This window comes from Populus trichocarpa, chromosome 13 (assembly GCF_000002775.5).
Source record: "Populus trichocarpa isolate Nisqually-1 chromosome 13, P.trichocarpa_v4.1, whole genome shotgun sequence".
Taxonomy (NCBI): domain Eukaryota; kingdom Viridiplantae; phylum Streptophyta; class Magnoliopsida; order Malpighiales; family Salicaceae; genus Populus; species Populus trichocarpa.
Genome location: NC_037297.2, coordinates 12443993 through 12504940, shown reverse-complemented (window position 1 = coordinate 12504940; position 60948 = coordinate 12443993). Strand labels below are relative to the sequence as shown.

The 60948-nt window shown below is 33.5% G+C and overlaps 8 protein-coding genes across 17 annotated transcripts in view; 5 read left to right on the top strand and 3 right to left on the bottom strand.

Moving 5' to 3' along the window:
• The first annotated feature begins 2279 nt into the window (after positions 1 to 2279).
• On the top strand, positions 2280 to 11447 carry LOC18104493 (putative 1-phosphatidylinositol-3-phosphate 5-kinase FAB1D). Of its 9 annotated transcripts, XM_052446649.1 has the most exons (15): positions 2280 to 2511; positions 3013 to 3094; positions 3129 to 3175; positions 3751 to 3983; positions 4089 to 4122; positions 4210 to 4908; positions 5254 to 5398; positions 5477 to 5818; positions 6191 to 7006; positions 7238 to 7566; positions 7934 to 8057; positions 8208 to 8363; positions 8652 to 10127; positions 10208 to 10474; positions 10822 to 11447. In XM_052446649.1, the coding sequence occupies exons 4-15, from the start codon at positions 3752 to 3754 to the stop codon at positions 11164 to 11166; spliced, it is 4965 nt and encodes a 1654-aa protein (XP_052302609.1). In that variant the 5' UTR covers positions 2280 to 2511; positions 3013 to 3094; positions 3129 to 3175; position 3751; the 3' UTR covers positions 11167 to 11447. The 9 variants fall into 9 exon arrangements, with proteins under 9 accessions (XP_052302609.1, XP_024439284.1, XP_024439283.1 ...); XM_024583516.2 differs by having other exon boundaries at positions 3013 to 3175; positions 3683 to 3983; XM_024583515.2 differs by having other exon boundaries at positions 3007 to 3175; positions 3683 to 3983.
• Positions 11448 to 12335: 888 nt separating this feature from the next.
• LOC18104492 (protein DMP2) lies at positions 12336 to 12974 on the top strand. Its single transcript, XM_006376267.1, has one exon. The coding sequence runs from the start codon at positions 12336 to 12338 to the stop codon at positions 12972 to 12974; it is 639 nt and encodes a 212-aa protein (XP_006376329.1).
• A 77-nt stretch (positions 12975 to 13051) lies between these two features.
• Positions 13052 to 16101, bottom strand: LOC18104491 (probable arabinosyltransferase ARAD1). Its single transcript, XM_006376266.3, has 3 exons — positions 15367 to 16101; positions 14637 to 14890; positions 13052 to 13820 (listed from the first exon to the last, which is right to left on the bottom strand). Exons 1-3 carry the CDS (start codon positions 16004 to 16006, stop codon positions 13269 to 13271), a joined length of 1446 nt encoding a protein of 481 aa, XP_006376328.1. The 5' UTR covers positions 16007 to 16101; the 3' UTR covers positions 13052 to 13268.
• A 7806-nt stretch (positions 16102 to 23907) lies between these two features.
• On the bottom strand, positions 23908 to 27087 carry LOC18104490 (uncharacterized). Of its 2 annotated transcripts, XM_024583326.2 has the most exons (3): positions 26849 to 27087; positions 24606 to 24932; positions 23908 to 24493 (listed from the first exon to the last, which is right to left on the bottom strand). In XM_024583326.2, the coding sequence occupies exon 3, from the start codon at positions 24454 to 24456 to the stop codon at positions 24151 to 24153; it is 306 nt and encodes a 101-aa protein (XP_024439094.1). In that variant the 5' UTR covers positions 24457 to 24493; positions 24606 to 24932; positions 26849 to 27087; the 3' UTR covers positions 23908 to 24150. The 2 variants fall into 2 exon arrangements, with proteins under 2 accessions (XP_024439094.1, XP_024439093.1); XM_024583325.2 differs by lacking the exon at positions 24606 to 24932 and having other exon boundaries at positions 26849 to 27080.
• Positions 27088 to 30897: 3810 nt separating this feature from the next.
• On the top strand, positions 30898 to 31901 carry LOC18104489 (uncharacterized). The gene has a single exon (XM_006376264.2). It carries the CDS (start codon positions 31114 to 31116, stop codon positions 31798 to 31800), a length of 687 nt encoding a protein of 228 aa, XP_006376326.1. The 5' UTR covers positions 30898 to 31113; the 3' UTR covers positions 31801 to 31901.
• Positions 31902 to 40437: 8536 nt separating this feature from the next.
• On the top strand, positions 40438 to 42943 carry LOC18104488 (GDSL esterase/lipase At1g29670). Its single transcript, XM_006376263.3, has 4 exons — positions 40438 to 40877; positions 41019 to 41252; positions 42213 to 42465; positions 42565 to 42943. The coding sequence occupies exons 1-4, from the start codon at positions 40476 to 40478 to the stop codon at positions 42795 to 42797; spliced, it is 1122 nt and encodes a 373-aa protein (XP_006376325.1). The 5' UTR covers positions 40438 to 40475; the 3' UTR covers positions 42798 to 42943.
• Positions 42944 to 48738: 5795 nt separating this feature from the next.
• On the bottom strand, positions 48739 to 51633 carry LOC18104487 (G-type lectin S-receptor-like serine/threonine-protein kinase At1g34300). Its single transcript, XM_006376262.3, has one exon. The coding sequence runs from the start codon at positions 51342 to 51344 to the stop codon at positions 48915 to 48917; it is 2430 nt and encodes an 809-aa protein (XP_006376324.2). The 5' UTR covers positions 51345 to 51633; the 3' UTR covers positions 48739 to 48914.
• A 7645-nt stretch (positions 51634 to 59278) lies between these two features.
• The window catches only part of LOC18104486 (G-type lectin S-receptor-like serine/threonine-protein kinase At1g34300), a 2873-nt gene continuing 1203 nt past the window's right edge, over positions 59279 to 60948 (top strand). Inside the window, exon 1 of the mRNA XM_024583587.2 lies at positions 59279 to 60948. This exon is cut by the window's right edge and continues 1203 nt beyond it. Coding sequence (XP_024439355.2) covers positions 59463 to 60948 — 1486 coding nt within the window. The 5' untranslated portion in view covers positions 59279 to 59462.

Sequence of the window (60948 nt, the reverse complement as noted above, 5' to 3'; positions counted from 1 at the left end):
CTTTTAATTTTATCCCATGTGATTTCTTAATCTAAAAATAATCTATAAAATTATATTTTTTTTCAATTTCACCCCTATGATTTTTTTACTTTTCAAATTTGGTCCTCATTCTTTTAATTGCTATTTATTTTGTTTGGAATCATTTTTAAAATTGTTTTTTTAAAATTTCATAATCATTTTTTTTTCTCTCAAATTTTTTCTTCATTCCTTTTTTGCTATATATATTTTTTATTTTTGCAAGTTTTTTTAGTAATATTTTTCAACGATTTCATTGTTCAAAATTAAATTGATTGAGAGTTAGGTTTATTAATTAAGGGCAGGTCTTGAATTTAACGAGCTGCAAGTTTTAGAGATTAGACCGGATTTAGAAAATTTACTCGAGTTTGCTTTTTTTTTAAAAAAAAATTGATATATATTTTTTTGAGTTTTGCTTTGTTAGTTTTTACAATTTGCCTTCTATTAGGCTAGTATTAAGTTGTTTGATAACCCGAATAAGTTCATGTATAATATTTTGACCTTACTTTTTTTGTTGTTTTTTATCTATTTTTTCTATTATTAATTGAACTAATAACTGAAACTTAAATTTTTTTTTACCCTAATAATTTTTTTATATTGAAAAACAATCTGCAAATTACTGGTATATGCTACTACCATTTTACTGGTCAAAGAGAAAAGATGAGGTACCTATGTGGTTGATAAAGCTTATATACTTTATTATTTTTTTAATTAGATTGAATCCATTACCTCAAGTACTTAACTTTGAAATTATTAGTAAATTATTAGTACTAATAGTTAGCATCCGTCCATTTACTCCACCACTAGTTTTAAATATTTTTATTAAAATATTTACATAAATTTGTAATTTTCCTAGAAGGCCAAAAAGGTTTGTTATATATTTCTTATCCCTTTCATGAAAAAAAAAATAAAAAAATAAGGCCAACAGTTATGATATAGTTATGCCTTTTGGTTATTTGCTAAGAATTATTTTGCATTTCTAATTAATATTTCCTTCCTTATTCTGTAAGATAGTTTATTATAAAAACTTAAAATATAAAATAGAACAGGAAATAAATTGCTTTCATATTTTATAAAAAAAATAAAATTAATTTTAGTTATTAAATTGAATGTCCATAGTTGAGATGGTTGATCTTAATTTTTTTAAAAATCAAAACAATGTTATTTTGAAAATATAATAAATTTTTTGATTAAATTTTAACTGATTTCCCTAGATAAATCTAGACCAATCTAGACCTTATTTAATGCTGATTAAATTTTTCAATTCATTTTTTATTTTAAAAGACCAATCTAGACCTTAGAGCAATTCATTTATTAATTGTAACACCTTATTTAATGCTGATTTTCCTTCGGCAATTTGGATTTGCCCTTATCCCTTGTCCAGTTGCGCTAAAAGAATGTCTCGAAAAGGGAGAAATTGTTTTTGAACTCCTCAACCTATAAGAAAATGACAGGTAGGTATTCCATCTATTTTTTATTATTATTTTGACTAGGTCTTTAATTTATCGATAGATTTTCTCAGGAATATCACCATTAGGTCACCAATCTATTTATTTTATTTTATATTTTGATTAGATTCTCAATATATTAATAGACTCTCAATGATTTATTTACTAAATTTCTTTTAATATGATATATTTGACTGCAAGTTGTCAAGATAAATTACTATGTTTTTGTTGTTGTAGGTTTAGTGTGTATTTAGCAATGCAGTGAAAGATAATTTTACAAAAATATTTTTTAATTAAAAATAATTAAAATAATATTTTTTCAGATTTATTTTTAAATTATTAACATCAACGTATCAAATTAATAAAAAAATATAAAAAATATTAATTTAATATTTTTATAAACAAAAAATAATTTAAAATTTATTTTAATAAACAAATTAAATAATAAAACCAAACATACTCTTAACAAATATACGATAAATATTATTATTCAAACTACATAATTCATAACTATTTTTATAATATTAGTACTTAAATTTTTTTTTTAATTTCTTTATACCAATTCATATTATAACTACACTCATACAAGTTTATATAAAAAATATATATAAATATAAAAAACCGTAGGGTAATAAAAGCAAAATAATATTTAATACCATTAATAATCTATCCTGTTTCCTACAAGATGCGGAATATCTAGTCTAGTCTTAGCCGTAATTTTGCAGACAAAATCTAACTAAAAAAAATGCTGTAATAAAATAAATAAATAAATGACTAAATACAACTCACCACCGAGCGGACCCACACTTAATACCTTTCTTCTATTTTCTTCTCTGCTTCCTCCTTCCTCATTCTTCCCTCTCGTGACCCATTTGTGGACTTCACAAAAATTCTTCCTTTTCTTCTCTACACGGATAAACATACTCCTTTTGCCTTCAAATATTGTGGGAGTTTAGTTTAGTTTATTATTTTGCTTATAAAGAGTAGAACTTGGTGAATTAAACAACAGCAAGAACCATACCATTGTTCCCTTTTGGTTTCTATAACAGTAAGTCATGTTCTTTACTTTCTTTACCTTTTGGTTTCTTCATGTTTCTTTCCTTCTTTTTTGGTTTTGTTTTGACTGGTTCACGAGCTTAAAAAATGGTAACTTGTGTCTGAAATCTTGATTTTTTAATGGAAATTGTCTTTTGAAGATATTATTTAGTTGCCATTTTGGGTTTTGAGTACTGATTTGGAGATTTTATCCGATTTATGGATCAATTTTTGACTTTTTAACTCCTGTGGGGCTTTTTTTGTTTTTTAATATGCCATTCAAACTTGCTGTGTTATCTTTAGACTTTGTTGATCAGTTTTCTTGGTAGTGTTGGCGGATTACAAGATTTCGGGTAATTTCTTCTCTTTCTTTTTGTTTAGTTTTGCCTGGTGGTGATCTTGATTTCTTGAGAGAACTGTGCTTTAGTGTGTGTCTGTATGATGTTTGAATCTTCATCTCCTCATTTCAATTTTGTACTCATTTCTGATTAAGTTTCTGTTTTTGAAGTTACAGTATAATCATCCGTATTTTGTTAACGACGTGCACTTCAGTTTCCGGGGAACTTCATTTGAATCTTGGTCTTATCATATTGTTGGTGCAGAACTTTGGATTAAAAAAAAAAAAATTCGAATGTTTCGTCTACAATCTCTAGCAATTGTAGAGAAAACACCTTGCAGTAAGAACTTGACTTGGGACTGTTTGATTTCAAGTATATTTCTGCCTTTTTTTCGTTTGATATAGAATTTGGGTTCACCCTAAGAATGTGTTTCTTCTTGTTTTCTCTCCCCCCCCCCCCCCTAATTTTCCTCTCTGAGGACCCTGCTGACGACCTCGAGTCTTGACACCCTGTTGTATGAGACCTTTTGGTTCATGTTATATCAGAAGTTTTTCCCACAACTTTGAAATTTGATGAAGTAACTCATTATTTTTGAGGTTTTATGAATCTTTGTATTGTATTTTAGGTGGAAACGATCTAATATTGTTGGTTTTTGGTTAAAGAAGAGGAAACATCGTTTATTTTTTTCTCTGTGTTTTTTTTTTAAAAGAATTTAATTCATGTTTTTGGTTGAACTATTGCTTTAATATACTAAAAGTGTCTCATATAATACCAAAAATGTCTTGTATATCAGGAAATTTGTTACTTATTATGAATGAGTTGATTTTTTTTTATTGAACCAAACAGGTGATCAAGGTTGTACATCATTTCAAAATAGACTAAGCCGCTTTACTGTTTTTGAATTGGATGTGTAGCATGTGTCATTATTGTGGTGCTGATCAGGCAAAGTTGAAGGATGAAAAGCAGAAACTAGAGAATGGAGATTCTTTAAAACTAAATGGTGAAGAGCCCATTTGGTCTTGCCAATTTTGTCAGGAAAAGCAGGAACCGGAATTGATGAACCATGATGGTTTGAGTCATTCTGTGTCACCAATGATCAGTCCATCAACTTCGTTGTCTATCAGTGATAGATCTATCTCAAGCTGCAGTAAATTTCTGCCTCTCCTTGTTACTCATCTTATATATTTATGTGATATACTGACATCTTGTTGTATAATTCTTATGTTTTTTTTTTGGTTATTTGTTTGCTTAGGTGATCTTTCTGTGGATGTAAACTCGCATGACCGGTATGTATCACACCTTTGAAATGTAGTGCAGTTACATATTTTCTTTGATTGTTTATTAACGATGATTTGTCTTCCGGCATTTGTTAGGGCTCATCAAGAGGAAGGAACGGTACACAGTGCCCAAAAGGATCTAGGTTACGGGGTGAATGACCAACAACACAACACAAGATTGGAAGCTCCTGTAAATAGAGTGGATGGATTACATAAAGTGACAGGGAAGGATAGCCATAATGGCAGTGATAGAGACACAGTGAGAGATGTAGAAATTGTGGAACTTGTTAACGATCAAGAATCAGAAGGTAACTCTTCTGCGAACAGTGTTGGATTTTCAAATGAAGGAAATGATATTTCTCAAATCAGTGACGACGAAGTAGATGCACGGGTTTGGGAGCCTCCTGAAGCAGAAGATCCAGAGGATGATTTGGACGGTGGTGTGGCTTTTATTGATGACGATGAGGAGTGTGGCGATGGCACAAAATGGGGTAAACCAAGTTCTTTGAGTTGCTGGAGGGGTGAAGGCAGTCAGAGCTTCAAGTTCAAAGAAGAAAAACAGAAGGCAATGGAAGAAGTGGTTAATGGGAAATTCAAGGCCATCGTGAGTCAACTTCTTAAAACAGCAGGTGTTGCCTGTGTGGTGAGAGATGGTGAAAGTTGGGTGGATATTGTTACATCTTTATCATGGGAAGCTGCTTCATTTTTGAAGCCTGAAGCAGTGGATGGGAAAGCAATGGATCTAGATGGTTATGTGAAAGTAAAATGCATTGCAACTGGTTCTCGTAGTGAAAGGTGATTGCATTATTCTTGTATTTTCAATGCCTCAGCCTTACCCCCCCCCCCCAAAAAAAAAAAAAAAGAAGAAAAGAAAACACAATAATACAAAATAAAAAGAAAAAGAAACATGATTGACCCAGTAAATAAAAATGCTCTATCATGAAAGGATGTGTGGTGTGTTGTATAGCATTTTAGCTTAAGATTATTTTTTTCAAGCTAAAAAAACAAGAGAATTTTGTAACATTCCTTTGAAGAAAAAAAAGGAAAAGAAAAGAATAAAAGACCGATTTTTAAAACAACCCTTAGGTACACCTTCGAATTCTTGATTTTATTTTTATTTTTGGTTGTATTTTCTTGCAGTCAAGTTGTGGAAGGCTTGGTCTTTAAAAAACATGCTGCTCACAAGCACATGCCCACTAAGTACAAGAACCCAAGGTTGTTACTGATCCGAGGTGTGCTTGGTCACTCTTCGAGTGTATTGTCATCATTTAAATCAATGGAGCAGGTATTTGATCCGGATCTCTCAAGTCTTGTTATCGCATATCTATGCTGTTATTTGTTTTGATCATTTTCTCACAAACAGGAAAAGGATAATCTGAAGTCTCTCGTTGAGACCATAGAAATGTGCCATCCAAATGTAGTTTTAGTAGAAAAATCTGTTTCTCGTGATGTCCAAGAGTCCATCCTAGCTAAAGGAATCACATTGATCTACGACGTGAAGCTCCATCGTCTAAAAAGGATCGCACGCTGTACTGGTTCACCGATTTTATCATCTGATGCTTTGATTAGTCAGAAGTTAAAGCATTGTGACTCCTTTCATATCGAGAGATTTGTGGAGGAACATGCAGGGGTAGGCGAAGGAGGAAAGAAGCCAAGTAAGACATTGATGTTCATTGAGGGCTGTCCGACACATTTGGGTTGTACAGTGAGTCTATAAACCCTTGATTCTTTTTTTTCTCTCCTAGTTCTCTGTTGTGGAGTGTGCACTCATCCATCACTTTTTTAGTACCAGAGGTCTATGCACAAATGAACACTTGGTTGCTCTCTTCCCCCCCTCTCTCTCTGACACAAGAGAATGTATGTGCTCTTGTAGCCCAGGCTGGTCAATTGAAATCCTGTACCCGACCTTCCTGACATGGTCATTTAAATATGTCAATGTTGGCTTTGCATTATAAGAGGCTGCTAAAAATTTGATCATACCACTCAGTTTGTCTCTCAATTTCTTATGGGAACATTTGCTGTTCCTTCTTTCAATGTAACGCTCTTCCTTAATTATATGTACAATATGATTGTGCAGATTTTGTTGAAAGGAAGTCACAGTGATGAGTTGAAGAGGGTTAAATATGTGACCCAGTTTGCAGTAGTAATTGCATATCACTTGATTCTGGAGACTTCGTTTCTTGTTGATTGGAAGACAATGTTTTCTTCAGCAGTATTTGCTGGAGTAGCCAGCAACTCATCAAGAGATCTGCAGTCTTCTGTTTTAGGAACTAGTATTCCTAGTATTGAGGAGTCTACAACTGAAACTGGTTCATCTACCATTGATATTCCCATTTGTAATGGATTTCATGAAGAAGGTTTCCACAATATAAATATAGGATTAGAGGGATATAATCCTGCCATTCTTTCTGGATTTTCCTCCCTTTCAGCCTCTCTGAAGAAAGTTGCTGGGGACAGCTTACCTCTTGTCTCCTCTTCTCCTCATCAGTCTTTATCTAATTACGTTGGCTTCAATGGAAAAGAAATTAATGGTCAAATCTCGGAAGAGGTTCCAGTTTTAAAAACTGTGGAAGCTTCTGACCTCTATGATATGGAAGGTAAAAAAGGTTCTGACAAAGAGAAGACAGTTGATGATGGATATCCTCAATCTTTGTCTCCTTGCTCCGAAGCCTCTCTGGACAGAGTAAAAGATGTCAACTATAATGAAGATCAAATCCAAAGTGAGGGTGATGTCAATGCAGTGTTGGATTCTCAGAGTATTTTGGTTTTGATGTCAAGACGGAATGCCTTAAGAGGGACTGTATGTGAGCAAAGCCATTTTTCTCATATAATGTTCTACAAGAATTTTGATGTTCCCCTCGGAAAGTTTCTTCGGGATAATTTACTCAATCAGGTTATTTCAAATCTCATTTGTAAGAATTTTGATGTAGTTCTAGATTGGCCATACCGAATGGGAATTAAATATTTCTTATTAAGGACTTTATAATCTTTTTAGAAATAGGTTTATGCTTTTGCTTCACTAAGTATCCACCATGTCCACAACATGGGAGAACTCCTTAACTGTTTTCTAGATTTAGATTGCAGTGAGTTGGAGTTTGCGCTGATAGAAACTGCTTCATTGCAGAGAAGCCAGTGCAACACTTGCGGTGAATTGCCGGAAGCACACTTTTACTATTATGCTCATCATAATAAGCAGCTTACCATACAAGTTAAAAGGCTTCTGAAGATTTTGCCTGGAGAAGCAGAAGGAAAACTTTGGATGTGGATTCGCTGTGGTAAATGTAAACATGAAAGCAAATTCCCAAAATCTACTAAACGAGTCTTGATTTCAACTGCTGCATGTAGCCTTTCCTTGGGAAAATTCTTGGAGCTGAGCTTTTCCCACCAATTTTCATCTGGAATTTTATTTAGCTGTGGCCATTCACTGGAGAGAGACTTCCTCTACTTCTTTGGGTATGAAATATTAAATCAGGTCCTCTTTATTTTGATGAATTTGTTATATTGAGTAGATTGTGAAAATAATGTCTTTATGCTCATGAACTAGTGATAAAACGTGTCCAAAGAGGAATTCCCTGCCATGGGATGTCATAGGAGCACACATTTTTTACACTAGGTACCAATTTGAATTTTTTTCCCCTGTTAGAGGATGGACGCCCTAGGTTCTTTCTGGAATATTTTGGTCAAAGTTTTGCTGCATGGCGCTATATTTAGGAACTGTGATGTAGATAAGTTAATTAACTGGTGTCTGCACTTTGTGAATCTGAAATTTTGCTCTTTACCTTTTGTGCTTTGTCATTCATGGTATTTATGCATTTTGCAGACTGGGTCCTTTGGCAGCAATGTTTAAATACTCTCCAGTGACAACCTATACTTTGTCTCTCCCACCTCAGAAGCTGGAGTTCCATACAATCAGGCCTGATGGCCCCAAGCAAGAATTTCATGATGTATGTGTCTCTGATCCTAGCTCCTTGATCTTTGATGATGCTTCAGTGTTTCTTTACGAATGTTGGAATAAATGTTTGTTTCTCACACCTTCTTTTATGATATCTTGAATCTCCATGAACTGGAATTGATTTTCCTTTTGTTTTTTCAAGGTTTATGTAAGAGGGATGTTACTCTTCAATGGGGTTGGTGAGACTTTGAAGAATTTAAGATCTCGATTTGCAGGGTCAGTTCTGAATCTTCAAGGTTCATTGAAAGAATTCTCTGATATTGAAGATATGTTGAAGCAGGAGAGTTCTGAGTTCGAGGTTAGTTTCTTATATTTTTTTTGTCATTTACCTAAGTTAGTTTCTTATATTTGTTTTTTGTCATTTAACTCTTTTAGGTTCTTGCATGTGTGACTATATATGAGTCTTTATTGCACTGACTGATAAATGGCATTTTTCACAATTTTAAGTTACACCTACACGTGTATTTCATTTAAGTGTTTTTCCTTTAAACACAAGATCAAAAGTTCTTTGTTTCTGTTCATGGTTGCTAAGTTTTTCCTTTTTTCTTTGGCTGCACTGTTGGAAACAAATCCGTTAAACATTCAGAAAGCTGTTGTTAAAAATAGGGATGAGGCTGTTTATAAGCTTCTTAGCTTGAATCAATTATTGTGGGAGCTTCTTCTTGAATCATGCATCTGGGAAAGACGTCTGCAGTCATTGCTCTCACCTGATCCTTCAGTGCTAGTGACTGGTGCCAGTGAGAAAGAAGTGCAGGACCGGTTTGAGTCACAGATGACTGGCACTGCTGATGGAAGAAACCATGGGAATGATACTAGCAGTGATAAAGTTTATGAAAACAGTGGCAAATTGAGGGATACACTCAGTACAACTGTTAGAGCAAGTGAATTTTCAATAAAAGAAATTCCAGTTGATGGTCACGATCATGAATCTAGGGAACATGATAATCTTTACACCTCACCTACCGTGGCTGAGGATATTGAGAGGTCAAGAGTGAGTAGTCTGAGCCAGAACAGGTTTTTCAACCAAGAACTATTTGTGAAACCTAGTGACTCTGCCCACCAGCATTCTGATGATGGAAATTGCCAAGCAGACTATTTTTCTGATATACAAGTTGAAAGAACCATTCCAATTGTGACTAGTATAGGGATGAGTGATTCTTTTGTTGATTCTGATTCATCTAAAAAGGGTACGTCTGCACGTTCTCTAGCATTCAGCTTAGAGAACTCAAATGGATGGTTCTGGATGCCATTTTCAGAAATCCGACGGATCTACATGAAGGATCTTCAGAGAGGTTTCATGCCAAAATTTCAGCCGATCAGTAGCTATATTCAGGAACACGTATCTGCAGCTTATCAGCTAATCATGGAGGAAGGACAGAGGCTGCACATCCCTGTTGGAACTGATAATTATATGGTGAGAGACTACGATGGTGAACTCTCTAGCATAATTGCTTGTGCACTGGCATTTTTAGAAGATCAACCTGTTTCAACAGAGCTTTACAACGAGGATGGTAGGAAAGAGGGTGGCATGTCTTTTAAATCAACTGATAGTTTAGACATACTGACTCGAATTCCTACAATGATCTCCCCACGTTGGTCTTCTAACGGTTCTGATTCAGATTCTGTTCATTCTAAACTAAATATTTCTTTGGAAGAGTCACACTTGTCCAGCTTTGATGGGTTAAATTTATTGGAAGCTGTGGTTCCTCCAGCAAATCTCAGCCCTGAAGTCTCTCTTGCGGTATCAAAATCATTTGGAAAGGGTAAATACTCTGTAATTTGTCTATACGCTAAGCAGTTCCGTGATCTTCGGAATCGATGTTGTCCATCTGAACTTGATTATATAGCTTCCCTCAGTCGTTGTAAGAAATGGGATGCAAAAGGTGGAAAGAGCAATTCCTTTTTTGCAAAGACACTGGATGACAGATTTATCATAAAGGAAATTAAGAGGACAGAATTTGAGTCATTTGTGAAGTTTGCTCCACATTATTTCAAATACATGAACGAGTCATTTGAGTTAGGAAACCAAACTTGTCTTGCAAAAGTTCTGGGGATTTATCAGGTTCAGTTTCTGGATTTCATTACTTTTATCCGTTTTGTTTTGTTCTTCAAAAACTTAATTGTTTCCATACAATTTTGCAGGTGATCACTAGACAAACCAAAAGTGGGAAAGAGATAAAGCATGATCTGATGGTCATGGAGAATCTTACCTTTGGTCGAAACATCACTCGCCAGTATGATCTTAAGGGAGCTTTACATGCTAGATACAATTCAGCTGCTGATGGTGCAGGAGATGTTCTTTTGGATAAAAACTTTGTTGACGACATGAATTCCTCTCCACTATACGTCAGTAATACATCAAAGTATCTCTTGGAACGTGCTGTTTGGAATGACACCACCTTTCTTAATGTGAGTTTAACATCAATTCTTTCTACTAACTAAGAAGATAGCCATGACCAGATATCTTCAATCTGATATAATTTCTGGATATATTAAATTTGCTAAATAATATAATGTTGATTTACAAGCCAGAAGCAGCAGTGCTGGTCTCTCCTGTCCTCTTTGTTTTGCCCGTCATGCAGTGCACCCTTGCTCTTCCCTATGTTTTTGATCGATAGACTTTTTATTCTTTTTTCCACAATTCATAATTACTACTTGTTCTGATAATTACAATCCTTCACGTTATTTTCAATGCCAATTTTTCAAAATGCTCTACAGGGCATGTTGTCTGACACAGTTCTTGTTTGTCTTTGCAGTCAATTAATGTTATGGATTATTCTTTACTTGTGGGAGTAGACACCCAGCGACGAGAACTTGTGTGTGGGATTATTGATTATCTCAGGCAGTATACCTGGGACAAGCAGCTGGAAACATGGGTGAAGTCTTCCCTTGTTGTTCCTAAAAATGTGTTGCCAACTGTAATATCTCCTATAGAGTACAAGAAGAGGTTCAGAAAGTTCATGACTGTGCACTTCTTGAGTGTTCCCGATAACTGGTGCTCACAGAGTTCCTCTAACCCTTGTGAACTCTGTGGCGCTGGAGAAGATGGTTCATCACAATCCAAGTCCCAAAAACAAGGGCAAAATGGGCATACTCATTAGTTTCATCTTCTGGTTCATGATTCTTTCTCTTTTGTTTAGTGCTGCATTTGTTTTTAAGCCAGTCCATATTACTGTATATAGATAGATGTCACAGCTGTATAGTCAACCCTATGATATTAGCCCTTGTTAGCAAATTTATGGGGATAGTTTTGTTTCTATAGGTCTGCCAATGTTGCGCTATAGTTTTGAACAAAATTGTAGAGAGCCATGAACTGGTTATCTCAAATCAATCAAGAAACGAAAAAAAAAAAAATGGCAACTATTTTAATAGCTTTCTTACATCTGCTGATGTTCATGTCCAGTCCATTTTGATTATGCTAAAAGAACTATGGTTTTTTGAAAGTGAAACACCAGGGGAAAAACCCTAGTTCTTTTAGCATGCATGTTAATGTTAATAGCTTTCTTAAACCCGTAGTTGGTCTGAATGCTAATCTTACTTTGTTCTGGATTGTCTAAACATCACAAAAGAATATGGAGCAGGAACATATCGAAGATGCCATCCTAAGATGAGCAGCAGATCCCTTGAATCACTTTTTTTTTATGCATTTCTGTTTTCGATTAATGTTTTACTGTTGGTGTGTTATTTCTGTTGTTTCCCTCCAAAGAGTAGGATTGAAAACTATTTTGTTTCGAACACATATTGAAGCCATTCAGGAAATAAGCGGTGACACAGAAATCCCTCTAGGACTAGGTAACAGAATTCCTATCAGGTCTGATAGTTATGAACGAATGGAGTATGATTTGTTCACCTTTACCATCTGCTAGCTAAGATTGCTTGGCAAGACAGTCCCCGTAGGGTTTGCTAATGGAGTAACTCCACTGAGAGAGGTTACTAGCTTTTGAATTTGGGAGATTATAAGAGGAGTCTTCCTCTTCAACTCAGCAGCTGACCAGAGCCATTGCTCCTACCTTTGAACCCACTTTTCAAGGATGTCAAGTGGGAAAGCGCAGCCATTTCTCGAAACAAAAGCGAATGCCAAATCTTATAACTAGGAAGAAACCTTCCACAGAAGTAAAGATCCTAATATAAAGGTGAAAAAAGGGAGAGAATTGCTTGCCTTCCCTCCTGCCCTATCAATTCAACAAAGAATCACCTCTTACTTCCTACGTTAACTTCCTTTATCCATCATGTCTTTATATTGCCTTGCATTAGAAATTGCTCATCAAAGATGGACAAGTCAATCTGGCAAGACCTCGCAGAAGACTCTGAGCCTAGCGATGATTACTGCTATCTGAAAGATGATGAACCTGATGAATCTCGTTACCTACATCTAATCAATGCAGTCCTCAGCGGAACTGCTAGGCTTAACATTCTCTTGCCCACTGCTACAATCCTTGCCTTCACCATTTTCGCTCCTCTTCTAACCAACGATGGCATATGCACTACCTTGAATCGCTGGCTGATGGGTGCCTTATGGGCCCTTCTGGCTGCCTCCTGTGTCTTTTTCACGTTCACTGATAGCTTTCGCACATCAACTGGGAGGCTGTATTATGGTTTGGCAACATTTAGAGGGATATGGACCTTCAATGGAGGCAGGAAGAAACCATGCGTGCCGTCGGATTATAGGCTGAGGTGGGCCGATCTCTTTCACGCATCACTTTCTTTGATTGCGTTTCTTGCTTTTGCTGGGTCACATGGTGATGTTGTGGGGTGTTACTATCCAGCAATGCCTAGGAAAGTGATCAACACTGTTCCTCTTGTAATTGGTTTTGTGATTAGTATTTTGTTTGTTTTGTTTCCTTCCAAAAGAAGAGGGATTGGGTACCCTTTCTTGCTGCAGAGGGAAGCGTTCTATTCTAGATGCTAGAATATAGCTCTCCTCTTTGCGCAAACCTGGAAACTGCTGTATTTTAAAACGAAAAAACAATTGTCCGCTCTGCAAGATCATTAATGGAAGCTGATTTATGATAACAAAATGGCAAATTTCTGTGGAGTGCACTGTTTAAGAACTCTTTTAGCATCCCGAAATTTACAAATGTGAAACCAGAAGAACGATTCCCCCCCCTGAAACATGAAATAAACTGCCTTTGTATAATGCATCGTGCCAAAAGCTATTAGGCTACAAAAAATACATGAATAAACAAAAATTAATTGATTTGGTTCAGGTACAATGGCAACGCAAAGGAATTGATACACCAGGCGGTTTTCTCTTCTCTCTAACAATTGCTTCCTTGATCACAGGCAATTTTTCATGTATCTTTTTCCATATGTGATTCACTGCACCATTAGGAGAAATAGGACCAATACCACCTGGGTGACCATTTTCATACTGATATATCAGCTGGATCTTAGCCATATTTCGACGAAGTTCCTCCTTCTGCTTCTCGGAAATGCTTCTGAGATGATCCATCAGCCATGTGGGCTTCAAGGCATCATCACCTGCAACAAAAACAGAGAATTCTGTGTAATCCAAAATGCCTTCAAATGGCAGCTCAATGTTGTCGCTTACAATAACAGGTATACACAGGCTTTGGATGGCATCAAAAAGTCGGCAAGAAGTGGGGGTGTCCCCAGCTGGATGCAAACAGAATTCTGATGTTCTCATCCCTCTAATGGACAGCTCTCTCCCAGTGGCATTGGGGAAGCCTTCTTCCATGATAACACCAGGCTCATTAACCAGCAAGTCCCACAAATTTTCTCGAACTATGCCTCCCTGTCAACCATAATGTTAGCAACAACATAACACACGTCATCAAGCAAAACTCGAATGCATTTAGGTAATTTGATTGATACGAGGGTGGAAGTTAAACCCAATTAACTTTTCTGAACAGCCTCATATAAAATAACTCAAGACATAAGATCACCAATCAAATAGAAACAAACGAGAGAGACCCTCTCCCAGGGCCCTGCAACCCCGCCGTTCTCATACACAAGCTTAAAAGTCCAAATTAATTTCTCCCAAAGGATTGCACAAACTCCAAAGTTAAAAGTGAGAGAAAACAACAGGGTACAAAGAAGAGCTGTATATTTATCACATAATAATGGGCACACAAACAAGGGAAAAAGTCCAAATTTAATTTCCATTGTGTAGGTAAAAAAAAAATTCAAAATTGAGAAGAAAAAAGAAGACTGCTGATTAGCTGCTGAGTTATCACATAAAAAAGGGTCCCGTGGATAGTGAGGTGACAAATCCAAGCTTGATTACTTGAATGTCTGACAAATTAATCAGAAAAAACATGGATTGGGATTACTAGAGGTTATTTTGTTCCATTTTTGTTTCAGAGAAATTTTAATACCGAAACAGGAAACAATGCAAAAGAAAATTTCTTAGTTAGGCATTTAGTAGGGTGCGGGTCATATGATACATGAACCTAAGCATGTCATTGAAAACAAAAAAAATTGGCTCTTCATTGTATACAAATAAAAAGTTGCAGCTGGTCAAAATAAATGCCGAAGCAAATGACTGTATGTTAGTTTTGATGATTAAACAACAGCAATGCTTATAATAGTTTCTGAATTGGATACCGACCCGATGCCTATGTTTGGCTCCTTTAAAATAAAGAAGGGTATTGCGTTTCTTGTTCTCTGAGAACTGAAATCTAGGAAGCAGATGCGTGTATGGAACAATCACATCTTTCAGCAGTGAAACTTGGGTATGCCTTATCATATCCGATGAACTACCATTCGACGACTTCGAGTCAAGCCTATACCACCCACCAAAGTCTACCACCAAGAGAATAGCAGGGGCTATCTCAGCTCTTACATGCCACATCGCAACTGGGTCTGCCAAAGAATGCTTCAAGTTTTAAAATAACCTGACAATCCAGAGACTAAATCATAAGCTGCTAAAGTATGCTTCGCACTTCTATTTTCTTGCTTTATTGCTAGGCAAGGCAAAATCATCATTGTATTTATCAATCTTAGTGCAATGGCAATAATGTTATACATATAACAGATCAGATAAACTAAAACCAGCCCAAACAATTACTTCAAACCCACTAACAACGTAGCCCACTTTCAAACAACTCATACCGCAAAATTGCAAACCTCACAACAAATCCAGGACTAGAAAGTTACATTCTAAAGACATATAACCACTCACTAATCCTATCAAATCATATCCAACAACGCCAATTAATTTATATCAAATAAAACAATAAAAAAAGAGCAACGATCAACCACAACAATAAATGATCCAGAACAAATCAAATATTAAAAGCAACAACCACCCATATTGCTAAATCAAAAAATCACACTACCTGTAAGAACAAAGACATGATCTTTCCCACCGGATCGCTTCCAAGCCTCGGAATTTCTCACAAAATCCACCACTTCCTTCTGCCTTTGATAATCCTCATTCCCTTCTTTTCTCCTAAAACTTCCCTTTCCTTTTGCAAGCTCCATTTCAGCACTCAACGTAGCAAAAAATGGCACAAAAACAACATCAGCTTCGTTAAAATCAAATACCCTTTTAGCAAAAGAACGAGACTTTAACTTCTCTGAAGTCATCAAGTCACCAGTGATCCAGTACTCAGCACTGTACTGTTTAATCAATGGATTCTCAGGGTAATCAGGGAATTTTAGGTTTTTGATGGGTCGGGGTCGGATCTGGTGATCTGGGTCGGAGCTAATACGGGCATCGGGCATTGAGGAAGACCAGTATTGGTCAAGAAGGCCATAGTTGAGAGATCTAGGGAGGTCAGCTACATAGACTTTGATGAAAGCTTGAGAGATTTGTAGGGTGTTTTGGGGATTTGGGAAAGATGAGATTTTGTTGGAGATGAAGAAGAGAGAGAGGGAGAGAAAAGTGAGGAGAGTGAAAGCGAGGAAGAGAGTTGGGTTTGAGCATGGAAGGGGGGTGGTGGTGGTGGTGGTTGTCTTTGGTGGTGGTGGCGGCATTTTGGTCTAGGAATTTTGCTTTGTGCTTTGAAAGTGGCGGTTTTTGTAGGGGTGGTGGTGGGGGTTTTCCAGATTTGGTTAAGAAGGGTAGAATGGCCATTTGGGCTTCAAATTTATTTTTTTTGGGGGGATAGCCTATAGGTTATAGGATGATGAATTTTGTATTTATTAGAGAATCTGGGGGGTGTTAAATGGTTCACATTTTCTAACTTTAATTTCCTACTTCATTTCCTTTTTTTTCCCGTAATTTAGTAGAAAACTAGAAAATATATTAATTTCTTGATTTTTGATAAATAAAATCTTAATAATTTAAACCTACAGAATAATAGAATAATGCAAAATATGATTTTTTTTCTTTTTCAATTTCATTACTTTTTAAGATGTTTTATCCATAATGGAATAAATAAGAAGATATATATATATATATATATATATATATATATATTTATTTATTTATTTATGTTTTCCAACGAAATGTTTTATTTTAAAAATGAAAATTGGCTTTTCCATTTTTCTATCATGAAAAAACTTGTATTTGAAAATTCAATACCGAGTTATGTTTCTCTCTCTTATTTTCCTTTTTTTTTCTTTTATCTGGAAAAGTATAGAAAACTCAATTTTTAATATATAGAATACCAAAATATATTATTTTATATTTTTTAATTAGTAATTTTACTTTTCTAATTTATATTCTAAAAAATTAAACATTTATATTTTTTTAAAAGATTAACGAATTAACTTTCCTTGATTTTGTAATTATCATGCTTCCAATGTTACTCTCCTTTGTGCTTATGTAGCGTTTAACAACGGTTTCGGGACAAAAAAGATGAAGATAGAGTAAAAAAAAGAAGAAGAGAGAGAGAAAGATACAGATAAAATTTTGTTTCATAATGATATATAAGATAAAATGATTGTCTTTATATCATGTTTGGTTATGGTGGACAAACCATAACAAAATATAAAAAAAATCTATTTTACTATTAATATGTATTGTTATCAAACTTATATAGTTTTAAAAAAAATTAGATTTTTTTTTACTTTAGTTTATATTAAGTGTTGAAATTAATAATATTATAATAACCTTAATTATAAAACAAGGATTGACTACATTGATTGACTCGAGGTCTAAACTAGTTCGAGTTTAAGAAAAAAAATAGAGAAAGGACTGACTTGACTTGATCTGGTAAAAAACTCAGGTCAACCCGGGATAAAACACAGGTCAAAAACATGTTGACTTTTTTTTAAAAAAATCTTGGTAAAAACAAGGTTACTTTAATTATTATTTTTTAAAAGCCTTTTGGTTTAGCTAGGTTGACTCTCCTGACCTGTGACCGAACCTTGCTTTGGGTCAACTTCGAAGTCGGGTTTTAAAACTATTATAATAACCACTTTTATCCATACGTTAACTTAGGTCAACCTGTGTTGACCCTCTTAACTCGTGACCTGGACCTTGCCTTATTCAACTCCAAAGTCGAGTTTTAAAACTATTATAATAACAACTTTTATCCTTATATTTACACAGATCAACCCGGGTTGACCTTCCTAAGTCGTGACCCTTGTCTTGCCCTAGGTTGACCACTAAATCAAGTTTTAAAAACTATGATAATAATCACTTTTGTTTTATGTTGATCCAGGTCATGTAAACACCCAACAAAAAAAAGTAAAGCCAGAAACGACTCCACCGTTGTTGATGATTTTTGAATCGGCAACAACACAGTTTTCGTTGATGATTTATAAGTCAACAGAGGGATGTGCGCGCTGACGAACCCATGCGTCAACCATGGAAGCAATTTCATTCATGATTTCTAAGTCAATAGAGGGTTGTGTGCTTTGACGAATCCATGTGTTAGCCGTGGAAGTAGTTTCGTTGATGATTTCTAAGTCGGCAGCGACTCAGTTTTCGTTGATGATTCTGAGTCGGCAGCGACTCAGTTTTCGTTGATGATTCTGAGTCAATGGTGGCCGTGTGCACTGACGAATCCGTGCATTTTGTAAAACCTGACAAAAAATTTAGTCTTTGGCCAACCAATATTAGGAAGAATTGAAGGATATAAACTAACCAACCTTAGAGAAAATCTTGAAGGAGAAGGGCTGACCTATCCTAGGGAAGAATTGAAATAGAAACTGGCCAAAGATAACCCAAAAGGGGGATAAGAATAACCCTGTCTAGCACCTAAACACCCCACCTCATTTAAGAGAGGTATAAATACAAAGGGGAAGAGAAGGTGCCCTTCCTCTTCCTAAAAAACAGCCGGCCAGAAGCCTTGGCTGCAACAATCTCTCTTTTCAAAACAGAACCAAAATAGCATGCATGTAAGCCCCCTTAACTGTTGAGTGAGAAGAAAGTTAAAAGAAATGAGAGAAAACCATGAAAGAAAAGTGAGCTGGAAGGGCCGGCTGTTGTAGTAAAGAAGGAAGAGAAGAAAACCGAAAGGAAGAAGAAGAATAACCATCAAACCTGCACTAAGACTGTTCAGAAATGTAAGGTAAGGCCAACACCATTTTCTTGGCTAGATATTACCTCAAATTTTGAACAAAAAAAAGAGGAAAAAACTCTAGCATGAGAGTTTAGAACCCTTACACTTTGACTCAAGATTTATTAAACTAGGAGTGACGAACCTAAGTGGAATGATGGATAAATAAAGGCACGTGTAGATTCTTACAAAGAAATGAATGAGTGTGTGTGATTTTGAATGTGTAAAACTTAGTAAGGGGCCGACTAAATGGAAGGGATGGATGGCATGAGGATTGAAATGAAGAGATACATGGATTATAACCTTATTAAACTCTTAAGGACATGCAGAAGCTAAAACAAAATCTAAATTGATATTTATGTCTTAATTTTCATTAAGGATTGATGAATTTGTATGGGATATGAAATGGAAAGATGAAAATGCTTGGATTGTGGTCTTGTTGGACTCTTAAGGACATATTTGTGCTAGAACCGAAATTATATTGATGTTCATGCTTTGATTTTATTATGAGATTAATGAACTTGCATGAATATGGTTCAAGTTAATGAGAATGTGGTTGCGACATGATTGTTGTGATTATACTTGTGTTAATGACATAAATTCTGCATATGTGGTGGATGAAGTTATGTGAAAATGTGTTGGATTGATGTTAAGTGTAAAATTGTATTATTAGTTAGCCTTAGAATTATGTTAGAGCTAAAATGAAAATTACATCATGATCTAATGCTTTGTTTTTTTTTTTTTATATATAAAATGAATGAACATGTATGTTTGTGAATCATGAGAATGGGTATGCATTGAAAAATGTTATTATGAGTAAACTTATAATAAAATATGATGAAATTGTATGTACAAACTAGGGAGTAATGGGCAGCAAGGTTTTGGCTAAAGAGGGAGGGAATGAATCATGAAGGAAACTATGCATGATGAACATAGTTAGAATGACATGAGATGAATTGAAAATAGAACCCTTATGTATTGAATAATCATATTACTTGTGTAGGTGCATTACCATGATACAATTGTGAATGTAAGAATGTATGGTTGTAGCAATGCTAAATGCCAGTCTTGGAAGTGATGACTTGGGAGAAACCTTGGTAAATGTACTTACATAGATGTTGTTTTTGTGTTGTGTAATGATGTATGATGATTGGAGTGTGGTTGGTGATGATTATACTCAGCTAGGTTGGAATATGTGTAAGGGAAAATGCGTAGCGTAAACCTTATGCATAGCCTAGGAAGAAGGAAAAACCAGAAATGACTCACCTTGTCGTTGATGATTTATGAATCCATAACGACTTAGTTTGCGTTGACTATTTCTGAGTCAGTAGCGACTCAATTTTCATCAATGATTTTTGTGTTTATAATAGGATATGTGCGCTGATGATTTCAGCGTCAACCATAGAACTGGGTTGCGTTGATCATTTGTGAGTCGACAGCGACTTAGTTTTGGTCAACAATTTATGTGTTAATAGTAGGGCATGTGTGTTGATGATTTTTGCATCAGCCATAGAACCAGATTTCATTGACGATTTCTGGGTCTACAACGACTCAGTTCTCATCAACGATTTTTGAGTCAACAGTAGTCCATGTGCGCTGATGATTTCAGCGCCAGCCGTAAAACCAGATTGCGTTGATGATTTCTGGGTTAGTAGTGACTCAGTTCTTGTTAATATTTTTGAGTCAGCAGTAGCTTATGTGCGCTTACGATTTCAGCGCCAACCGTAGGAATGGATTGCGTTAACGATTTTTGAGTCACCATCGAATCAATTTTCATTGTCGAATTCTATATCATTGTTTAGGTTCATTCAAATAGAATAGAAAGCTTTTACATTGAGCAGTAATGTGACTTTTATGCCTACGTATATTTAAAAAGATACCATAAAATCTATGTAGACAATTTCTCAAATGAAATTGATATAATATAAATATATTTTCTCGTTAAAGAAATAATAAGGAGATTATAACCTTATAACAACTCTATTTTTGGTACGAGACATGAGAGAACCACCACTTACTCGGTTCTAGTTCATATAGGTGTCACGTGTTTTGCCACGAGCCGAATAAATTTTTCTTTAATTTAAAAAAGTGATATTTAAGTATTGTTAGCATGTTTTAAAAAGAAAAAAAACTCTTGCTGCTTGAGTTATAGATTCTGTTAGGTCCAATAAGATGATTTAATTTAATTTTATGATAAAAAAAGCAACAATATGTATTTAATCTAAAGAGAAAAAGTGATAATGGTAATATGTAAAAAAAACATTTGCCCAAAAAAAAAAGAATTATGAAGCTGAGTTCAAATATAATCGAATGTTAAAGGATAAAATCATGACAAAAAAATGAAAAATAACAAAAAAACCTCAAGCTAATTTGAGTTAGTACGACAAACTCATGATCCGGGTCGTTAGGTTCGGCCATCCTCATAGAAAAAAATAAAAAAACTTAATCTTTTATAAACCTAATGTTAATGGTTGAAATTGAAAAAGAAAATCGGTGTAAAAAAATATTAAAAGAAAATAAAGATGGCAATTTGGGTTAACATTTTATACTCGTGAACCGGGTCATGAGACTGAAATCATGATACCAAAAATAATTATGAAGCCCAATTCTTAACCATTCTAATGTTGAAGGATGACATTGATAAAAGAAAATCAATTTAAAAAAGAAGATCCAAAGAAAAAAAACAATTAAAAGAATGAGGACTAAATTGACATAAAAAATGAAATAAAATGATGTAAAAACTTTGAGCCAATCCAAGTTAGTATATAAAATTCACGACCCAGATCGTGAGGTTGAGATATGCTCATGAAAGCAAACCGAAAAAATAAAAAAGTTTAATCTTCAATAAATGCAATGTTGAAGGATGCAATTAAAAAATAAAAATCGGTGTACAAAAAATAAAAAAAAAGACCGATGTCAATATGAGTTAACATTCCATACCCATGACTTGAGTCAAAAGACCAGAATCACCATATCAAAAAAAAATAAAAATAGAAAGCTCAATTCTTAACAAATTCAATATTAAAGTATGAAATTGAAAAAAGAAAACCAATTTGGAAAAAAGATGTAAACCCCCACATAAACATAGGATTGAAAGCAATGAAACATTGACGAGTAATGAAAATTCAGAATGAAAAGAAATGAATAAATGGTAAAAATAATAACAAAGGTGATGTGTAATGAAGGGGATTACCTCCATAAAAAATACTTCAAGGTGTAGTTGAAGTTAAAATGAGGATTATAAATTTTAATTTAAAATTCATAACAACAATAAAAATGGTAACGAGTTTCGCTGGATAGAAGAATTAGGAAAATTTAAAATAAATATTTTTTGAGATAGAGAAAATAATTATTAGGAATTATGATGGAAGTGAGGAATAAAAGCTAATAAAGAACTACACAAAAAAATATTGGTGTAAACCCGACTAAAAATCGTTAATGTTATTGTGAATTAATAAGAAGTCTAAAAATAAAATAAATGAAAAAAATGAAAAATAAATATATTTTAGAATAAGAAAATGGTCCCTAGAATTTAGTGGAATAATTGATACATGTATGCAAAGATTGAATAAGAAAATTTGGATTTTTGAAAAAAATTCAAAACTAACTATTTTTACACTATCACACATAACTTTCTATCCAACTTGATGAAACTTTGCTTGAAATGTCCTGACATATTTCTTTACATAAGGTTAAAATTTCAAGTAATTAAAAGTTTAGGAAGACCTTGCCATTTAGGTAAGAAACTGAGTATTTTACATGAAAATCACGTAAAAAGTAAGATCATAATTAGAAGAAAAATATTATCTTCTTGCTATAAGGAAGTGTGGCTGTGCTTTTCAAAAAAATTGAATTTGTTTTATTCAAATTATTTTTTGGGGTGTTTTTGGATCATTTTGATGTGCTGATGTTAAAAATAAATTTTAAAAAAATTAAAAAAATATATTATTTTAATGCATTTCGAAATGAAAAACACTTTAAAAAACAACCACTATTACAATATCAAACACTACCTAAAAACAACTGGCCAACTTCTATTAAAGAGGAGAATGAGGGTTTCTAAAATTTCCACCAAATTTTGAGAGAAAATTCTCTCTTTTTTTTTTTTTTTTTTATGATGTAGTAGGTAGATTTAAGCAATTACTTCAAAGGGAAACATGATCTCAATGGATTTGGGAGGCAAAGATAAAAGAAAAGGAGTGAAAATTATAGAGAGAGAAAGCTTAAAGCCTAGGGAAAGGAAGAAGAATTTGGAAAAAACTTATTGAAATGCTTGTTTAAATCCATTCTAGATGTCTTTAGGTAAGTGATCTTACTTTTATTTCTTGTTTATGATGAGTAATTTGAGGAATTGATATTGGTTGGTAAGCTTGAAAATGAGTTAGTATAGGAAAGCGTTGAAATAAGTATTATTATTATTTTTTTTTTGTTGAAAATCATGTTTAAATGACTTTATGTTGTGATAGGCATGTGATTTCAACTTTCATTTCTTGGTTTTGATAGTATAATTTGGATGATGGAGAAAGTTTGTATTGAGTTGTGTTGGGTTACGGTTTAGAAGAGTTTAAAATGTGTTTATTATTGAAAGTATGATTAATGATGTTGAACCAAGTTAGAAATTAATGAAAAATAAAATGAAAAAAAACCTGATAAATTTTCTGATTTCTGATCATTATGAAATTTTAATTCAACATGAAACATGATATTCAAAATTTTCTATCAAAATTTTAGTTAAATCCACTAGTCATATTAAAAATTGCATTATAGACTGTTCTAAAACTTATCAAAACCTAAAAAAATTTAATTATTATTAAAATAATACTTAACATTATTATACCAAAAATATATATAAAAAAATCCCCACTTAAATCCCCACGTCATGACTCCAGTTTCATGGCAATGGGCTTTGGGAGGAAACTGGACAAGCTAGATACCTTACAGATTTGATTGCTGGGAAGCCTTCCATTATTTTCACCTGAAATTCATCCACGTTTTCCCCCCCTTTCAATTCATCTACTAACAGGTGCTGAAAAACCTACCTGATAATTTGTGCCGTCTTGCCAGCCAAAATGGGATGGGAACTGGAACCCTGAAACTGAAGTGAAATTGCTATCAATGACTAGTTGACAACTCTTCTCAGGCAGTCTGCTACTTCCTACAAGCCTACAACCGTACAAGGTGTCTACCTCGTCAAAATCATAATCCATCTAAAGCTGTCCGAGGTTAATTATCAGCCTTTGCATATTACTGCTTTACTGTAGGAGAGCGGTCTCCTATCTATGATAAGTTGAAAGGAACCGTGGATGCTCATCATGCAGCTCACCACAGCCCTAGGTAATTGGCCAAAACAAGAGGAGGAGGAGAAAGGCTACATGCTAGAAGAATTCTAGGCACACCAGACCATTATCTACCCAAACTCGAGCTACATCAGCGAAAAAAACCCAACTGAGATACAAAAATTAAGACCAGCAATGGCGGACCATTAGAAAAGAAATATGAACAAGATTTCACATTTAATTTTCCTAAGATGGTCACAAACGCAAACTCTTCAAGTGGAAAAGCGAGCTTAACTGCATCCATAACAAAAAAAATATAAAGGAAAGACAGCAAGATAAATCTCTAAAGCTATCACATGAGCAGAGAGAACGGCAGTTTTCCTTCTCAAAGTAGTTATCGCTCCATCACAAACCCATCAAAATTCCAATCTCTTACAAGGTCTCTTCTCACAGCGCGACTACGTACTAGTCGCGGGGGTCCTGTCATGTCATCATTACCTGGACTAGATGGTTGTGGGGTCACTTTGGATGATGATGCAAAGGAAGAGTTTGCTCTGGGAGGAGGAAGAGATAACTTCCGAGTTATGCAGTTGGCAATGGCAGAACATCTTCCTTCGTTGTCTGAACTTGAGACTGAGTAGCTTCTAAAGGAGTGTGATGGACTTTCTACGCTGTGGCATACAAGACATGCTAGACTCATATTTTGTCCACTATTTTCAGATCAAGGATATGTCTTTCTGCAAGTTATACGCCAACACAAAAAAAGAACAGATCAGTATTTTGATAAATAAAACTTGGCATATCAAAAAAGAAAATCCATGAATTGCTTCAACCAAAATGTATATTCACTTCTTCTTTCCTGGTGGACAGATGCAATTCCCAAAGCTGACAATGCAAATCCTCTAGCTCTCCTTTTACATATTTTAGCTATTCCTTAAGTGGATGATGACAATGCATTCAAATGACATTAACTTTCAATAAAGTAACACGAGCAAAAATAATTTGACTTTCTAACACTGATCACCAGGAAATTCATGCAGCAAGATTATGGACAATAATTGGGTATATAGTGGGTGACAATACAGGGTTGGTAAAAACACTAGCAACAACAGAGATTGGTTGGGAATGCAAAGAGTCAATCCTTGCTTAACAAGAGAACAACTTATTCCAGCTAACCTGTAAAAAGCACCAAATCCTGTCTCAATAACTATTCAGGTTTTCCAGTTAGATACCGTTAGCGGCATCCATGATTTATCTATTAGTGACTACAGTTAACTTTGGAAGGTAGTAAATTATCATGACATGATACCTAATTACCCAATGTGAAGCTACTTGTAAACTGAACATTAAGAATTTTGTCTGTCTGCCCCAGATTATTAATCCACGCATCAAATATCCTTTTGGCATAAGATTTTCCTTCTTAAAGCCTTGCATATTGAAAAAAGAAAAGAAAAGAAAAGAGAAAGAGTTGATGGTAATAAAGATAAACAAAGCTGCAATTTTATGGACAAGCTAGCTAGAGCTACAATAGGCTTCCATTAACACAGTAACGTTTCTTAAGCGGATCCTAGAAGCAGACCATTCTATCATTTTATTGCTTTCTCACTGCACTCTTCACCACTGAAGCTAAAGACCACAAGCTTCATTTGTCATATTTCATCCTATCTCAAGTACACTGCAACTCCAATCCTCAAGTGGATCTTGCCTTCCCCCAGGCATGAAACTGTAATACAAAGTCAGAAAATTCCAGCCCAAAAAAGATGACTAAACTACTAAAATCTATCACTTGATGCACCTACTTCAAGATTACAATATGTCATGAACAAACAAACTAGGTTCATCTTCTAAGATAATAATGCCAAAGGAATGAATATGCCTATAGAAATGGTCATATCAGACCTAAGAATCGGCAAAGTGTTAAACCCTGGACTTGATAATAATGGAATTCCTGAAAATTGAAAATTGATCATGAATTGAGTGTATGTTAGGGAAAATAGTGCATCCTTAGCTTTTTAGGGAGATAACCCCTTTTGCACTACAATCCAAAAAGGCATTAAATGCCATCCCCTCCGTGAATACGCTTGTTATTGTACTCTCAGCAATGTTTCTCTTCCTGAAAAAGTAAACGAAATTTCTATAGGCTGACTGGTATGGATCAAAAATTACTATGACGAAACCTATAATTCATGATAGCCAATCTATTGCCATGCTTCGCTACTCGAGTACTTCACAACAGGATTCTCTACACTTCACATCCACAAGCTAATTATATTTCCTTGGATTTGCAATATGCACCTCCAAAACCAGCAACAACTAATCAGCACCTCCAAGTCCCACCTTTTCTCTACTAAATAAATCAAATAGATTTTCATAGCAAGAAAGGTTATTTCTATTTGCAGCCATACAAGCCATAAGGCATCCACATAATACCATACGAGGGGGTGTTCAAGAAACTACAAAGAAGATCAAGCAATTCATATAGGATCTTTGTTAGGAGTCTACTTCTAATGTTCCCCCTTCATACACTTCAATTTTTCTCCATGATCTCATGGGGCACAATCCATTGAAATTAGAGGTTAGAAAAATTCACACATGGGGACAAATCGGCTGCAACATTTACACCAAAGAGCATGTGTCATAGCAGTTAGTTATGATATGGGAAAGAAAAGCTAATTTCCTATACAATTTTCAATCATGCTAGGAGTAGAACAGCCCAAGCCCCACCTCAGTAGCCAAAAACACACAGAACCAATAGAGATTATCTATAATCCACACATAACAGGTAAAGAGGGAAGCAAAAGAGTAAAAGAAACTCATCAGCAATATGCTAACATTATAAACCCATTAACCAAAATCCCAATTCAACACTGTCCATTAACCAGTTAATCACTAAAACTAACCTGTTCAATCAAAACAAAGAAAACCCATCTCCAAAATCATAAATTTATTTCCATATTTGGCAAATGAAACACAAAAAAAGATTAATAAACCCACCAAACAGAAACACATGCAAACAGACATGAATTAAAACAGAAGAGATCTAAACAAAAAGACAATTATGTTCAAATGATTGAGATCCTAGAGAAAGAAACCTTAAAAAAGAAACGGGAGTCACTCTTGTAATGGTAGTTTGCAGTGTTGTGGAGATTCCAGGGGTGGGAGAGGTTGAATATAACACTAAAAGATCCGAAAGATCAGAGCTCAGTTGTCATTATATCTTTAAGAGTTTTTGAACGATTAATTATTTATTAGTGTGCGCTTTTGTCTTGTCAGCTCAGCCTCTCTCTCTTCTTCACTACTCGTACTTGGGTTTGTTACCTAGCTATTATTTTGGGTCTGAATACTGACCAGTAAGTTGGTCTCAATAAACAATTTTATTTTGTTGGGCATATCCCAGCCAATTTATTTATCGACTAAAACTAAGTTTATGATTAATATTGTTATTAAAAGTATTTTTTATATTAAAATATTTTTTATATTTTTTAATATAAACACGTTAAAATAATTAAAGAGTACTAAAAAAATATTAATTTAATAAATTTTTTTTAGGTAAAATATATTTTTAAAATACATCCAAAAGTAAAAGTGATTGGATATCATCACTGTTTGTTTTTGCGTTTCAAAAATATTTTTTAAAAATTTGAAATTTTTTAATTTTTTTCCTTTGTTTCAAATAAATATTTTTGTGTTTTCAGATCATTTTAATGCACTGATATCAGAAATAATTTTTTAAAAATAAAAAATATATTATTTTGATGCATTTCTAAGTGAAAAATATTTTGAAAAATAATCGCAACCATACTCTCAAACACACTAGTTTGGAGCTGCTGTTTAACTTGCTTTTTTTTTATATAAAAAATTGATTTGTTTATTTGAATTATTTTTTATTATTATTTTGATGTGCTGATGTCAAGAATAAATTTTTTAAAATAAAAAAAATATTATTTTGATATAATTTCAAGCAAAATATATTATAAAAAACAACCACTAACACATTCTAAAACACCTCATTTGATCATTAAATCAAGTAAGATTAAAATTCTTGAGCATATTTTGAATACATAATTTTACATTTAATTAACTTGCATATTAAGCGAGATTAATTTTTTAAAGATAATTTTAAAATCGCACATTAACATCATTTTAATACATTAAAAAGAATTTAATAAATTTATCTAAATATTAATTTGAATGTTTGAATTAAAGAAATTAAGAAAGAGAACATACCTCTTTGACCATTGAGCTTTAAAACTCATCCCAATTGAAAAGTTATTAATTTTATTAATCTTTAATGATTCCGTCAAACTTAATTTAAACCCAATAAAATTAGAATTAATTAAGTGTTTGTTTACATGATTTTAAAAGTGCATTTTAAATTGTTATTTATTAAAAAAATATTAAATTGATGTTTTTTCAAGTGTTTTTTATTTATTAATATCAATAAATTTAAAAATATTTAAAAATATTATTTTAATATATTTCAAAATAAAAATACGCTAACTTTAAAAAGATTTGTAGAATTATCACTTTAATTTTTAATTTTTAATTTTTAATTTTTATTATTTGGCCTGGAAAAGGGCAGTCAGAATCCCTTCAGAAGTGGCTTTCGGTAAGAAATTGGGAAGAAGACAGTCACATGTTTGCGTGACCAGTTCCGGTCTTTTCGCCCAAAGTAAATATTTTCATTGACGGGAAAACAGCGAAAGACGTGACGTGTGCAGTTCACACTGAAATCTAAATTATATTAATATGAAGAAAAGGGCTTAGATATCATAAGGGAAAATTAACAAAAAAAAAAAAACCTAAAAAATCCTCACACTTTCACTATTCACGTGGACTTAATGTACTGGAGATTGGAATCATTTTGCCCTTTTAAAAAATATTTTTTATTTAAAAATATATTTAAATAATATTTTATTATTATTTTTTAAAATTTATTTTTAATATGAATACATTAAAATAATTAAAAAATAAAAAAAATCATTTGAAAAAAAATTATTTTTTTTAAAAAACACATCATAGCCGCCAAGACAAATAAACTAGGACATCTTCAACAATTATCACGCGTCAATGTCTAAAATCTTAAGTGACTGGCTCTGTTTGTTTTTGTGTTTCAAAAGTGTTTTTGAAAAAATTTAAATTTTATTTTATTTTTTTCTTTGCTTCAAATTAATATTTTTTTAGTGTTTTTAGATCATTTTGATGCACTGATTTAAAAAATAATTTTTTAAAAATAAAAAAAATATTATTTTAATATATTTATAAATAAAAAAATATTTTAAAAAATAACTGCAACCACACTACAGAACAAACCACATTTCCAAACAGGCTTTAAACATGCTTTAAATCATAACTGGTTTCTTTGTAAAATCACTAAGAAAGTAAAGAGCCAATTTTTGAGGCAATATCATGACATAAATGAATATTTTCAAGAAACATACTCATACCCATTAAATCAAATTAATTATTTTAATCTTTATAAAACTTGAAAATTAATCTAATACCTTGCTTATCTAGAATCTAGTATAAATTAGATTTTATTTCAAACTATTTTTTTGTTAAAACAATATTATTATTTTTAAAATTATAGCTTAGTTTAACCTAAAATCAACTCACCAACCTGCCACAAGAGGTTAAATCGCACCCAACTATTTTTTTATAAATATGATGCTGTGTCAGGATTTGAACATCAAGATATATTCACCACCACCACACACACACACACCACCACCACACACACACACACACACACACACATACCACACACACACACCACACACACACACACACACACACACATATCTCCTTCATGTAAAACATCCCTCCCTTCAACTTCTTTAACGCTAACTTTGATGCACCTCTTGATCAACGACATGATCGTCGTCATCAAAATCAAAATTGGCACGATCATCTCATCTTCAAATATCACCACACGGGCCCACGTGTGAAACCCTAAACGACTAGCTTGTTTCTTTGCAAAATCAATCACAGAAGAACCAGTTTTTGAGGCAATATCATGACATAAAAATACATCCTCAAGATTATGCATGTCGGAGACCATGCCGGACTTCAAACTAGTGCGAGAATCAGTTGAGGAAACAAGTTGAGAGAAGGAACTAGGCATGACTAGTGTAAATCGTGCCTAAATATTTTTTTTTATAATAAAGACAATTTTTTAACAAAAAATAAATAAAAAAATATATCAAGATCACAACTATTATTTTATAAGAAATCAAAACCATAATTTATAATAACCATTTTAATATTTTGTATTTGTGATAATCTAATTGTAGGGTATTAATTTTATTTTATTCAAATTAGAATTATCATAAGAAATTATATTGTTGACCCAAGAAAATATTTATATTAAAGTTATAGTAACTAAATTTATAATATTAACTAAATATGACAATATAAAATAACTATTTTAAACTCTTACATTGCTAAAAAATACTTTTATATAAAAGAAAAAAACTATAGAATTAAGAAATAGCTCTAAGTCTGTCAATCCTTATTATGTCTAGACTTGACTGCAGACTCCACTCTTGGTGGTACCAATAAGCCAACGCTGCCGAATTCGACACTGCTACCGATTCTGCCGACACTGTCTCGCGGGTTGCCATTGCCCCAATGTCTAAACCAACAATTTTTTTCATCAAGTTTTGGACTATTCATCGTCTTAGAGGGACTATGGCCTTCTTGGCCAAGGAAGTTTGGGGCAATAACAAGTTTGTGATATCTTTAGATGTTTTGGGCCGCACACACGCTACACTGATGTATTCAACGAGTCTATAGCCTTGGTCGACAAATCTGGGTAATCTTTGAAATTTTATCATGATGGGGATAGATCATTGCAATTGTTGGTGTCTTATTTATATTTAAAAAACATTAGAAGACTTGTATAAGAAAACTATAAAAAAATTCTAATTGTAGAGTATTAATTTTATTTTATTCAAATTAAAATTATCATAAAAAATTATATTGTTGACCCAAAAAATAATTATATTAAAGTTATAAATATTTGGTAAAATAATATTTATTTTATAAAATAATAGTATTAGTGAGAGAGGCTCATCACTAGCCCAGTTGAAAGAAGCATGATAAAATCTGCTTCCTTATTATAACCGTAACGGCCATGAAAGACTTCCTTTCATCCATGTTTCCTTTCCTTGTGTTAAAAGGATTGGAATCGTATAGTTTGGCTAGGTTTCCTCTTCCATTCCGGATTAAAGCACACTGTTCTTTCGGTCTCTATCTATAAATTCAAGTCATAACAATACATGTGAAGTCTCCCTATCCATCCATCTATTACTTACACGTCGATCTTCTTGTTTCTCCCTTCTCAATCGTTTCTTCAATGGCGCTTGCAAGAGTTGATGAAACCCTAACTGCAGTTAGCACCACTCTGGTTAATCCAGACAACAACACTGAACCCATGTTTCTTGTTCAAATCTTGTCGGAAAGCAGGAAAGAAAGACGGGTTAGAGTCAGGGGACAATCACTAGCCATGCGAGTGGATGATAACCGGCCAACTGCTGCTGACCCAACTAGTTATTTCTTCCAAATCCCTTGTCAAGTTGTTGCTCAGCCCGCTTCATGCTTTCATTACGTTGCCCACATGATTTCTTGCTCCGATTTTAGTGCTTCTTTATCCAACGATTTGGCCTCAAAGATTGCTGCCTTTTCTGACAATCTTGTGAGGGCCGGTTGTTTTGGATTCTTCGTGTTGGCTCATGTGAAGGTCCTGGAGGAAACTGTTCATGTCGTGGAGCCAATATTTGACACAGATCGACATGTAACCGTATCAACGGGTGCATCGAATAGAGTGTTAAAGAAGTTGGAGAAGGAGAGGTTTTACACGAAGCAGGGGCAGAGCAATGGTGATTCTTCTTCCAGTGGTACTTGTGTGGTTTGCTTGGAGGATTTTTCAAGTTCGGTGAAGCTATCAAAGTTACCCTGCTCTCATGTCTTTCACGAAAAATGCATCTTTCGTTGGGTGCTCAACTCCAAATCCTGCCCACTTTGTAGAAGTCAAGTGGAATAGCAGACGATTAACTCTAAATTGACATTAATTAATTAGCTTTTAGTTAATTCTTTTTGTCTTTTGGAGAATTATTCTATTCTTAATCTGTTGGTGTTCGAGAATGTATTGTTGATCAATTTTTGTCTTCTATATGTGCAATTGTTCGTGAAAATCTAAGAACAAACAATTACTGTGTGTTCATTATCTACTTTTACTCTTATTTTAGCCTTAGAAATGACCAATGACATCAACTGAAACCCTTTAAAACAACGTGAGCAAGGCTGCCAACGTCAAGACCTTGCTCCGCATCTTCTCTTTCCTGGTATTCAATTTCCTTCTGTGACTGCCTCCGCCCCAATCGATTGTCCAAGCAACTTCTCCTTTTCTTTCTGTTTCTTGATCTCTTCTGCGGCTTCAGCCAAGCAACGGAACAAGAAAAGTCTTTCAAACGAAACTCATGGCATTGTCACATATCAGAACTCGATCTCTGATGAAATCCTCGAAAGAATCTTGCGCAAACTCCCAATTACAACTCTTATAGAATGCAGGTACGCTTGCAAGTCATGGAGAGATATCATTTCAGGTTCTCATTTTGGTAAGCTTCAATTCTTAACAGGAGACCCCCAGTGCCCTTATCCTCTCGACAGAAAACAACGAAAACGTTCCTTGTGTTGAATTTAAGGGAAAAACTTGCTACCTAACTGAGGCACAAAAAAATGTGTAAGGTTATAGTACCATCCCCTTTCCTTGACTAATCTAGCAGTGGATCATTTGCAATATATCTTGTAGTATATTGGAATTTGCAGTTTCAGTTTTTGTTCAGTGCTATAAGAAACCGAGCAACTGTCCTACATTGTGACGTGCTTTCAGTTTACTACTGAAGGATCAAAGTGTCTGATTGGGTATATCACATAGGACTTCTTTACAGTCCTGTCTATGTTGCTGCCTTCTTTATAGCATGCAGGGGCTTGGCTACAACCGTTCCATATTATTGTCACTCAATTTTTTTCCGACAAATATTTTACTGCATGCTGTGATAACAATATAATTTAGTAACTTGTTACATACTTTGTTTATATTCATAGGTTTTTTTTTTATATACCAACCGCATATGCCAAATCTATATTAGAAATACTGTTCTTTTGCATCCATCACATTATGCAATTGAGTTGATTTTTGTCGACCTCAACTAGTTTTTCATCTGAAAGGGTTTGGGTATACTTGAGGATCAATATATTCATTTCAATTCAATTCATGGGGTAAAGGATGTAATGGAGTCCCATACATGTTCTTGTACATTTGAACACTATAATGTTGGTCAATATGCTAGGTAATATTAAGATGATTTTCTGCACAACATGCAATAACATGTAAACAAGATTGATGAGATCTTTGCAATTACCACATGTGCACGTTCTGTTTGTCAACTTAACTATTCATCAAACTTTTTCTTCTATATGTGGTGAATTAGGCTAGATTTTTATCATTTCATACTTAATACCAGTGTGCATGTCCGATATTATACAAATACCATCACAGTCACCTATAATGTGATATTGAAGAAGTTATAAGAACCATCTCCAGTTGATATTATTTTCTTCTTCAACTAGTGCATAAACCAAAGGTAAAGTCCTATTATCTGTATCAAAATCAACTACAATAAATAACTTTTCACCTAAACCTTGTAAATAGATGGGTGCCATCCACACTGATAATTGGCCTATAAGAGTTAAACCCCTCAATTGCAGGATCAAATCTCCAAAAAACTCTGCCAGAAATAATTGTTTCACCATCAAGTTGTCAATTATATTTCCACTTAACAATATTCTCAAGATTTGATTTTTGTAATGCCAAAAAAAATCTAGGTAACATTTCAAAAGAATCCTCACATGTATCAAATTCCTCAAATATCTTTTGTTTTGCAGCTTATGCCTTATAGTAAGAAATTTTAAACTTATAATGCAATTTGGCTTTTTCCTCAAGTAATGTTATTTTGAATAAGAGTTGAAATCACTGATGCAATAAATTTTGAATCAAGTTGAGGGTGATCTTTTTTTTTTTATGTTTGTATTGGTACATGTGTGTTTACCTTTCAACTTTACTAACTCAAAGGAATCTGATCTTTTATGGTATCTCCCATGCAAGTACTATTGACATTCAAGTGCATGAACACATTGTTATTGAATAAATATTTTGTTTGAATGTTGAACTCGATATTTAAGTGAATGTGCAATATGTCATTGCTTAACAATATTTACTAAATAATCTTTAATGCTGAAAGTTTGTCCAACTACTAAATCAACATTACCAATTAAATTTATACAGTAAATAGACCAATCATTACAAATTATGTCATTTACTCAAGTATCAAAACTAAATTATAAAACATGAGGCCTCATTATCTCATCACCATCATCTGATGTTACAAATAAATCCATGACACCCTTATGTTCATTATCACTAGGTGCAGATGAGTCATACCTACGCTAATTATAATTTACAATTTTAATCCTATTTTCATCTCAAATTCTCATAACTATATCTTTCAATGACCTAGACATACTAGCACTAGTAAAATATGATGATTGTCTAAGTGGTTGAGCATATATAGGTCTAGATATAATAGTATTTCCATGATATTATATAAACTTTTATGTTTATGTTAAATAGTCACATACAACTTCATCATGTTTGATCCATTTTGGATGAATGATTCCATAATATTCCCAAAATTCACATTATATGCAATCAATACAGGAAAATACTGATGTTCCCCAACAAGAAACCTCTAAGTGATATCCTTATTTCAACATTATTATAATTCAACACAAGTTTTCCACGTATAACTTGTTTGGTATCTTCTGATGACATGCCTTTATTAGCATTCAAGAACATAGAATTTTCATCAATATAAGTGATACTATTATTCGTATCAGGAATAATAGTACCACCATAATGATATAATATAAAAAAGTTGGAAGATATATTCTGTAAAATAAGAATACCTATTTAATAAAAAATAATTTATCTCATAATTCAACACAAACCCTAATTGTTATTACTTAGACTTTAATAATATCAATAAAAACATATCTAATTGTATAAATTAAAACTTAAATTATCTCAGTTGAAACAAAACCACAATTACGATTACTTTTACCAGAATTCAATGCAAACTTGAGTTGTTATGATTTCAAACATAACTTTATTAATAACATCAATTGATTAAAAGCTATCTAATTGCATCAATTAAAACAAAATTTATCTCAATTCAAATAATATTGTCAAATATAACAAGTAACCTCAAAATTCAATTTAAACCATAATATCTCTAATTCAAACCTAATTGATTTTATAAATAACATTAATTGCATAAAAACACATATAATTGCTTCACTCAACCCCAAAACTATCTCAACATCCATAAAATATCCAATTATCAAACACAACATCAATAATCATAAATCAAAACTCAAAACTCAAAACTTCTCAATTCAACAATGAAACCCATAAAATTAAGAGACAATGTAGCTGTTTTACCTTGATTTTTTTATGGCTAGATGGTTGTTTTACCGCTTGTCGCGGTGAGGAGGCTGCAAATCAAGCCTAGGTTGATAGTTTGCAACCATATAACAATAGTTAGACTCGTGCAGACAAGAGGAACATGATTTTGGTGTTTTGGTGGTGGATTGAAGGCTATCTTCAGCATTTAGAGGGTGTTTTGGTGGTGGTTTTTGGTTTCTAGGGTTTTTTCTTTTCAAGGAGCGGTGGCTATTGAGAGCTGAATGGTGTTTAAATACCCATTGCAACCACGATTTTGAATCACGATTGTATACGTAACCACAATTCTAAATCATGGTTTTATTTAAAGCTATGATTCTAAATAACAGTTGTGTTAAACAAAGTCATTTTTCTAATATTTTTTAAACCCATGTCATTTTCATGAAATTTTATGCCGACGACGTCATATTTCAAACTTTTTTTCTAAACATCACATAAGAATTAGATGCCGAACTAGAAAATATTTTGTAGATGTCTCACTTTTACGAACAAATACGGTTCAAACTCAAACCAGTACCCAATAGGCCACCCCATTTATCTGAATGGCTAGGAAATTTTATGCTAGGGTAATAGGAAAACATGGAGCTAGCATTAGAGAAATATGTGTTTGGAAGCTCTCTAGTTGACAAATATAACAACAAATTTCTCCATCTGATAAGGAAATAGATTCCCCTTTTCAGCAATATCACATTGCACAATACCATCCAATCTCTATGTTTATAAACTACCCACCATTATCCAGAATAGCTGCAACCTTCAAGTTAGTATCCCTATATAAAACTCATAAACCATCAGCAAAGCCTCTCGAAAAGAATCCTGAAAACGAAAGCTCTTATGTGTTAGTACCACTAATCTTAGGTTCAACAATAACAACTATATCAACTTTATTAATCCTAATAAGATCAGCCATAATTTGGGGAAAATCAGAGCTAGCAACTCTTTGTAATTCGAATACATTACATTAAATGATGGAATCAATAGAGCAATGATAAAAGGAGAGAAAATGTATAATGAAATGTTGAGTTTCACCCACAACTGAAATAACTGTCAAATAATCATCTCAACCCAATAGCTTAAGCTGTTAAGTAAGGTCCCAATATATGATTTCTATTTTTTTCTAACACACCCCCTCAAGTGAAAGCTTTTTGGGCTTGAAACTTGCATAGGCTCACAGTACCTTGTGCTTAATTTTTATCAAATAAATGGGGATGATGAGATTTGAACTTGTGACCGCTTGGTCATCAAGGCTCTGATACCATGTTAAAGAACCATCTCAACCTAATACCATGTTAGAGAATAATATAAATCATATCTAGAGACTTTACCTAACAGCTTAAGCTATTGGCCTATTGGATTAGTATGGTTCTTTGACATGGTATCAGAGCCTTGATAACCAAGTAGTCACGAGTTCGAATCTCACCATCCTCATTTATTTGATAAAAATCAAGCACAATGTAATATGAGCCTGTGCAAGTTTCAAACCCAAAGAGTTTTCACTTGAGGGGGTGTGTTAGAGAATAATATAAATCATATCTTGGGACCTCACCTAACAGCTTAAGCTTTTAGGTTGAATTGGTTCTTTGACATGGTATTAGAGTCTTGATGACCAAACGGTCACGAGTTCGAATCTCACCATCCCCATTTATTTGATAAAAATTAAGCACAAGATAGTGTGAGTTTGTGTAAGTTTCAAGCTAACAACTTAAGCTATTGGGTTGATATGGTTATTTGACAATAGCCCTATCTCTTATAAAAACAACCATATCATCATCCGCGGCTTTGCCAACCCTATCAACCCCATACATAAGAGAATTTGGGTCAGGAGGTTTAGAAGGAGGCAGTAGTATTTCAAAGAGCAAGGTTTTTTTTTTCTCCAGTTCTAAGCATTAAACTGAGGAAAAGCTTTTCTAAGATCCTTCTCCATAGTAGCATTTGGGAGGAACTGTGGAATTGGGTTTTGCTCCAAGACCAACCAATTTAAGGTTACTAAACTTTTCCTTGATAATGAATCTTTTATTTAGGAAGCTAAGGTATATATTATTAGAAAGTAATGTAAAATTATTATTAAAATTTCACTACCAACTTAAATATTAAATTAATAAAATTAAATATAAAATAGTTATGAGTACATATAAGTTTTAAATTTAAAAAGTTTTCATTTGAAAAGATAAAAATTATTTTTGAGTTTTGTTATTTATATTAAAATTTTAGATTAAAATGGTTTTTTTTTTGTAGTTATATTCTTGGAATTGAGAACTAAATAGACATGAACATGATGGACAGTTCTGATATAACTAAATCACCTGTTCCAAGTATCTGTCTAATTGATTGCAGATAATAGTAAACTTTTGAAGATGTAGCTCCTGCACCTCTCTGCTGCAAAATGATGGAAGTAATCGGTTTTGTTCTTGTTCTACATTTCTACCAATGCTTTGCATTGAGGGTTGATTATTTTCGGTTTGATTCAATTTTTATAAAAAAAAATAATCAAAACTGGTTTTTTTTTTTAAAAAAACCAAAACCGAACCGAAACCGGTTCAAACTGACTGGTTTCGGTTCGGTTATTTTGGGGAAAAAACCAGTTCAAACCGGTCTAGCTCGGTTTTTTTCCGGTTTGACTTGGTTTTTCCCGGTTTGACTCGGTTTTTTTCTGATTTTTTTTCGGTTTGGGTTCAGTTTAGTTTTTTCGGTTTTAGACTTATAAAACCGAAACCAAACTGAACCGGTCAGTTTTTTCAAAATTCTAATTGATTTTTTTTTACGATTTGATTTTTTCAATTTTTTTTTCTGGTTTTCTCGATTTAATTAGTTTTTCAGTTTTTTTCTTACCCCTACTTGTATTTCAAACTAAACACCAATTCTCCTACAAATATTTCAACTTCCATCTGCAGGATATGACAATAAACAAACTCAACATTCAGTCCATTCACCTCTTTGAGTTCAATGGTCTTGATTCTTAAACCATAAGACCTTCGAAGACGCGCTCATCATGTCTTTATGGTTCCATCATCTTTGAGAGTGGGACTAATCTTGCATTTCATATTGCTCACATATAGTTTTTCTTTCCCAGGTTCAGAGAGCATTAGTAACCATATGCAGTTCTGGTGTACGTGTAAGACCTAACACACACATATTACAAATGATATTCTGCTGTAGCAAGCAACTACACTGCCTGTGTCTGACTTGAAATGTTCAAATAAAAGAGCGCAGTTCCATGTGTCCACTGTTCATTTCCTGAAGAGAAGGTCAAGACTGATAATAGGAAGCAGAGATGCTGCAGTTTGCTCCAAGTGTGCGGCAGTGTTTTTTCTGCAGTATCATTGTCTCCTATCCATCCCACCCATTTGTTAATACCTTATTCAATAAACCTAACCAATCCCTGTCTTCGCACCAACCATTCCTGGACCATATTTATGCAGAGCTCAATTCCCTAGGAAGGAAATCACTGTTGCCAAAATTATTGGGAATTGGTAGCTTCGGTTTATGCTCAGTGCTATGAGACTAACGCAGCTCTCTGATATTGTGACTTTCTTTCAAGTTATCCGTGAAAGATCAACGTGTATATGAGGTAACAGCTGTGATTTTAATGTCCAAACTGCAGCCTCACTGCTGACCACTTTCCCTGTGAATGAGTTACTGCCACGCCACAAATTTAATGACCAGTTGAACTGACGGGGTGCGCATATTGTAAGAATTAGGATTTAGGTCTAGGAATAGTGTAACAGGGCTGTCTAGTTTATTTCTCGGAACAGTTAAAAACTATTCATATTTAGATTTTATTAAAAAAAAATCTCTTCATAATTTAGCTATAATTTTAGGATTAGTAAAACTTTGATTTGTTTTTGTTTTGCTACATGCTACTCATGAACAGGAAGCATTTGTGGATAGTTCCTACTTGTACTATCACTATCACGTAAATTAAAATTTCTGGTGTTAAAGTCAAGCTATGTTATGAATCAATGGCGGAGCCATGTAGGGGTAAGAGGAGGCAATTGCCCCCCCTTCCTCCGATTCCTTTCTCTTATCTATTTTTAATAAAGAGAATTCTATGCATAGTCTGATATATATATATACTTGTGCTATTAGAGACTTTATTTGTATAGGAGTGTGATTGTTATTGCTTTTCAAAGTGTTTTTTGTGCCGACATGCATCAAAATGATTTTTTTTATTTTTAAAAAATTATTTTTGAGATCAGCACATCAAAACAATCTAAAACATACTAAATTTTTTTTTGAATTTCACTTCATCTCTTCCTAATAGGTCAACCAGATATGGAAGCTCCAAAAATAATGGGTCTACATCTCCAAAAATTAGTTATTAAAAATGTTAGGGTTTATAATAATTTATGGGTTTGTTGAATTAATGTGTATGGGTAATATTATATGTTAATGGATATGAATTGAAATGAGTTTTGATGAATTAATAAGTTTTGTTATGAATTTCATATGAAAAATGATGATAATGAATTTACTAATGATTAAAAATGAAGTACAAGACAACTAAAAAAATTAGAGATATAATAGATAAATTAAAAAAAAAACATTTAATAATTATATTTAATCTACTTGTACAAAACAACAAGTTAGTAAGAACAACATCAATTTGTGACAATTCTTTTAAGCTATGATTTTAGATGTTATGTACCATATGTCAGCATAGAATTGTTGTCAACAACTTTCCTAGTCTTTGGAAGATTTAGAAATAGATAAATGAAAGTTTGTAGTATATATTGAGAAATATATTTTTAATGAAATTAAAAATAAAATTATTATGAAGCAGTTTTAAAATATAAAATCTCGAAGAAAACAATTATAATATAAGTTTTTTTCATTTTAAAAGTATTCTTAAATTAATTTTGCTTGACTTGAGTTGGTACGTGTATTTCAAATTAATTTCTATATATATATATATATAGCATATAATATCAAATATTTGTTAGTAATTTGTCTCCTCATTTAAAAATTTCTGGCTCCGCCACTGGAATATGAATGAAAGACCAAGTAATAAATGTCACAGAAGAAGTAGGTTGCATTGAAAATTCATCCGAGACTCTACTCCTTATAAATTGACCATTCCTTGCCTCTCATTCCACACAAATAATCTTTGGTCCAAACTTGCTACAACTTTGATCAACATGGCTAGTCAGGTAATAAACTCAAGACTGCTCTTATTGACCATCCCTATCCTTGCTTGTGTCTTTCTATGTAGCTGTTATGCTAGGGCAACAGATAAAAATGGAGCTCGCATTAGAGGGATGTTTGTGTTTGGAAGCTCTCTAGTTGACAATGGCAACAACAACTTCCTCAAAAACTCAATGGCTAAAGCTGATTTCTTGCCATATGGAATAGACTTCCCTTATGGGCCTTCTGGTAGATTTACAAACGGGAAAAATGTAATTGACCTCCTTTGCGACCAGCTTAAGCTTCCTTTAGTTCCTGCTTTCACTGACCCCTCAACTAAGGGAACGAAAATTATCCATGGTGTCAACTATGCTTCTGGTGCTTCTGGCATACTCGATGACACCGGACTGCTAGCAGTAAGATGGCCTCATTTTTCTTCTTATGCTATCATTTCCTCCTTCTTGTACATGTAATACATATACATTAGCTTCTATCGATCATAAAATGATAAGCTTACTGCATGAATGTGGCTTAAACGCTTAATGACTTGCATTCAGGGCAATGTTATCAGCTTAAATCAACAAGTCAGGAATTTTGAGGAGGTCACACTGCCAGTTTTAGAAGCTGAAATGGGATTCCAAAGAAGAGAGTTACTTCCGAAGTATTTGTTTGTTGTGGGAACTGGAGGGAATGATTACTCATTCAACTACTTCCTGAGACAATCCAATGCAAATGTCAGTCTTGAAGCCTTCACTGCCAACCTGACAAGGAAACTGTCGGGGCAACTTCAGGTGCATTGATCAATTTCTTATCTTCAGCTAGAAAATATGGACATTTTGATCTGCATTTAAATTTAAATTCACAGTTCGTCACTTCCTGCTGGTCTTCCAATTATATAGAACACCAATATGTACAAGATTTCTTTTTCCTTTTCTTTTTCTTTTTCTCGTAGTTTTTATTGTCTCTCTACTTTTGACTCAAGTATAGCATGGATAAAAACAAAAACTAGGGTTATTAAACTCTAAGGTTACATTCTGAAATTATAGAAAAATAGACAGAGAAAAACTCTAATATTTTATGAAAAGTTTTAATTCCATAATCCAGAGGAAAGAAATAGTCTATAAAACTATTTAAATAAAAGAAAAACATCAAGATTAAATTAAGGGTTCTAATCTAAGTAGAAAAAAATATAAAAAAATGAGAAGGAAAATAAAGAAATTCTCAAGCAATAACTTCCAGCAGGTCCAATTCCGAACTCGGATGAAGTTATCATGTTTTTATCAAAAGATCATTTTAACATGTTGATACTTCTTCTTGAACTATGACTTTGCTCATGGTCACCTTTCCTTTCTTTCGTTTTCTTGAAATTTCACCCTTTTAGTTTTAATTAATTGAATTGAGAGCGTGTTCTTCGTTCAATAATTGTTTGTTTAAGGATTACTACACAGTATACACCTAACTTTCTACTTTAGTTCTTCGCATTAACTATTTTTGCCTTGGTTGTGAAGAAGACTTGTAACTGAAAATGTCACTCTTGCCCTGAGTTTTTGAGACAGACACACATCAATGCTCGGGGTTCCATGCACCTTAAAGGACATTATTTGGTCAAGAGCCTTTATGGGCAACAAGGCCCTGGTTTCCATTTACCATTTCAATTACAGGATGAATTTGAACTTTCAACAAATATCTTGTCTAAATTTTTCATGGCAGGATCATGTTTTACAGCTTTAATCAATACATTGTTGCTGCAGAAACTGTACAGTTTAGGGGGTCGCAAGTTTGCCTTGATGGCTGTTAATCCAATCGGGTGCAGCCCTATGGTCATGGCAAACCGACGGACACGTAATGGCTGCATTGAAGGGTTGAACAAGGCAGCTCACCTCTTCAATGCTCACTTGAAGTCTTTAGTGGATGTCAGCAAGGAACAAATGCCTGGCTCTAACGTTATCTTTGTCAATTCTTACAAGATGATCAGAGATATTATAAAAAATCCCGTCTCCAGAGGTACATAATTTCTTCATTACCAAACACGTTAACCTGCTGCTAGATGATTATGACAGGCACAGTATCAGCTTCATCAGCTTCACCTCTTCTGTGAAACAGGATTCAAAGACACAAACAGTGCTTGTTGTGAAGTGATGTCCTTGAATGAAGGAGGAAATGGCATCCTATGCAAGAAAGAAGGGCAGGCCTGTGAAGACAGGAACATCCATGTCTTCTTTGATGGGTTGCATCCAACAGAAGCAGTGAATATTCAAATAGCAACCAAGGCTTATAATTCCAACCTTACAAGTGAAGTTTACCCCATTAATGTCAAACAACTGTCCATGCTTTAGCTCTGTTTCCCTCGCAGCTAATAATTTATCCAGTTGGCCTGGAAATATAGCAATAGGTTTGCTTTACCTTGGTATTCTGTGTTGTACTTCCTGTCTCTCTATCTCTGTCTAAGCTTTCAATGGGATAGCAGCAAGAATTAATCTAATTTCCTGCATACAAAATTAATACCCCATTTCTCTCAATTATGCATACAGGTGATTACAAAATTCATCTGACATTTAGGATAAAAAAGTTAGAAGGAAACTATAATAAAGAGTCATGCTTGGTATTGTTATTGTTCTGTTCCATAGAGATGACAATTAGAAATCCCCCAATAACAGGCCTATCTTGCAGAAATCCTACTTACAAATTTCAGAACTTAAACAAAGAAGAAAATAAGAGAAAATGAAACCCCACAATCTCCTCTTTTCTTTGTTTCTCTCTCTTATTTACTATCTCAATTGCACGAACAACAATCCAACCAGGCACCAATCTTTCAGCTTCAAACCAACCAAACATGGTCTTCACCAATCAACACATTCTACATAGGATTTTCTCAAGTGGGTTCATCTTCTTCTTTAACCATCAACTACATTGGTGGTATCCCAATTTGGACAGCAGGCAACACCACCACCATGGTTGACTCGAAGGGATTCTTTCAATTCCTATCCTCTTGCAACCTCCGCCTCCTCAACGGCTCTGGAACCTCTGTCTGAAACTCAAACACTACTAGACCTGGTGTCACCACTGCTGCTTCACTTAATGATTTTGGTAATTTAGTGTTAAAGACTAGGACTTGACCTGTTTGGTCTTATTTGAAAACCCCACTGACACTATAGCACCTAACCAGACCTTCAGTATGAATCAAGTTTTAAGATTTAGGTCTTATTCTTTTAGGTTTGGTTTGTTACAAAAAAATTTATTTATTTTTTAAAATTTAATATGATTTATATGTTCTGGATTGTTTTGATGTGCTGATATCAAAATAATTTTTAAAAAATAAAAAAATTATTGGTATACATTTCGGCACGAAAAGTTATTTAAAAAGTAATCACTACCACACTGTCAAACACACTCTAAATATGTATACTAGAATAAAGGGTTGAATTCTTCTGTTGATGCTATTTTCACTTCACCTCCATGAGTATGTATGTTTTGTTGAGGCTTCTGCTTTTAAAGTAAATTATAAAAATAATGTATTTGGTTATATTTAAAATATAGATTTATGTTTGTATGATCTATTAAAATTTGTGGTTAAACCACAGGTTAATAAAAAAACAGCATTAACATATTTTTATTGAGGTGCAAACTCAATCTAACAAAAAAATAATATTATATTTTTTTTATATGCTATGATCATTTACCCTAACAAAATTGATATCTTTCTTTTTATTGTTTTTATTCTAATGTATTATAATTGTTATGCAAATTAAAAAAAAATTAGTATCTTTTTTAGTATTTTAAGTTACACTTTTAATCAGCGTTTTTAAATCCTCTACCACCATTCTAATGTTGTTGCTACGCTATACAATATTTTTTTCTCTTTACCACTATAATTTGATGATCTCTCTCTCTTCTCTCTCAAACGAGGGATTAAAAACTTAAAAAAATAAAATATTTGTACCACAATTGAATTGAAAAAATATTGAGGGATCAAATATATAATATTTTTTAAGTGTGAGGACTAAATTAAACTTTTTGTATGAACTCTGAAACCATCACCTATTTATAACACATTTTCTACTTTGGTCCTCTATCTTTTGATTTTATCTTTAGTCAACAAATTTGATTCAATTGCCCTTAAATTTGGTGTAAAAATGATGCAATTACGTAAAAACAATTAAAGGACCAAATTGAAAACAAAGCAAAATTTTGAATAGTAGGTCCATATCAAAATGTGACATTACAAATAGTGGTTTGTGCATTGGTAAAGTGTGGATTTGCATTAAGCTCATCTCTCATTTAAGCATGAGCATACTAGCTAAATAAAGCACTACTAAACTCTTCGTCATCACACAATAAGAATATAAGAGTACCAGAGTATATTTTTAGAGGTTTAACAAGAAAATGTTTAACATAGAAAATTTACTCGAACCTATTGCCTTTAAAACCTAGATAAGTAGAATATACAATTATTATCTATGGAAATGACTATACAATCTTCTTAACATAACTCTTCTCAACATAAAACAAGAAATGGAGAACCATATTTGAGTAAAAGAAGCAAGTATGACCAGATATGTACACCTTTATTTTTAGAGAGCAAAATCTTTCTAACACCATCAATCTATTATGAGGACTTACAAAAAATTACTAAGTGATCCATTTATGATTGCATGACATTTCATAGGATCCTAACCATACCTTTTACCGCAACATGTTCTGAGGTATTGACTATCATTCAGAGAAAGGATTGTATGTGATATCCACCTTCTATAAAGAGTGGCACAAACACATGAAACCTAATAATTTCACTACGAAAATTGTCAATATACTAAGGAATTCCATGCCCTAAAAAAGAATATAGAAAGATTGATCTTTAGGGGATACCTCCAATAATTTATGAAGAAAGAGATACAACTTGAATAAATAGGAAAATTTCCCCATGATGCACTACCCGAGATCGAATAATTTTTAGAAATCATATCTTTATTATCTTTTAAAATTTTGAATAAAATTATTAATGTTTTTCCATGTCTCTAATATCTCTAATGAAAATCTTTATGAGGAGATCTTTATATCTCTATAAAAAATCTTTTTTGAAATGTCTATATATCCAAGAGAATTCTTCATATCTCCAAATGTGTTCCTAATATCTCTAACAAAAAACTTCTTGGCAAGATCTATATTGAAATCTTCTTGTCTCCATAAAACATCTCCTTCCACAATGATTTAACATTGCTTTCATAATCACAAAGCATTCTTTATTTTCTAAGTAATATTGTTCTCTACTCTAAGAAGAACACACAAAACTGATTAAACTCTCATCTCGCTTGCAAAACATTGAAAAAAATTACAAGAAGAACTCTTATGCAAACATGTAAAGGTAACATCATTGTATAAAATAGTAAATATTTTTTTTTCTCCACTTTTGTTGGCCAAGGCTTCGAAACATAATTATTTAAAAGAATTAGAGGAGTAAATGATGGTATAGAAAAAAAAATCATATCTGTTTAGGCTTGGCCTAAATAGATAGGCACCTTGGTTGTTTGGGCCTACAATTATGAATCTTGGCTATTAACAGCTAGAATCCCTAAAAACTGCTAGGAATGGTCATTCTCAATAAAATGAATGTCTTATGCATTTATTCTCTAAAATATGCACCTCTCCCAATATATATATTTTTGCATAAGTCAAAAACATTTTGTATATAGATCTAACAGTAAGAAGAAAACAAACAATATCTAATGGCCAAGAAAATAAGAAAAGAAATGGGCTTGTGCAAAAAATAAAGCAGGAGAGAAAAAGAAAATAAAATTAAGAAATAATAGGATGTTGGAGGCACTCTTAAACTTCGATGACTACACCCCTGATACCATAAAAAAGATCTTAATAAGACAAATATATAAGGTGGTTGAAGGGGACCACACAAACTATTCAGAAGTAATAGTTTAGCTGCTTGCTTAGTGCATGCATTATATGTGTCAATAAAAAACCTATTAGCCTTCTAAGTGTGGTTCAAACAACTAACTATTCTAGTCATTAACAACTAGGCATTCTAGCTCGAATGACTACAAGTCTTTGTTATTCAAGCCTAGCTCAAATGACTAGAATCCAAGATATTCAATCTCTTGTTTGATCCCAAATCATCCTGGGTTGTCCAATACTTGTCTCAAGCACACACCTTTATACTTTTTTTTTTTGTTCCTAAGAGTCACACAAGTAAATTCTCTATGTAGGCAGAGCAAACACAACAATTTACTTTTCCTTGCTGTACATTATTTTTTCCCTATGCATTTACTAACTTAAACATCGGAGTGTCCTCTGTTCCCATATTGGATTTGTTTTTGCAGGAAAGTTCATGAACTAGCTGTCAAGCCCAATCCCTCCACCGGCCTAAGATCTTAACCATGGAAAGCCCAATTTAATCTGAATTTTTTTATGACTTTATCATAAGAAATTATATATTATCTATATTTAATCATTATCTAAATAAACCCAAACATTTATTGTGCATTAAGCAAATTTATTCAATTAATTTTATTCAAACTTAATAATAGGATAGCCAAGACATCATAAATTGAAAACATTTATTAAAAATTGACCATGACGAAATAAGTGGAGATTGTTCTAAATTTTATGATTTAGTCAATTTAGCAGCTAGACACTCCTATAGTTATTAAATTTGGTTTGATTTGGCAATTCAAGTTGATATTCTATCAACATAGAATCTAGTCTAGTTAGGTCTCATTTTAAACAAAAATATTAAAATAATGTTATTTTAAAATTGATTTGAATAACCCAACAAAACCATGACACGAGGTTTGGATCGATTAAGACCTCGAACCTAATCCTAGAACAATGCACACCCCAGTTTAGCAGCTTCATGGTGTTAAATCTAATGAGTAGAAGACGGGGATCGAGTACCATGAAATATAGGGATTTAGGTGAGTTACAATAGCAGCCGATTGAATGCCATCGGATACCTAGCCTCCAATTGACAGGGGCAGTCATACTCATATGGGACTTTTCGTCTCCATTAACTTGGCTTTCAAGAGGCCCAAAGAGACATAAAAGTCAGTATGGGCAACTATTGATACGAGTGATCAGTGCCACAAAAACCTGGGAATGATTTGCAGGTGGCTCCCTCTAAATTGACTGTTGGGGTTGGGTGCTTGCCTGCCTTAGGCTCCTTCGACGGGCGAAGGTCTGTATACATCACAGCGAAAATGAGTGGTCTATGAAGGACCTCCACATTTTGTTAGACAAGCACAGCACCTGCGTACAAGTCAAATTAAAAATAAGCAACACCTTTCTTTGGCAACCCCAATTAATATTTGATATCTCCATTGGGCTCTGATTTAATGTGTATTGCCTCACCTTTAAATCTTGACTTTTGAAAATCTCTCCCATTAAACAAACAGCTTATCTCCTTTACAAAATAGGTGAAAGTGAAAGAAGTGTCCTTTAAAAAATATTATTAAACTCGATGGTGTTAGTAATCTAGTTTTAGATTTATATTATAAATTAAATAGGTTAATTTGTGGATGAATCTAAAAATTCAAAGCTATATTATTTTTAAAAAAAATTAAAATTTAAATTAAATTCTAATAGATTAACTGAATCGTTGGTTGACTTGTCATGTCAATAAAATTAAACCAGATCAACTTTTATTTAATTTAATTTGAAATGCTTCTAGATCTAAGTAACGAAATTAATTTACTAGGTTAGGTTAGATAAGGTTTACAAACAATAGAACAACTTTGATGTGTTGAAATTAATCGATACTTGATTATATCAAATGAATATTTAATGTATTGATAAAAAGTTTCTTTTTCAAGATCGTCTTGAACATTAATAGAAAACTTGAAGATTAAATGAGAAGCAAACCCATTACCATCTAAACTAACAATAGAAGCTAATGTTGCTAACAAGTCTTTCAAGCTTCACCAACATCACAGGTTCCTTCAATACTGCATTCAGAGTGCCTTTTCTTCCTAGCAAGACAAATTAGTCATTTAGATTCAATCTTCGGCGAGATCAAATCTTCTAAAAAGATCAAATGATATCGTGCACACCATTAGTTTTTGGAAAGCCATGAGAGCATATACATTCATGCAGAAACAATGTCTAGTCTTATGAATATGGAACCTGTCTTTTGACATATACAAATAAAATTGGTCATAAATAGCTTCAATCCATGCCTCATCTCATGTAGACATCACAGAGAACTTGAATGATGAGATGATGCACACGAGATTGGCATACCATCTTCAGGCAAACAACTTTGGTAGAGAATAATTGAGCAAAAGTTTACCTTAAAAAATTTATGCTTGTGTAGTTACAAGTTTGTTGAACAGAAATCGGGCTTGTGGAAACCATGAATTCTAATGAGATTTTATTTCAAATGATTCTAACAATGATGGATATGGCCTCTCCATAATCCTCTCTGAAACTATAGGGGATATGCCTGCAGTTTAAATTGATGAAGATGAAGAGGGTGGTGGAGCTGAGGCTTCACAAGTAGACTGAGCACTATCTTTACTGCTCAAATTCGTACTTGTTCCACTAGTAGAGCCTTTCATCAATGCCTTTGGTGCTGGTGGTCTTGCAATCTCTATAATTCCCTCAAGCATTTGCACTACTTTTCCCATTGTTGGTCTTTGAGAGGGATGCTCCTGAATGCACCAAAAGCTAACCTGAACAGCTCTCATCACTTGTTCCATGTCCACACCCTGATCAGCAAGTCTCTTGTCAACAATTGTCTCCACATTACCTTTCTCAAACTCTTCATAAGCCCACTCTGAGAACCTCTTTTGATTGATTTCTGCTGAGACTTCAAAGTTCCTCCTCCCACTCACAATCTCCAACAAAACCATACCATAACTGTAAAGATCAGATTTTGATGTTATTGGGAGGTTTGCTAGCCATTCTGGTGCCAAATATCCTCTAGTGCCTCTAATGGTAGTCAAGGACCGGTATCTTTGATCCTTTGTGCTTATAAGCTTCGCTAGGCCAAAATCAGACACCTTGGCATTGAAATTCGCATCCAAGAGAATGTTTTCTGGCTTTATATCACAATGAACAATGCAATCTCGACATTCCTCATGAAGATATGTGATTCCTCTCGCAGTCCCAAGAGCAATGTTGAACCTGCGCTTCCAATTCAATAATTTCCCTGACTGATCTTCGGTCGAGAACAGGAAATGATCCAAAGAACCATTTTTCATGAACTCGTATACTAAAAGCCTGTGACGCCCTTCGGAGCAAAAGCCAATCAATCTAACCAGATTCAAATGGTGAGTACTGCTTATAGTTGCAACCTCCATCCGAAACTGTCTCTCGCCTTGTTCAATTCCCTCAAGTTGCTTTGCTGCAACTACTGTTCTGTTAGCAAGAACTCCTCTATAAACAGCTCCAAACCCTCCTGCTCCAAGTTTATGCTTAAACCCCTGCGTCCAGCGATGCAGGTCCTTGTATGAAAACTGAACGGGAGCACCTGAGGCATATTCAAGAAGTGTATACTGAGCCCACACACCTCCAAATTTGGGACTATTTTTGCAACAAAACCACCAAAACAAACCCACTAAAGCAGCCAAACCCCAAATAGTGCCTGTAACCAAGACACCAACTTTCCAACCCCGCGATTCCCGGAACTTTTTATCTCCACCAATCTGGTCAGAAGGCAAAGGATTTGGTTGCACTGGTCCACAAACCTTAATATAAGAAGTACTAAGAAGCACTGGACCCTGATATCCACTAACAAAATCAGGTGTGTTTTTCATGTAACAATATAGTACATATGTGTCTGATGTAGAAGTGCAAGCCATGCAAGAAGTGCTTGATAAACAATTCACTCTGCAAGCTGTTATCCCAATGGTAACAATTTGCTGAGCCTGGAAAGTAAGAAATTTAGTCTGCTTTAACTCCAGCATTGTTACGTTCCCTGCACAATCCGCAACCTCCACTTTTCTCTTACACCCTTTTCTACTATCATTCACATCCACAGCCTCAAAATTCAGAGATGGGCATTTGCAAATCGGACTCAAACTTGACTCGTTGTAACTACAGATCCCCATGTTTCCACAGTATCCATAAACCTGACACTGATCTGCTAAAGCAGCCCATGTCATAGTTGTAGTTCCACCACTATACATTCTCAAATTCCCATCGCTACCTAACCTCAAAAATCTCATTACCTCACCCCCTTCTCCATAATCATTGCCAAAAGCAACAGACATCTGCGAACCAGCATCTAAAAGAGTTAAAATCCCATTTGACTTCAACTGCAAGGTTGGAGAAGTCAACTTCAAAGCAGAACTCAAGCCTTGATTCCAGTACACAACACTGTCGTTCCATGTCAAGCTCATATTTCCACTGCTTAGAAGCCGGAAAGAGTAAACCCCTGATCGCAAAGTTTGGTTTACAGTTAAATTCTGTGACGGGACAAGAGTGTCGGTTGGGTTTTCAAAACTGGACCAGACATTGATACTGCCGGCTTTCAGTACCAGGTTTCCAGTGTCATCAAGTGAAGCAGAAGTGACACCAAGGTTGCCAGTGTTGGAGGTCCACACGGGGGCACCTGAACCGTTGATGAGACGGAGATTTCCGTTGCGGAGGAACTGGAATTCTACACCGTAGTCAATGACAGCTGCAGAGGCAGTGCCAGCAACAACATTGCCAGTTGTCCAGATGGAAACTCCAGCAGTACTATGGGAGATGGAAACGGTGTAGGAAGTGGGATCCACTTGGGTAAAGCCTAGAAAGAAAGTGTTGTTTGGAGACGACCAGGTTTGGCTTGTGTTGGAGGCATAAAGAGAGGAGCCTGGTGGTATGTTTGCTGTGGAAGTAGTCGTGAAGACGAGAAGGAGAGGAAGCTGGAGGAGGAGAAGAAAGCAGAAGTTCATTATATTTTTTATTTTTGTGTGGGCACAATTGAGGCTGAGCAAGTGGTTAGTTGATTTCTCGATGTCTTATAAATGCAAAAGAAGTGAGGATTTTCCCATGTCTAATGTTGGACTATCTCGATTTTCCAAGAAAATAAAGACAAAACAAAGAAAAGTAAAAACCAAGGGAAAAATTGGTTTAGAACCTTGAGAAAATTCATTGCGTACGCCGGAAGGCCAGACAGAATAGAAGACTTTGAACAAGGAATACAGTCTAAATTAAGAACCGAAGGTCTCTAGTAGAAATTCTCCCATTTTCATGCTTATATTAAGACCAGTACTTTCTAGCTAGTGCTTGAAGAACAGGGAAAAAAACAAGAGCTCGAAAGGAGACCTGTAATCAAAGCACATTCACACAAATAAAAGATATCTCCCGCAAATAGGTGAAACTCATTATGACTTCGAATGGACTAGACAAACAATATCTGCATTAACCTGGCCAGGACGGATGCATTGCATGGTTATTTTACTAGGCTGCCATGCAGAAATAGGTGAAATAGCTAAGGGTTTGTTTGGCTCTGCAAAGTCACGTCATTAGCACAAAATATATAGGATTGTAGCTGGATTGTTATGGTATAATTACTATTTTACTCTTGAATAGTATAAATAAGAGCCTTGGTGGTGGGGTGATTTGGTCTTTTCTGGTTATTACAAAATTGTTCGTGTGTATTAGTTTTTTCTAATTTTTTTGCAGAGTAAAATAAATGTATTTTACTCCTAAGATCAACAATATTTATAAATGTTGACCTATGTTTATTTTTTCTTTTCAAAAACTTTAAAGTAAAGAAATTACTTATTTAGTTCTAGGGTCAAAAAAGTATTAATTGTTGACCAAGGGTTTTTTTAATTTTTTTTAGAATATAGTAAAAATATATTTTTATTCTTAGAAAAGACAAATAACAAGTCATACATCTAGGAGCATTTTTATCTTTTCACACAATTTTTTTTTATGATATATTATTTTTTAAAATTTAATTTTTATTCTTTTAACTTTTGATTTTTCCCTTAATTTTTTTTGGTTAAAGTTTTATTGCCACAAAGAAATAGGTGAGGGGTTTGTTTGGCTTTGCAAAGTCACATCATATTATCATATTATGCCTCAACTTTCAATTAAATACAAATGTTTGGTAAAGTCTTTTTAAATATAAAGTAACCACTAAAAAGCTTTAATTTTAAGAACAAGAGGTTAATTACCAGCTTCTTTTAAAAATTAATTTTTTTACTATAATTTTTGTTTTATTCTTATGTGACAAAATTATCCTCCAACCTTTTAAAGGGTTTTTTTGTTTTTTTTTTTTAAATACAGTAAAAATATATTTTTATCCTTAGAAAAGGTAAATAACAAGGCATACATCTAGGAGCATTTTTATCTTTTCACACAAGTTTTTTTTATGATATATTATTTTTTTAAATTTAGTTTTAATTCTTTTATCTTTTGATTTTTCCCTAATTAACTTTTTTTTTTTGTTAAAGTTTTATTGCCACAAAGAAATAGGTGAGGGTTTGTTTGGCTTTGCAAAGTCGCATCATATTATCATATTATGCCTCAACTTTCAATTAAATACAAATGGTTGATAAAGTCTTTTTAAATATAAAGTAACCACTACAAAGCTTTAATTTTAAGAACATGAAGTTAATTACCGGCTTCTATTAAAAATTTATTTTTTTTACTATAATTTTTGTTTTATTCTTATGTGGCAAAATTATCCTCCAACCTTTCAAAATAATTATGGTCGTATTATATATATGTCCCATTGTCTTTTTATATAGGTGTATATAAGCTATTAGGTTGTTTTTTTTTTCTTTTTTCTTTTTCTTTCTTTCTTCGTTATTTCCATTGTCTTCGTTACTAGTCTAGATTTGAACCTTGTCACTACAATATTTAACAGTTTTACTGACGGAATTTTTTCGTTGGTGTAAGACACATGTTCTGTCGGTAATTAATTGACCAACGAAATCATCGACAGTTTAATTAAGTCCTTAAACTTATCAATTCTTTCAGTTTCTACCAAAATTGACTTTCAAATTTATAGTTTCGTCTTTATTAGTCCTTAAACTTTCAATTGTGTTGTCTTGATCCAATTCTCAAATTACATTCATTCATTTTTTATTATTTTTTATTTAATTATTTTTTTAATTTGTTTTTTTTTAATTCAAAATTTGAGTTATGATGAAAAAAAATATTTTTTATTTTAAAAAAATTATTTTTAACATCATCACAAAAACAAAAACAATTCAAAAACACCAAAATATTAATTTAAAAAAAATCTCAAAATTTTCCAGACATATAAATAATCAACTTTGGTTTGCCATCTAATAGCATGTTCCCAAAATAAAATATTTACTATTGGATCGTAGGGGTGTTCAAAAAAACCGACCAACCGATTAAACCGAAAAAACCGAGAAAAAATTAACCAAAAAAACCGAACCGATAGAAAAAACCGAATAAACCGATTAAAAAATAAAAAAAACCACCCGGTCCGGTTCGGTTCCGGTTTAAAAAGGCTTAAACCGATTGAACCGGACCAAACCGAACCGGTTTAATTCAATCTCAAAAAAAGTATAAAAGGAAACTAAACTTAAATAATAAATACCCTAACCTAACCGTACATTTCCAACCCTTCACCTTTCCAGCCGCCCCCCTTCCCTTTCCCTTTCCCTTTCCCTTTTCCCACTTTCCATTCCAGCTACCCCACCTATCCCTCCCTCCCCGCTCTCTCTCCCCCCCTCTTCCCTTTCCCTTTCCCTTTCCCCCCTTTCCATTCCAGCCACCCCACCTATCCCTCCCTCCCTGCTCTCCCCCCCCTTCCCCTTCCCCTTCCCCTTCCCCTTTTCTCCCTTTCCAGTCACCCCACCCCACCCCACCCCTCCCCTCCCCTCTCTCTCTCTCCTCTGTGCACAAGGAAGGCTTAAAGCAACTCATTTTCTCTCATATTGTTGCCTTTTTACTCTCTGCTTTACTTTATGGCAGAAAACTTGGATAAAATCCTTGTTTCTGGTTTTATTAACATGCAGTTGTGCTAGCGAGGTCCCGGTAGTTTGCGCCTTTGCAGGATGTTATTGGAATCTTTGTTAACATGTAGTTGTGCTTGCTTGGATAGATCTAGTGATTGTGATTCAGCTAAAGGAGATCTTTCAGATCTTAACCGAAGGGCTTGGATTCAAAGTTTTCAACAACGATTTTTTTTAATGTGATTCGGCCAAGTTTGTCCAGTGATTGTGATTCGGCTAAGTTTTCTCTTATTTAATTGGTTTCGGTTTTTCTGGTTTCTAAGGCTAAAAAACCGACCCGAACCGAACAAAACCGGTCGGTTTGAACCGGTTCTCGGTTCGGTTCGGGTTATATTAACAAGGAATAGTATTTTCCGGTTCGGCTGATTTTTTATGTTAAAACCGGACCGAACCGGACCATGAACACCCCTATTAGATCGTGTGAATTTAATAATACATGTTTGTTGGCATGTGCTCCATGTATAATAATAATAATAATAATAATAATAATAATAAAAGGTATAAACCATAGAAAAAATCGTTTAAAATCTTGAGACAATTTATTGCGTAGGCTTTCCCTTGTAGAAATTTACCCCCTTTTTTTTAAACCATTTTCTAGGGCATGGAAAGAAGATATGATGAAGATCATTACAATCTCAGATGAGTTTATGAATTTTGCAAGGCCAAAGTGGTAACAATGATTTGTTTTTGTGACATAATTGGGGAAACGATCCACAAACTCTCAAACCACTAACAAAATCTGATGTTTTTTACGTAACATAATTTCTTAGAGAGTTGAATTGCTTAGCTTTTTTCCAGTTTAATCATAATTTCTATTTTTTACTCTTTTTTTTTATTTAATTTGAATCAACGTTCAATTAAGAATAAAATATATCATTATATTAATTTTATGTGTTTATTAGCTATATAGGATTTACGTAATAATTGCATTGCAATCACAGCTATAATAATTATCTTACTAAGAATTATTTGGAAGTGATGAAAAATTATTAAATCAGCTTTATTTGAACTCAAGAACTTGAGTGAGCCCATTGAGATTAATGATAGAATTAATTATGCAATTATTGATTGATCAGATACGGACAATGAGTTTGATTTATATTCAGATATTTAAAACCTTAAAAAACATCAATATATAAAAGAAAATAAAAAAGTCTAACTCACAGTCTCTGTCTGATGGCCAAGCATGTCTAGATCTTAAAAAAAAAATCAATTATTTTGTAAAGGGATAAAAAATATGTTGTTCATCTTTTAATTTAAAAATATAATTGATGACGCCTTGTTTGCTGTGATCGACATGTGTCGTTGTTTGCTGAGTTATAGTCTAGATTTCAGCACTATTATAAGGGAAGGAAAAACAAGGGAGAGTTTTCTAGGTTGAACTCATTTTTGTTTTTCATCTTAAAACACTTTTAAAATGATTTTCAACTCATTTCTATTTAAAAACACTATAAAAGCCTCCATAAATTACCTATCAAACTCAAAACACCACAAAAAATACTAAGATAAAAAATAAACCAAGAAATTAAAATAAACTCAGATCTTCTTTTTCATGGATGTCTAAAGAAAAAAAACCACTACCATTAGATTTTTCTTGTTGACATTAAGACCTAGACGACGGTTTAGGTCATCCTAGAAAATACTAGTTTACCAGGTTATGCTAAGCTGTAAGTCGGGTCAAAAAAGAATTGAATATAAAAAAAAAATGTGCATGCCATGGAGAACTATTTAGTATTATTATTAAACCTGACTCAGCGGGTTAATCTTGAAACTTCATGACCTGATTTTTTACCTAACCCGAGTTTAAAATTAACTCACATGAAAGTTGTATTGACATAACCTAATCAACTTGTAAAGTCTAAAATCAACCTAAATGATCGATTTGGTTAAAATGATTCAAAATAACATCTTTTTCTTGATATCAAGACGATGATATATTAGATCGATTTGGGATGCACGACTTAACTCTTTAAACTCGTGATCTAAGTTATGGACTCCACTAAATTTAACAACTTTGTTATTTTAACTTTTTTATACTTAATAATATGATAATAAAAATAGATGCTCATAAAATTGAGCACCAATCAAATATCAAAACGTTTATTTAAGGCTATGATTATCTCATAAAAAGTAAACTGAAACAAATTATGAAGATTAATTCATAATTAATGAAATATTGAATGATAAAATTAAAAATAAAACGCCAAAAAAGATTCAATCAAAGAAAAAAAAAGATGGAATATAAATAAAAACCTTTGTAAGTACAAAATTCGATAAAAAAGGTAAAGCTAAGATAACGTGATACCGGGATAACATGATAGAAAATAAATAGAAAAAACCACAAAACCAATTTTTTAAAAACAAAAAAACTAATGTCAAACAATGATATCAAAAAATAAAACAAGCAAAAAAAAAAAGGATATCAACCCGCATTAACTTTTTAAACCAGTGATCAAGATCATTAGACCGAAAGTACCATACATGGAAAAACCATGAACCCCAATTCCCAACAAATCAAATGTTGAAGGATGAGACCAGGAAAAATAATCAATTACACAAAATGATCTAAAATAGAAAAAATTGATAATTAAAAGAACGAGGATGAAGATTAAAATAAAAAATAAATTAGAGGGCAATTAAAATTTTTCAATTAGAGGATTAAACTAGAAAGAAAAATAACTTTAATAAAAGAAAAAAAATCAAAAGAATGGGGACCAGATTGGAAAAAAATAATACACTATAAACTTGGATTAAATAATAAAATTAAAAACCAATAAATTTTTTTTAGAAAGACCAAGGAAAAAATAAAAATTAAAAGAATAAGAACCAAATTGAAAAATATAACATATGACAAATTGTAATTGAAGGACTATATTGAAAATAAAAAAAAATATTTTACAAAAGTGCTAAGAATAAAAATTAAAAATCAAAATAATAACATCTAAAGTTGAAGTATCAACAATAAAGAGGATTAACCTGTGATTTTTTGAGTGGAAGAGAGAAAAAAAATAAAATAAAGGTTCATTGGTGACAAACCGCCTCACCGTCACCGAAATGTGCTGCACTAAGAGGAAGAGAACGCGGCGTCACTTTCAACGACATGACCAAAGAACAGGTTTTGTCATCGAGAGGTGCTGTAGGCGCCACCCAGTGTGCACACACAAACAACTTTTTTTATTTTAATATTAATTGATTTTGTTTATAAAACTAAATTCCAATCAGAAATATAACAAAAAATTCAGCTTGAAAAGATGAAAATAACCTTGGATCGAAGGCAAGTTTTTATTTTTTTCCTTTCTTTAGAAGCATTTTAGTAACTTAACTGTGAATTCAAAAGAAAAAAAATTCAAAACTGCTCCTGTATGCAAGGCCGTTTATATATATATATATATATATATATATATATATGACATTTTTGTCTTTATACTATTCATAAAAAAAAATTAAAAGATCCTACTGCCCCGTCAACCAAGCCAAAGTTTTTGGAATATTAAGGCAAGACTGTAAATTAATTGTCGCAATCAATTGTAAGGGGGGTGTTTGAGACAGAAAAGAATAAAAAAAGGGTTGATTTTTAAAGTATTTCTTTTAAAAATATATATTAATATAATATATTTTTTATTTTTTAAAATTTATTTTTAATATTAACACATTACAAAAATCCAAAAACATTTCTAAACAATTTAATTTAAAAAAAATACAATTTTTTAAAAACATAATTAAATCACATTTTAAAACACCCTCAAGTCTAAACGTATAGCTATGGTAAATGGTTACTGTTGAAGTTTGAACATTCAAATGTGTGTATGGTTGATTTTGAATCTCCCACGTTTGAAGTTTGACCATTCATTTTCCAAACATGTGCTTCTACCACCAACACAATACAAATAAAATAAATTAACTTTAATTTAACCCCTGACATATTACCCTTTGTTAATTAGTCCTGAATCTTTTGATTTTATTCATTTTACCACAATTATAATGGAAAATTAATAATATCATCTCTCAATCCATCAATTATTAATGGTAGATAAATATTCTATATATATATATATATATATATATATATATATATATATATATAGGAGTGTTTGGCAGTGCAACCAAAAAGTTGTTTGTCTAAATTTTAATTTTTTTTATTTAAAATAATTTTTTTTAGTATTCTTAATATTTTTGAACAAAAAAACACTTTGAAATATAATATTTATAGCCCGTTTGGAAACGCGTGCCAACCTGCATTTCTAAAAAATTCAAATTTTTGTTTTGCTAAAAATTAATTTTTTGTATATTTTGGATCGTTTTGAGGTGCTGATCTCAAAAATAATTTTTTAAAAAATAAAAAATATATATCATTTTAATACATTTCAGCATGAAAAATATTTTAAAAAACAACCACAATCACAATCCCAAACAGGCGCTACACTCTCAAATAGACCCTTAATTTACACATGTATAAACATTGCTTCCATCCAAGATGTCAAAATAAGCTTCAATATATTCTAAAAGACAATTTTTGTATCATATCATTGTGAAAATTTATTTTTTTCCTCCACCTCACTAACTTGTATATAAGGAAAAAAAATATTATGATTTGGAGCTAGAATTATTCATTATGGAATATTAGGGTTTATTTTGAGCTTTTATTTTTATGAAAGTATTTAACGAATACATGCGAATCTATGGAATATTTAACTATTGCTTGAATGGGTAAATGACATTATATAATGTACATATTACATTTAAGATAGGATAAAATTGTTAAAATTAAAAGATTAAGAACTCAATTAACTATCAAGAAATACGTGAATGACAAGAGTGAGATTTTTACTCTTCAGAGTTCAGATTGACTGAGTCAAACGCACAAACTTGTAAAGATATGAAATCAAAGACCACCCGTGAATGACCCAGCTGCAAGCACTTGGAACCATCGAAGTTTATCTCCATTTTCCTGTCATAGAAGTCAAAAGTCTTCTCCTTTAACCTTATGCCGCACTCCTTCCTCTCGCTACATATAGCAATCCTACGATAAAATCTTCAGAACAGCAGACGGAGACCAAACACAAGAAAATGAAACTCCAAGATCTTTTCCCTTTTCTGTGTATCTTCTTCACTATCACAACAGCACAGACAACAATCCAACCAGGCACCACTCTCTCTGCCTCAAACCCAAACCAAACCTGGTCTTCACCAAACAGCACTTTCTATATAGGGTTTTCCCAAGTGGATTCATCTTCGTCTTACACCTTAACCATCAACTACAACGGCGGTGTCCCAATTTGGACAGCAGGCAACTCTACTACCACGGTGAATTCAGAGGGGTCCTTTCAATTCCTGTCCTCCGGCAACCTCCGCCTCCTCAACGGCTCTGGCGCCACTGTCTGGGACTCCAACACTACTGGACGCGGTGTCACCACTGCTTCACTTGATGAATTTGGTAATTTAGTGTTAAAGAATGGAACTTTACCTGTTTGGTCATCTTTTGATAACCCCTCTGATACCATAGTACCCAATCAGACTCTTCGTGTTGATCAAGTTTTAAGATCTGGGTCTTATTCATTTAGGTTTCTTAGTTCAGGAAATCTAACTTTGAAATGGAATGATAGTGTAGAGTATTGGAATCAAGGTAATACTTCTATTAATGCTAATTTGACATCGCCTACTTTGGGGTTGCAACCAACTGGGATTTTGTCAATTTTTTCTGCTGCTTTTACAAGCGGGCCACATATTGTGGCTTATAGTAGTGATTACGGTGATGTGGGTACAAGGTTGAGGTTTCTGAAGTTGGATGAAGATGGGAACTTTAAGATGTATAGTACTGATATAGGTAGTAAAACTGCAAATATGGTATGGTCAGCTTTGACTGACCAATGTGAGGTTTTTGGTTATTGTGGGAATATGGGAATTTGTAGTTATAATGAGTCGAGTTCGAGTCCAATTTGTGATTGTCCATCTGAGAATTTTGAGCCTGTCGATGTGAATGATAGTAGACAAGGGTGTAAAAGAAAAGCTGAGATTGATAGTTGTCCGGGGAATGCTACTATGTTAGAGATAGATCATGCAAAATTCTTGACCTATGAGCCTGAGTTGTCTGCTCAGATTTTCTACATGGGAATATCAGCTTGCAGGTCGAATTGTCTTTCTCAAGGTTCAGCTTGTATTGCTTCTACATCTTTGTCTGATGGAACTGGGCAGTGCTACGCAAAACCTCCGGGCTTTATCAGTGGTTATCGGAATCCAGCACTTCCCAGTACTTCGTATGTGAAAGTTTGTGGGCCAGCGCTACCAAACCCTCCACCTGGTGTGCTGACTGTGGAGAAAAGCAGAAGTGGGAGATTTCGCTTCTGGGTTGTTTGTGTTGCTGTTGCGATTACCCTTTTGGGTTTGATTGCCTTGGAGAGTGGTCTGTGGTGGTGGTGTTGTAGAAACAGTCCCAAGTTTGACAGTTTGTCAGCTCAGTATGCACTACTGGAGTATGCATCTGGTGCTCCAGTGCAGTTCTCGTATAAAGAGCTGCAGCGCTCGACGAAAGAGTTTAAAGAGAAGCTTGGAGCAG

Coding starts and splice junctions, on each gene's coding strand:
- LOC18104489 (XM_006376264.2), top strand. CDS start 31,114: ATGGCGCTTGCAAGAGTTGATGAAACCCTAACTGCAGTTAGCACCACT.
- LOC18104490 (XM_024583326.2), bottom strand. CDS start 24,456: ATGAGTCTAGCATGTCTTGTATGCCACAGCGTAGAAAGTCCATCACAC.
- LOC18104492 (XM_006376267.1), top strand. CDS start 12,336: ATGGACAAGTCAATCTGGCAAGACCTCGCAGAAGACTCTGAGCCTAGC.
- LOC18104487 (XM_006376262.3), bottom strand. CDS start 51,344: ATGAACTTCTGCTTTCTTCTCCTCCTCCAGCTTCCTCTCCTTCTCGTC.
- LOC18104488 (XM_006376263.3), top strand. CDS start 40,476: ATGGCTAGTCAGGTAATAAACTCAAGACTGCTCTTATTGACCATCCCT. Junction 41,253..42,212: donor AACTGTCGGGGCAACTTCAG/GTGCATTGATCA, acceptor TTGTTGCTGCAG/AAACTGTACAGTTTAGGGGG. Junction 42,466..42,564: donor AAAAAATCCCGTCTCCAGAG/GTACATAATTTC, acceptor TCTGTGAAACAG/GATTCAAAGACACAAACAGT.
- LOC18104491 (XM_006376266.3), bottom strand. CDS start 16,006: ATGCCGCCACCACCACCAAAGACAACCACCACCACCACCACCCCCCTT. Junction 14,891..15,366: donor TCATGTCTTTGTTCTTACAG/GTAGTGTGATTT, acceptor ATTCTTTGGCAG/ACCCAGTTGCGATGTGGCAT. Junction 13,821..14,636: donor GAGCCAAACATAGGCATCGG/GTCGGTATCCAA, acceptor TATGGTTGACAG/GGAGGCATAGTTCGAGAAAA.
- LOC18104493 (XM_024583517.2), top strand. CDS start 3,743: ATGTGTAGCATGTGTCATTATTGTGGTGCTGATCAGGCAAAGTTGAAG. Junction 10,128..10,207: donor AAGTTCTGGGGATTTATCAG/GTTCAGTTTCTG, acceptor ACAATTTTGCAG/GTGATCACTAGACAAACCAA. Junction 10,475..10,821: donor ATGACACCACCTTTCTTAAT/GTGAGTTTAACA, acceptor TTGTCTTTGCAG/TCAATTAATGTTATGGATTA.